The sequence below is a fragment of the Lepisosteus oculatus genome, chromosome 4, assembly GCF_040954835.1.
Source record: "Lepisosteus oculatus isolate fLepOcu1 chromosome 4, fLepOcu1.hap2, whole genome shotgun sequence".
In the NCBI taxonomy this organism is placed as follows: domain Eukaryota; kingdom Metazoa; phylum Chordata; class Actinopteri; order Semionotiformes; family Lepisosteidae; genus Lepisosteus; species Lepisosteus oculatus.
The window spans coordinates 2,030,705-2,090,054 of NC_090699.1; the positions used below are offsets into that span (position 1 = coordinate 2,030,705).

General features: G+C 53.1%; 3 protein-coding genes across 10 annotated transcripts in view; 2 read left to right on the plus strand and 1 right to left on the minus strand.

The window, feature by feature from the left end:
* asphd1 (aspartate beta-hydroxylase domain containing 1) overlaps positions 1-4,593 on the minus strand; it is a 12,289-nt gene extending 7,696 nt beyond the window's left edge. Inside the window, exon 1 of the mRNA XM_069188372.1 lies at positions 4,485-4,593. The gene's annotated coding sequence lies outside the window, so the exon portion shown is untranslated. The remainder of the gene's footprint in view (positions 1-4,484) is intronic.
* Positions 4,594-12,987: 8,394 nt separating this feature from the next.
* sez6l2 (seizure related 6 homolog (mouse)-like 2) lies at positions 12,988-42,161 on the plus strand. 4 transcript variants are annotated; one of them, XM_069188362.1, is made up of 19 exons: positions 12,988-13,366; positions 18,738-18,840; positions 20,101-20,292; positions 22,432-22,602; positions 23,116-23,252; positions 23,339-23,531; positions 24,290-24,475; positions 25,645-25,816; positions 26,878-27,041; positions 27,838-28,032; positions 28,610-28,748; positions 30,056-30,252; positions 30,851-31,045; positions 34,729-34,941; positions 35,810-36,001; positions 38,299-38,334; positions 38,450-38,567; positions 38,856-38,958; positions 39,479-42,161. In XM_069188362.1, exons 2-19 carry the CDS (start codon positions 18,783-18,785, stop codon positions 39,506-39,508), a joined length of 2,691 nt encoding a protein of 896 aa, XP_069044463.1. In that variant the 5' UTR covers positions 12,988-13,366; positions 18,738-18,782; the 3' UTR covers positions 39,509-42,161. The 4 variants fall into 4 exon arrangements, with proteins under 4 accessions (XP_069044463.1, XP_069044464.1, XP_069044465.1 ...); XM_069188363.1 differs by having other exon boundaries at positions 25,648-25,816; XM_069188364.1 differs by lacking the exon at positions 38,299-38,334.
* Positions 42,162-47,027: 4,866 nt separating this feature from the next.
* On the plus strand, positions 47,028-59,004 carry kctd13 (potassium channel tetramerization domain containing 13). 5 transcript variants are annotated; one of them, XR_011189334.1, is made up of 8 exons: positions 47,292-47,576; positions 48,726-48,958; positions 49,612-49,781; positions 52,063-52,149; positions 52,647-52,699; positions 52,788-52,983; positions 55,317-58,715; positions 58,763-59,004. XR_011189334.1 is itself a non-coding variant. In XM_069188375.1 (7 exons), exons 2-7 carry the CDS (start codon positions 48,742-48,744, stop codon positions 55,563-55,565), a joined length of 972 nt encoding a protein of 323 aa, XP_069044476.1. In that variant the 5' UTR covers positions 47,028-47,285; positions 48,726-48,741; the 3' UTR covers positions 55,566-59,004. The 5 variants fall into 5 exon arrangements, 4 of the variants coding, with proteins under 4 accessions (XP_069044476.1, XP_069044474.1, XP_069044477.1 ...); XM_069188375.1 differs by lacking the exon at positions 47,292-47,576 and adding an exon at positions 47,028-47,285 and having other exon boundaries at positions 55,317-59,004; XM_069188373.1 differs by having other exon boundaries at positions 55,317-59,004.
* The last annotated feature ends 346 nt before the right edge of the window (positions 59,005-59,350 follow it).

A 59,350-nucleotide genomic window follows, 5' to 3' on the forward strand; every position in this document is an offset into this window, starting at 1 on the left:
ACACTCCAGTACATTAACACTGCACTGAGAGAGAGAGAGGGGTTAATACACACACACTGACTGGACACTCCAGTACATTAACACTGCACTGAGAGAGAGAGGGGTTCATACACACACACTGACTGGACACTCCAGTACATTAACACTGCACTGAGAGAGAGAGGGGTTCATACAGACACACTGACTGGACACTCCAGTACATTAACAGTGCACTGAGAGAGAGAGGGGTTAATACACACACACTGACTGGACACTCCAGTACATTAACACTGCACTGAGAGAGAGAGGGGTTAATACACACACTGACTGGACACTCCAGTACATTAACACTGCACTGAGAGAGAGAGGGGTTAATACACACACACTGACTGGACACTCCAGGACATTAACACTGCACTGAGAGAGAGAGGGGTTAATACAGACACACTGACTGGACACTCCAGTACATTAACACTGCACTGAGAGAGAGAGGGGTTAATACACACACACTGACTGGACACTCCAGTACATTAACACTGCACTGAGAGAGAGAGAGAGGGGTTAATACACACACACTGACTGGACACTCCAGTACATTAACACTGCACTGAGAGAGAGAGGGGTTAATACAGACACACTGACTGGACACTCCAGTACATTAACACTGCACTGAGAGAGAGAGGGGTTAATACACACACACTGACTGGACACTCCAGTACATTAACACTGCACTGAGAGAGAGAGGGGTTAATACACACACACTGACTGGACACTCCAGTACATTAACACTGCACTGAGAGAGAGAGGGGTTAATACACACACACTGACTGGACACTCCAGTACATTAACACTGCACTGAGAGAGAGAGAGGGGTTAATACAGACACACTGACTGGACACTCCAGTACATTAACACTGCACTGAGAGAGAGAGCGGTTAATACAGACACTGACTGGACACTCCAGTACATTAACACTGCACTGAGAGAGAGAGGGGTTAATACACACACACTGACTGGACACTCCAGTACATTAACACTGCACTGAGAGAGAGGGGTTAATACACACACATTGACTGGACACTCCAGTACATTAACACTGCACTGAGAGAGAGAGGGGTTAATACACACACACTGACTGGACACTCCAGTACATTAACACTGCACTGAGAGAGAGAGGGGTTAATACAGACACACTGACTGGACACTCCAGTACATTAACACTGCACTGAGAGAGAGAGGGGTTAATACAGACACACTGACTGGACACTCCAGTACAGTAACACTGCACTGAGAGAGAGAGGGGTTAATACACACACACTGACTGGACACTCCAGTACATTAACACTGCACTGAGAGAGAGAGGGGTTAATACAGACACACTGACTGGACACTCCAGTACATTAACACTGCACTGAGAGAGAGAGGGGTTAATACACACACACTGACTGGACACTCCAGTACATTAACACTGCACTGAGAGAGAGAGAGGGGTTAATACAGACACACTGACTGGACACTCCAGTACATTAACACTGCACTGAGAGAGAGAGGGGTTAATACACACACACTGACTGGACACTCCAGTACATTAACACTGCACTGAGAGAGAGAGGGGTTAATACACACACATTGACTGGACACTCCAGTACATTAACACTGCACTGAGAGAGAGAGGGGTTAATACACACACACTGACTGGACACTCCAATACATTAACACTGCACTGAGAGAGAGAGGGGTTAATACACACACACTGACTGGACACTCCAGTACATTAACACTGCACTGAGAGAGAGAGGGGTTCATACAGACACACTGACTGGACACTCCAGTACATTAACACTGCACTGAGAGAGAGAGAGGGGTTAATACAGACACACTGACTGGACACTCCAGTACATTAACACTGCACTGAGAGAGAGAGGGGTTAATACAGACACACTGACTGGACACTCCAGTACAGTAACACTGCACTGAGAGAGAGAGGGGTTAATACAGACACACTGACTGGACACTCCAGTACAGTAACACTGCACTGAGAGAGAGAGGGGTTAATACACACACACTGACTGGACACTCCAGTACATTAACACTGCACTGAGAGAGAGGGGGGTTAATACAGACAGCCTGAGAGACACAGACAGGTGGTTTCAGTATGTTTACACTGTTTGTGTTTTCTACCTCAGTGAGTTAACCAGTGCTGACAGCTGCAGCTGGTCTCTCCTGTCTCTCTGTCTCTCTGTCTCGCCCCTCTCTCCTCTCTCTCTCCCCTCTCTCTCTCTTTGTCACTCCTATTCAGATTCATAGAGCTTCATTGGTAGAGTGAATTACTGTTCCTGTGCATCTCTCTCTCCTCCTCTTCACATTCACATTCATGTTCGAAGAGCTTCAACTGTACAACCCTCTCCTCTCTCCTCTCTCCCCCCTCCTCTCTCCTCTCTCCCCCTCCTCTCTCCTCTCTCCCCCCTCCTCTCTCCCCCTCCTCTCTCCTCTCACTTCTCCCACCTCCTCTCTCCTCTCTTTCCTTTCTCTCTCTCTCTCCTCTTTCTCCTCTCTCCTGTCTCCCCCCTCTCTATCCCCTCTCTCCCTTCTCTCCTGTCTCCCCCCTCTCTCTCCCCTCTCTCCCCTCTCTCCTGTCTCCTCTCTCTCCTGTCTCTCCTCTCTCTCCTCTCTCTCATCTCTCCTGTCTCCCCCCTCTCTCTCCCCTCTCTCTCCTGTCTCCCCTCCTCTCTCTCATCTTCCCCCTCTCTCTCCTCTATCTCTCCTGTCTCCTGTCTCTCCTCTCTCTCTCCTCAGTCTTTCTCTGTGAAACCCAGGCAGGAGTTCATTCATAATTGATGAGCTCCTGGTCAGGCAGGTACAGACAGATGGTCACATCGACGCAGAGCAGAAACTCAGAGCGCAGCCTGCCAGTGAGGAAACACTCTGACAGACAGGCAGACAGGAGGTCGGGTATCAGACAGACACACAGACAGACAGGCAGGAGGTCGGGTATCAGACAGACACACAGACGGACAGGCAGGAGGTCGGGTATCAGACAGACACACAGACAGGAGGTCGGGTATCAGACAGACACACAGACAGGCAGACAGGAGGTCGGGTATCAGACAGACACACAGACAGACAGGCAGGAGGTCGGGTATCAGACAGACACACAGGAAAGTAGACAGACAGACAGACAGACAGGAGGTCAGGTATCAGACAGACACACAGGAAAGTAGACAGACAGACAGACAGAAGGTCGGGTATCAGACAGACACACAGGAAAGTAGACAGACAGACAGACAGACAGACACACAGGAAAGTAGATAGACAGACAGACAGACAGACAGGCAGGAGGTCGGGTATCAGACAGACACACAGGAAAGTAGACAGACAGACAGGTGGTCGGGTATCAGACAGACAGACAGACAGACAGGAGGTCGGGTATCAGACTGACACACAGGAAAGTAGACAGACAGACAGGTGGTCGGGTATCAGACAGACAGACAGACAGGAGGTCGGGTATCGGACAGACACACAGGAAAGTAGACAGACAGACAGACAGGAGGTCGGGTATCAGACAGACACACAGGAAAGTAGATAGATAGAAAAGCAGACAAATCGACAGAGAGGCAGGCAGACAGTAAATCAGACTGTAAGTTAGGTACCAGACAGACAGACAGGCAGAGAGACAGTGTCAGGACGCAGATAGACAGCCAGAGAGACAGTAAGTCAGTCCCGTGCAGACAGACAGCCAGAGAGACAGGATGCAGAAAGACAGGCAGAGAGACAGACAGTAAGTCAGGTACCAGACAGACAGACAGGCAGGCAGGCAGAGAGACAGACTGGATGCAGACAGACAGACAGTAAGTCAGTCCCATGCAGACAGACAGGCAGAGAGAGAGTAAGTCAGTTCCCTGCAGACAGACAAGCAGAGAGACAGGATGCAGACAGACAGACAGGCAGAGAGACAGACAGCCAGAGAGACAGGACGCAGACAGACAGGCAGAGAGTAAGTCAGTGCCCTGCAGACAGACAGGCAGAGAGACAGTGTCAGGATGCAGACAGACAGACAGACAGACAGACAGACAGTCCCGTGCAGACAGAGAGAGAGACAGTGTCAGGACGCAGACAGACAGACAGACAGACAGACAGACAGACAGTGTCAGGACGCAGACAGACAGGCAGCCAGTCCCGGAGAGACAGACAGATCTCTAGCGGGCGGGTGTAATACACTCGCTGTGACTCCAGAGCCCGTCACGACAGCGCAAGGCTCGGCAGCAGCAGCGACCGGGACCTGCAGCCGAGCCGAGCCGAGCCGAGCCGAGCCGCTCGGAACCAGCCGACTGCCCGGGGGCGCTCACTGCAGTGCAGCACAGCGCGGCGCGGTCCGCCCGTCCGCCAGCCCGGTCCAGTCCGGCCCGAACCCGAACCGGCCCGCCTGACATGGCGACGAGCTCGGCGTCAGTGCGCTGTCGCTGGCCGGAGTTATTCGCCCGGTCCTGCGGGTCAGACTCAAATACCTTCCTATGCGCCTCCGCCGCCGGTCCGCGACATCCGCATCTGCTCCGCAGCCCAGCGCCCGAGTGCAGCCGAGTCTCGCTCACGGAAAAACCCGAGGCTCTCTGTCCCCTCCCCCCTCTCCCCGTCAGAGTCTCTGTGTCTCTGCGACTCACAGACAGGCAGCCCAGCGAACAGACTCACAGACTCACAGACACACAGACACACAGACACACAGACAGCACAGCGAACAGACTCACAGACACACAGACACACAGACACACAGACACACAGACACACAGACAGCACAGCGAACAGACTCACAGACACACAGACACACAGACACACAGACAGCACAGCGAACAGACTCACAGACACACAGACACACAGACAGCACAGCGAACAGACTCACAGACACACAGACACACAGACACACAGACAGCCCAGCGAACAGACTCACAGACTCACAGACTCACAGACTCACAGACTCACAGACTCACAGACTCACAGACTCACAGACTCACAGACACACAGACACACATACAGCACAGCGAACAGACTCACAGACACACAGACACACAGACACACAGACACACAGACACACAGACACACATACAGCCCAGCGAACAGACTCACAGACACACAGCCCAGCGAACAGACAGCACAGCGAACAGACTCACAGACACACAGACAGCCCAGCGAACAGACTCACAGACACACAGCCCAGCGAACAGACAGCACAGCGAACAGACTCACAGACACACAGACACACAGACACACAGACACACAGACACACAGACACACAGACACACAGACAGGCAGCCTAGCGAACAGACTCACAGACTCACAGACAGACAGCCCATCGAACAGACACACAGACAGACAGCCCAGCGAACAGACAGCACAGCGAACAGACTCACAGACACACAGACAGCCCAGCGAACAGACTCACAGACACACAGACACACAGACAGACAGCCCAGCGAACAGACTCACAGACACACAGACAGCACAGCGAACAGACTCACAGACACACAGACACACAGACAGCCCAGCGATCAGACTCACAGACACACAGACAGCACAGCGAACAGACTCACAGACACACAGACACACAGACAGACAGCCCAGCGAACAGACTCACAGACACACAGACAGAAAGCCCAGCGAACAGACTCACAGACACACAGACACACAGACAGCACAGCGAACAGACACACAGGCACACAGACACACAGACAGCCCAGCGAACAGACTCACAGACACACAGACAGCCCAGCGAACAGACTCACAGACACACAGACACACAGACACACAGACACAGACACACAGACACACAGCCCAGCGAACAGACACACAGACACACAGACACACAGACACACAGACAGCCCAGCGAACAGACTCACAGACTCACAGACAGACAGCCCAGCGAACAGACTCACAGACACACAGACAGCACAGCGAACAGACTCACAGACACACAGACACACAGACAGCCCAGCGAACAGACTCACAGACACACAGACACACAGACAGCCCAGCGAACAGACTCACAGACACACAGACAGACAGCCCAGCGAACAGACTCACAGACACACAGACACACAGACACACAGCCCAGCGAACAGACTCACAGACTCACAGACAGACAGCCCAGCGAACAGACTCACAGACTCACAGACTCACAGACTCACAGACTCACAGACTCACAGACTCACAGACTCACAGACTCACAGACTCACAGACTCACAGACACACAGACACACAGACACACAGCCCATCGAACAGACTCACAGACACACAGACACACAGATAGACAGCCCAGTGAACAGACTCACAGACTCACAGACTCACAGACAGCACAGCGAACAGACTCACAGACACACAGACACACAGACACACAGACACACAGACACACAGACTCACAGACTCACAGACTCACAGACTCACAGACTCACAGACTCACAGACACACAGACAGACAGCCCAGCGAACAGACTCACAGACACACAGACAGCCCAGCGAACAGACTCACAGACACACAGACAGCCCAGCGAACAGACTCACAGACTCACAGACTCACAGACTCACAGACTCACAGACTCACAGACTCACAGACACACAGACACACAGCCCAGCGAACAGACTCACAGACTCACAGACTCACAGACTCACAGACTCACAGACACACAGACACACAGACAGCACAGGGAACAGACACACAGACACACAGACACACAGACACACAGACACACAGACACACAGACACACAGACACACAGACAGCACAGGGAACAGACTCACAGACACACAGACAGACAGCCCATCGAACAGACACACAGACACACAGACAGCACAGGGAACAGACTCACAGACTCACAGACAGACTCACAGACTCACAGACTCACAGACTCACAGACTCACAGACTCACAGACACACAGACACACAGACACACAGACACACAGCCCAGCGAACAGACTCACAGACTCACAGACAGACAGCCCATCGAACAGACACACAGACACACAGACAGCACAGGGAACAGACTCACAGACTCACAGACAGACAGCCCAGCGAACAGACTCACAGACTCACAGACTCACAGACTCACAGACAGACAGCCCAGCAAACAGACTCACAGACTCACAGACACACAGACAGACAGCCCAGCGAACAGACTCACAGACACACAGACACACAGCCCAGCGAACAGACTCACAGACTCACAGACTCACAGACTCACAGACTCACAGACTCACAGACTCACAGACACACAGACACACAGACACACAGACACACAGCCCAGCGAACAGACTCACAGACTCACAGACTCACAGACACACAGACACACAGACACACAGACACACAGACACACAGACACACAGACAGCACAGGGAACAGACTCACAGACACACAGACAGACAGCCCAGCGAACAGACTCACAGACACACAGACAGACAGACAGACAGCACAGGGAACAGACTCACAGACTCACAGACACACAGACACACAGACAGCACAGCGAACAGACTCACAGACACACAGACACACAGACTCACAGACTCACAGACTCACAGACTCACAGACTCACAGACTCACAGACTCACAGACACACAGACACACAGACTCACAGACTCACAGACAGACAGCCCATCGAACAGACACACAGACACACAGACAGCACAGGGAACAGACTCACAGACTCACAGACAGACAGCCCAGCGAACAGACTCACAGACTCACAGACTCACAGACAGACAGCCCAGCGAACAGACTCACAGACTCACAGACACACAGACAGACAGCCCAGCGAACAGACTCACAGACACACAGACAGCCCAGCGAACAGACTCACAGACTCACAGACTCACAGACTCACAGACTCACAGACTCACAGACTCACAGACTCACAGACTCACAGACACACAGACACACAGACACACAGACACACAGCCCAGCGAACAGACTCACAGACTCACAGACTCACAGACTCACAGACACACAGACACACAGACACACAGACACACAGACACACAGACACACAGCCCAGCGAACAGACTCACAGACTCACAGACTCACAGACTCACAGATAGACAGCCCAGCGAACAGACTCACAGACAGACAGACAGCACAGTACTGGGGCATCAGGACCCACACAGAGCGCAGGGAACAGACTCACAGACACACATACAGACAGCCCAGCGAACAGACTCACAGACTCACAGACTCACAGACACACAGACAGCACAGCGAACAGACTCACAGACTCACAGACACACAGACACACAGACACACAGACAGCACAGCGAACAGACTCACAGACACACAGACACACAGACTCACAGACTCACAGACTCACAGACTCACAGACTCACAGACTCACAGACACACAGACTCACAGACAGACAGCCCATCGAACAGACACACAGACACACAGACAGCACAGGGAACAGACTCACAGACTCACAGACAGACAGCCCATCGAACAAACACACAGACACACAGACAGCACAGGGAACAGACTCACAGACTCACAGACAGACAGCCCAGCGAACAGACTCACAGACTCACAGACTCACAGACAGACAGCCCAGCGAACAGACTCACAGACTCACAGACACACAGACAGACAGCCCAGCGAACAGACTCACAGACACACAGACAGCCCAGCGAACAGACTCACAGACTCACAGACTCACAGACTCACAGACTCACAGACACACAGACACACAGACACACAGACACACAGCCCAGCGAACAGACTCACAGACTCACAGACTCACAGACTCACAGACTCACAGACACACAGACACACAGACACACAGACACACAGCCCAGCGAACAGACTCACAGACTCACAGACTCACAGACACACAGACACACAGACACACAGACACACAGATAGACAGCCCAGCGAACAGACTCACAGACAGACAGACAGCACAGTACTGGGGCATCAGGACCCACACAGAGCGCAGGGAACAGACTCACAGACACACATACAGACAGCCCAGCGAACAGACTCACAGACTCACAGACACACATACAGACAGCCCAGCGAACAGACTCACAGACTCACAGACACACAGACACACAGACACACAGACTCACAGACTCACAGACAGACAGCCCATCGAACAGACACACAGACACACAGACAGCACAGGGAACAGACTCACAGACTCACAGACAGACAGCCCAGCGAACAGACTCACAGACTCACAGACTCACAGACAGACAGCCCAGCGAACAGACTCACAGACTCACAGACACACAGACAGACAGCCCAGCGAACAGACTCACAGACACACAGACAGCCCAGCGAACAGACTCACAGACTCACAGACTCACAGACTCACAGACTCACAGACTCACAGACTCACAGACACACAGACACACAGACACACAGACACACAGACACACAGCCCAGCGAACAGACTCACAGACTCACAGACTCACAGACTCACAGACACACAGACACACAGACACACAGACACACAGACACACAGACACACAGACACACAGACACACAGCCCAGCGAACAGACTCACAGACTCACAGACTCACAGACTCACAGATAGACAGCCCAGCGAACAGACTCACAGACAGACAGACAGCACAGTACTGGGGCATCAGGACCCACACAGAGCGCAGGGAACAGACTCACAGACACACATACAGACAGCCCAGCGAACAGACTCACAGACTCACAGACACACAGACACACAGACAGCACAGCGAACAGACTCACAGACTCACAGACAGACAGCCCAGCGAACAGACTCACAGACTCACAGACACACAGACACACAGACAGCACAGCGAACAGACTCACAGACACACAGACTCACAGACTCACAGACTCACAGACTCACAGACTCACAGACACACAGACTCACAGACTCACAGACTCACAGACTCACAGACTCACAGACAGACAGCCCATCGAACAGACACACAGACACACAGACAGCACAGGGAACAGACTCACAGACTCACAGACAGACAGCCCATCGAACAAACACACAGACACACAGACAGCACAGGGAACAGACTCACAGACTCACAGACAGACAGCCCAGCGAACAGACTCACAGACTCACAGACTCACAGACAGACAGCCCAGCGAACAGACTCACAGACTCACAGACACACAGACAGACAGCCCAGCGAACAGACTCACAGACACACAGACAGCCCAGCGAACAGACTCACAGACTCACAGACTCACAGACTCACAGACACACAGACACACAGACACACAGCCCAGCGAACAGACTCACAGACTCACAGACTCACAGACACACAGACACACAGACACACAGACACACAGCCCAGCGAACAGACTCACAGACTCACAGACTCACAGACACACAGACACACAGACACACAGACACACAGATAGACAGCCCAGCGAACAGACTCACAGACAGACAGACAGCACAGTACTGGGGCATCAGGACCCACACAGAGCGCAGGGAACAGACTCACAGACACACATACAGACAGCCCAGCGAACAGACTCACAGACTCACAGACACACATACAGACAGCCCAGCGAACAGACTCACAGACTCACAGACACACATACAGACAGCCCAGCGAACAGACTCACAGACTCACAGACACACATACAGACAGCCCAGCGAACAGACACACATACAGACAGCCCAGCGAACAGACACACAGACACACAGACACACAGACACACAGACACACAGACACACAGACACACAGACAGCCCAGCGAACAGACTCACAGACACACAGACACACAGACAGCCCATCGAACAGACACACAGACAGAAGGCCAACGAACAGACTCACAGACTCACAGACACACATACAGACAGCCCAGCGAACAGACTCACAGACTCACAGACACACATACAGACAGCCCAGCGAACAGACTCACAGACTCACAGACACACATACAGACAGCCCAGCGAACAGACACACATACAGACAGCCCAGCGAACAGACACACAGACACACAGACACACAGACACACAGACACACAGACACACAGACAGCCCAGCGAACAGACTCACAGACACACAGACACACAGACAGCCCATCGAACAGACACACAGACAGAAGGCCAACGAACAGACTGACACTCACAGACACACAGACTCATAGACTCACAGACTCACAGACTCACAGCCCAGCGAACAGACTCACAGACTCACAGACAGACAGCCCAGCGAACAGACTCACAGACACACAGACAGCCCAGTGAACAGACTCACAGACACACAGACAGACAGCCCAGCGAACAGACTCACAGACACACAGACACACAGACACACAGACTCACAGACTCACAGACAGACAGCCCAGCGAACAGACTCACAGACACACAGACTCACAGACAGACAGCCCAGCGAACAGACTCACAGACACACAGACAGCCCAGCGAACAGACTCACAGACACACAGACAGACAGCCCAGCGAACAGACTCACAGACACACAGACACACAGACAGCACAGCGAACAGACTCACAGACTCACAGACAGACACACAGACACACAGACACACAGACACACAGACACACAGACACACAGACAGCACAGGGAACAGACTCACAGACACACAGACTCACAGATAGACAGCACAGCGAACAGACACACAGACAGACAGCACAGTACTGGGGCATCAGGACCACACAGAGCGCAGGGAGAGAGCGCCCCCTGCTGGCCCCACTCACCCCTCTCCCAGGAGTCTCCCCTCCAGGTACTGGCCAGGCTCCCCCTGCTGGGCTCCAGTGGGCTGGGAGCTGGGAGCTGCAGGGTGATCTGGCCACTGGATAGATAATTAACTGACAGACAGGATAACACACAGACCTACAGTACAGGCAGACAGACAGACAGGATAACACACAGACCTACAGGCAGACAGACAGGATAACACACAGACAGACAGGATAACACACAGACCTACAGGCAGACAGACAGGATAACACACAGACAGACAGGATAACACACAGACCTACAGGCAGACAGACAGGATAACTGACAGACAGACAGGATAACACACAGACCTACAGGCAGATAGCCAGACAGGATAACACACAGACCTACAGGCAGACAGACAGGATAACTGACAGACAGACAGTATAACACACAGGCCTACAGGCAGACAGACAGTATAACACACAGACCTACAGACAGACAGGATAACTGAAAGACAGTATAACACACAGACCTATAGGCAGACAGACAGGATAACTGACAGACAGACAGTATGACACACAGGCCTACAGGCAGACAGAGTATAACACAGAGACCTACAGACAGACAGGATAACTGACAGACAGACAGGATAACACACAGACCTACAGGCAGACAGACAGGATAACTGACAGACAGACAGGATAACACACAGACCTACAGGCAGACAGGATAACACACAGACCTACAGACAGACAGGGTAACTGACAGACAGACAGTATAACACACAGACCTACAGGCAGACAGACAGGATAACTGACAGACAGACAATATAACACACAGGCCTACAGGCAGACAGACAGTATAACTGAAAGACAGTATAACACACAGACCTACAGGCAGACAGACAGTATGACACACAGACCTACAGGCAGACAGGATAACACACAGACCTACAGACAGACAGGGTAACTGACAGACAGACAGGATAACACACAGACCTACAGGCAGACAGACAGTATAACACACAGACCTACAGGCAGACAGACAGTATGACACACAGACCTACAGGCAGACAGGATAACACACAGACCTACAGACAGACAGGGTAACTGACAGACAGACAGGATAACACACAGACCTACAGGCAGACAGACAGGATAACACACAGACCTACAGGCAGACAGACAGGATAACAGAGAGACAGGCTAACAGAAGGACAGACAGACTAACAGACCAGGAGACACACAGAGTCACGGACGGGGATATACATCCTCTCATCCCCGCCGTGTCACACGTACGAAATCTCAGTTAACCACGCACGTCTGTGTCGAGCCGACCCACAGCTGCCCCCTCCCGGCTGCAGTACCGGCCCTCCGGCACCAGGGGGCGCGGCGCTGCAGTACCGCGCCGCGGCCGGCAGAGGGAGACAGAGCCGCGCAGCGCCGCCGCACAAGCGAGTGAGACTCAGCGCTGCTGGCGGAGACGACCAGAGCTCGGACCGGCACCGGTACCCGAGCCAGCACCGACCGCATCCACCGCCCCAGGGCCTCGGGTCCGGCCGCCGAGCGCGACCGCCTGCCGCGGGAGAGTCGCAGAGAACCGCGCGGAAGAAAAACACGCAGGGCCGGGAGGAGAGAGAGGGGGAGAGAGAGGGCTGTTTTTTTCCACGGGTGGACGAGGCGGGTGCGTGTCTGAGCGGCGTGTCCGGAGGAAGAGTAGCAGAGCGCAGGTGAGTCACCATCCTCACCCTCACCTCCATCCTCCTCCTCCAGAACAGACGACCATTTCAACAATGGGAATGAATTCTGCTGCTGTGGGATCGGAGATTCCCGGGAAACAACAGAGCAGAGCCGAGAGGAGAAAGAGAGACCCACTGGTACACACACACAGCACATAGATACACACACAGCACATAGATACACACAGCACATAGATACACACACTGACACACACACACACACAGCACATAGATACACACACTGACACACACATACACAGCATATAGATACACACACTGACACACACATACACAGCACATAGATACACACACTGACACACACACACACAGCACATAGATACACACACTGACACACACACACACAGCACATAGATACACACACAGCACATAGATACACACACTGACACACACACAGCACATAGATACACACACTGACACACACACACAGCACATAGATACACACACTGACACACACACAGCACATAGATACACACACTGACACACACACAAATAGAGATACACACACTGACACACACACACAGCACATAGAAACACACACTGTCACACACACAGCACATAGCACATAGATACACACACTGACACACACACACACACAGCACATAGATTCACACACTGACACACACACACAGCACACAGTACAGTGTGTGTACACACACTGACACACAGCACATAGATACGCCAGCAGCCATATCACCCTGCAACTCACAACTGGCAGACCCCTGGAGCTCAGCAGGTGTGAGCCTGGTCAGTACCTGCCTGTCATAGACAGGTGTTGGGAGCAGTAGTGGGGAGACACACAGACAGGTCTGGGGAGACACACAGACTGGTCTGGGCAGCAGTGGTGTGGGGAGACACACAGACAGGTGTGGGGAGACACACAGACAGGTCTGTGGAGCAGTGGTGTGGGGAGACACACAGACAGGTGTGGGGAGACACACAGACAGGTCTGGGGAGCAGTGGTGTGGGGAGACACACAGACAGGTCTGGGGAGACACACAGACTGGTCTGGGCAGCAGTGGTGTGGGGAGACACACAGACAGGTGTGGGGAGACACACAGACAGGTCTGTGGAGCAGTGGTGTGGGGAGACACACAGACAGGTGTGGGGAGACACACAGACAGGTCTGGGGAGCAGTGGTGTGGGGAGACACACAGACAGGTCTGGGGAGACACACAGACTGGTCTGGGGAGCAGTGGTGTGGGGAGACACACAGACAGGTCTGGGGAGACACACAGACTGGTCTGGGCAGCAGTGGTGTGGGGAGACACACAGACAGGTGTGGGGAGACACACAGACAGGTCTGTGGAGCAGTGGTGTGGGGAGACACACAGACAGGTGTGGGGAGACACACAGACAGGTCTGGGGAGCAGTGGTGTGGGGAGACACACAGACAGGTCTGGGGAGACACACAGACTGGTCTGGGGAGCAGTGGTGTGGGGAGACACACAGACAGGTCTGGGGAGACACACAGACTGGTCTGGGCAGCAGTGGTGTGGGGAGACACACAGACAGGTCTGTGGAGCAGTGGTGTGGGGAGACACACAGACAGGTCTGGGGAGACACACAGACTGGTCTGGGCAGCAGTGGTGTGGGGAGACACACAGACAGGTGTGGGGAGACACACAGACAGGTCTGGGGAGCAGTGGTATGGGGAGACACACAGACAGGTCTGGGGGGCAGTGGTGTGGGGAGACACACAGACAGGTCTGGGGAGACACACAAACAGGTCTGGGGAGCAGTGGTGTGGGGAGACACACAGACAGGTGTGGGGAGACACACAGACAGGTCTGGGGAGCAGTCGTGTGGGGAGACACACAGACAGGTCTGGGGAGACACACAGACAGGTCTGGGCAGCAGTCGTGTGGGGAGACACACAGACAGGTCTGGGGAGACACACAGACAGGTCTGGGGAGCATTGGTGTGGAGAGACACACAGACAGGTCTGGGGAGACACACAGACAGGTCTGGGCAGCAGTGGTGTGGGGAGACACACAGACAGGTCAGGGGAGACACACAGACAGGTCTGGGGAGCAGTGGTGTGGGGAGACACACAGACAGGTCTGGGGAGACACACAGACAGGTCTGGGCAGCAGTGGTGTGGGGAGACACACAGACAGGTCTGGGGAGACACACAGACAGGTCTGGGCAGCAGTGGTGTGGGGAGACACACAGACAGGTGTGGGGAGACACACAGACAGGTCTGGGGAGACACACAGACAGGTCTGGGCAGCAGTGGTGTGGGGAGACACACAGACAGGTCTGGGGAGACACACAGACAGGTCTGGGGAGCAGTGGTGTGGGGAGACACACAGACAGGTCTGGGGAGACACACAGACAGGTCTGGGCAGCAGGTCTGGGGAGACACACAGACAGGTCTGGGCAGCAGTGGTGTGGGGAGACACACAGACAGGTCTGGGGAGACACACAGACAGGTCTGGGCAGCAGTGGTGTGGGGAGACACACAGACAGGTGTAGGGAGACACACAGACAGGTCTGTGGAGCAGTGGTGTGGGGAGACACACAGACAGGTCTGGGGAGCAGTGGTGTGGGGAGACACACAGACAGGTCTGGGGAGACACACAGACAGGTCTGGGCAGCAGGTGTGGGGAGACACACAGACAGGCCTGGGCAGCAGTGGTATGGGGAGACACACAGACAGGTCTGGGGAGCAGTGGTGTGGGGAGACACACAGACAGGTCTGGGGAGACACACAGACAGGTCTGGGCAGCAGTGGTGTGGGGAGACACACAGACAGGTCTGGGGAGACACACAGACAGGTCTGGGCAGCAGTGGTGTGGGGAGACACACAGACAGGTCTGGGCAGCAGTGGTGTGGGGAGACACACAGACAGGTGTAGGGAGACACACAGACAGGTCTGTGGAGCAGTGGTGTGGGGAGACACACAGACAGGTCTGGGGAGACACACAGACAGGTCTGGGCAGCAGTGGTGTGGGGAGACACACAGACAGGTCTGGGGAGACACACAGACAGGTCTGGGCAGCAGTGGTGTGGGGAGACACACAGACAGGTGTGGGGAGACACACAGACAGGTCTGGGCAGCAGTGGTGTGGGGAGACACACAGACAGGTCTGGGGAGACACACAGACAGGTCTGGGGAGCAGTGGTGTGGGGAGACACACAGACAGGTCTGGGGAGACACACAGACAGGTCTGGGGAGCAGTGGTCTGGGGAGACACACAGACAGGTCTGGGGAGACACACAGACAGGTCTGGGCAGCAGTGGTGTGGGGAGACACACAGACAGGTGTAGGGAGACACACAGACAGGTCTGTGGAGCAGTGGTCTGGGGAGACACACAGACAGGTCTGGGGGGCAGTGGTGTGGGGAGACACACAGACAGGTCTGGGGGGCAGTGGTGTGGGGAGACACACAGACAGGTGTGGGGAGACACACAGACAGGTCTGGGCAGCAGTCATGTGGGGAGACACACAGACAGGTCTGGGGAGCAGTGGTGTGGGGAGACACACAGACAGGTCTGGGGAGACACACAGACAGGTCTGGGCAGCAGTGGTGTGGGGAGACACACAGACAGGTGTGGGGAGACACACAGACAGGTCTGGGGAGACACACAGACAGGTCTGGGCAGCAGTGGTGTGGGGAGACACACAGACAGGTCTGGGGAGACACACAGACAGGTCTGGGGAGCAGTGGTGTGGGGAGACACACAGACAGGTCTGGGGAGACACACAGACAGGTCTGGGCAGCAGGTCTGGGGAGACACACAGACAGGTCTGGGCAGCAGTGGTGTGGGGAGACACACAGACAGGTCTGGGGAGACACACAGACAGGTCTGGGCAGCAGTGGTGTGGGGAGACACACAGACAGGTGTAGGGAGACACACAGACAGGTCTGTGGAGCAGTGGTGTGGGGAGACACACAGACAGGTCTGGGGAGCAGTGGTGTGGGGAGACACACAGACAGGTCTGGGGAGACACACAGACAGGTCTGGGCAGCAGGTGTGGGGAGACACACAGACAGGCCTGGGCAGCAGTGGTATGGGGAGACACACAGACAGGTCTGGGGAGCAGTGGTGTGGGGAGACACACAGACAGGTCTGGGGAGACACACAGACAGGTCTGGGCAGCAGTGGTGTGGGGAGACACACAGACAGGTCTGGGGAGACACACAGACAGGTCTGGGCAGCAGTGGTGTGGGGAGACACACAGACAGGTCTGGGCAGCAGTGGTGTGGGGAGACACACAGACAGGTGTAGGGAGACACACAGACAGGTCTGTGGAGCAGTGGTGTGGGGAGACACACAGACAGGTCTGGGGAGACACACAGACAGGTCTGGGCAGCAGTGGTGTGGGGAGACACACAGACAGGTCTGGGGAGACACACAGACAGGTCTGGGCAGCAGTGGTGTGGGGAGACACACAGACAGGTGTGGGGAGACACACAGACAGGTCTGGGCAGCAGTGGTGTGGGGAGACACACAGACAGGTCTGGGGAGACACACAGACAGGTCTGGGGAGCAGTGGTGTGGGGAGACACACAGACAGGTCTGGGGAGACACACAGACAGGTCTGGGGAGCAGTGGTCTGGGGAGACACACAGACAGGTCTGGGGAGACACACAGACAGGTCTGGGCAGCAGTGGTGTGGGGAGACACACAGACAGGTGTAGGGAGACACACAGACAGGTCTGTGGAGCAGTGGTCTGGGGAGACACACAGACAGGTCTGGGGGGCAGTGGTGTGGGGAGACACACAGACAGGTCTGGGGGGCAGTGGTGTGGGGAGACACACAGACAGGTGTGGGGAGACACACAGACAGGTCTGGGCAGCAGTCATGTGGGGAGACACACAGACAGGTCTGGGGAGCAGTGGTGTGGGGAGACACACAGACAGGTCTGGGGAGACACACAGACAGGTCTGGGCAGCAGTGGTGTGGGGAGACACACAGACAGGTGTGGGGAGACACACAGACAGGTCTGGGCAGCAGTGGTGTGGGGAGACACACAGACAGGTGTAGGGAGACACACAGACAGGTCTGTGGAGCAGTGGTGTGGGGAGACACACAGACAGGTCTGGGGAGACACACAGACAGGTCTGGGCAGCAGTGGTGTGGGGAGACACACAGACAGGTCTGGGGAGACACACAGACAGGTGTGGGGAGACACACAGACAGGTCTGGGCAGCAGTGGTGTGGGGAGACACACAGACAGGTCTGGGGAGACACACAGACAGGTCTGGGGAGACACACAGACAGGTCTGGGCAGCAGTGGTGTGGGGAGACACACAGACAGGCCTGGGGAGACACACAGACAGGTCTGGGGTACAGTAGGAGTTGGGGTTCCTGATGTGTCCTGTCTGTGTTCAGGTTGCCCACAGATTCCCCTTGATCGTGGCTCAGCTCAGCTCCGATATGAGTCCTGCAGCTGCTGTAGTGACTCTGATGCTGGTTCTGACCCAGTGGGTCTCAGGTGAGGAACAGGAGAGGCGTCCAGTGTGCAAGAGCAGTGTGTGTGTGTGTGTGTGTGTGTGTGTGTGTGTGAGCATGGTGTGTGTGTGTGTTAGAGAGCAGTGTGTGTGTGTGTGTGTGAGCAGCGTGTGTGTGTGTGTGTGAGCAGCGTTTGTGAGTGTGTTAGAGAGCAGTGTGTGTGTGTGTGTGTGAGCAGCGTGTGTGAGTGTGTTAGAGAGCAGTGTGTGTGTGATCAGTGTGTGAATACTGTGTGTGTGTGAGAGCAGTGTGTGCAGATGTTTCAGTGTGTGTACTGTTTGTGTACAGTGTGTAAATTGTATGTAAAGTTTGTGTCTACTGCATTTAAGGAGTTGTGTCCAGTGTGTATAAAATTTTTTTATAGTGTGTGTAAATTGTGTGCAACGTGTGTCCAGTATGTGTGATGTTTGTAATTTTTTTGTACAGTGTATATAAAGGGTGTGTTTAGTGTGTGTAACTTTGTGTCCAGTGTATAAAGTGTATATATAGTGTTTAAACTGTTTAGAAAGTGTGAGTACTGTCAGAGTAAAGTGTGTGTACACTGTGATTAAAGTCTGAGTAAAGTTTTTATACAGCCTGTGTCGAGTGTGTGTACAGTGTGTGTACAGTGTAAGTAAAGTGTGTGTACAGTGAGTACAGTGAGAGTACAGCGTGTTTTAAGTGTGTGTACAGTGTGTGTACAGTGTGTGTAAAGTGTGTGTACACTGTGATTAAAGTCTGAGTAAAGTTTTTATACAGCCTGTGTCGAGTGTGTGTACAGTGTGTGTACAGTGTAAGTAAAGTGTGTGTACAGTGAGTACAGTGAGAGTACAGCGTGTTTTAAGTGTGTGTACAGTGTGTGTACAGTGTGTGTAAAGTGTGTGTACACTGTGATTAAAGTCTGAGTAAAGTTTTTTATACAGCCTGTGTCAAGTATGTGTACAGTGAGAGTACAGCGTGTGTCGAGTGTGTGTACAGTGTGTGTACAGTGTAAGTAAAGTGTGTGTACAGTGAGTACAGTGAGAGTACAGCGTGTTTTAAGTGTGTGTACAGTGTGTGTACAGTGTGTGTACACTGTGATTAAAGTCTGAGTAAAGTCTTTTATACAGCCTGTGTCAAGTATGTGTACAGTGAGAGTACAGCGTGTGTCGAGTGTGTGTACAGTGTGTGTACACTGTGTGTACAGTGTGTGTACATTAATTATTAAACGAAATATTGACTCATTCAGTTCTGTCCCTCTTGTCTCTGTCTCTCTCACTCTCAGCTCTGCCCTTGTCCCCCGAAGAGGTCGCCCAGCAGGTCAAAGGTGATGACCTCCACACGACCTCCGGGCCCCAGCCGCAGTCCTCCCCGGGCCCCGGCGCTATCCCAGCGTCCCCCGAGCCTCCCCTCGGCGAGCTCGTCCACGCTGCCCTGCTGAGCAAGGAGTACCTGGGGCAGGAGCCTGTCCACACTGGTGAGATCACTGTCTGTGTCTCCCGTCTCCTCTCTCAAGTCTCCATCTGTGTCTGTGTCTCCTGTCTCCTGTCTCTGCAGCGGGATCAGTACTCCCTGTTCACCCCTTCACCATTCCCTCCCCCAGGCACGGTGACCTCCTGTCTCCTGTCTCCTGTCTCCTGTCTCCTGTCTCCTGTCTCCTGTCTCCTGTCTCCTGTCTCCTGTCTGTGTCTCCTATCTCCTGTCTCCTGTCTCTGCAGTGGGATCAGTACTCCCTGTTCACCCCTTCACCATTCCCTCCCCCAGGCACGGTGACCTCCTGTCTCCTGTCTGTGTCTCCTGTCTCCTGTCTCTGCAGTGGGATCAGTACTCCCTGTTCACCCCTTCACCATTCCCTCCCCCAGGCACGGTGACCTCCTGTCTCCTGTCTGTGTCTCCTGTCTCCTGTCTCTGCAGCGGGATCAGTACTCCCTGTTCACCCCTTCACCATTCCCTCCCCCAGGCACGGTGACCTCCTGTCTCCTGTCTCCTGTCTCCTGTCTCCTGTCTCTGCAGTGGGATCAGTACTCCCTGTTCACCCCTTCACCATTCCCTCCCCCAGGCACGGTGACCTCCTGTCTCCTGTCTCCTGTCTGTGTCTCCTGTCTCCTGTCTCTGCAGTGGGATCAGTACTCCCTGTTCACCCCTTCACCATTCCCTCCCCCAGGCACGGTGACCTCCTGTCTCCTGTCTCCTGTCTCCTGTCTCCTGTCTCCTGTCTCCTGTCTCCTGTCTCCTGTCTCTGCAGTGGGATCAGTACTCCCTGTTCACCCCTTCACCATTCCCTCCCCCAGGCACGGTGACCTCCTGTCTCCTGTCTGTGTCTCCTGTCTGTGTCTCCTGTCTCCTGTCTGTGTCTCCTGTCTCCTGTCTCCTGTCTCCTGTCTCCTGTCTCTGCAGCGGGATCAGTACTCCCTGTTCACCCCTTCACCATTCCCTCCCCCAGGCACGGTGACCTCCTTTCTCCTGTCTCCTGTCTCTGCAGCGGGATCAGTACTCCCTGTTCACCCCTTCACCATTCCCTCCCCCAGGCACGGTGACCTCCTGTCTCCTGTCTCCTGTCTCCTGTCTCCTGTCTCCTGTCTGTGTCTCCTATCTCCTGTCTCCTGTCTCTGCAGTGGGATCAGTACTCCCTGTTCACCCCTTCACCATTCCCTCCCCCAGGCACGGTGACCTCCTGTCTCCTGTCTGTGTCTCCTGTCTGTGTCTCCTGTCTCCTGTCTCCTGTCTGTGTCTCCTGTCTCTGCAGCGGGATCAGTACTCCCTGTTCACCCCTTCACCATTCCCTCCCCCAGGCACGGTGACCTCCTGTCTCCTGTCTCCTGTCTCCTGTCTGTGTCTCCTGTCTCCTGTCTCTGCAGTGGGATCAGTACTCCCTGTTCACCCCTTCACCATTCCCTCCCCCAGGCACGGTGACCTCCTGTCTCCTGTCTGTGTCTCCTGTCTCCTGTCTGTGTCTCCTGTCTCCTGTCTCCTGTCTCCTGTCTCCTGTCTCCTGTCTCCTGTCTCCTGTCTCCTGTCTCCTGTCTGTGTCTCCTGTCTCCTGTCTCTGCAGCGGGATCAGTACTCCCTGTTCACCCCTTCACCATTCCCTCCCCCAGGCACGGTGACCTCCTGTCTCCTGTCTGTGTCTCCTGTCTCCTGTCTCCTGTCTCTGCAGCGGGATCAGTACTCCCTGTTCACCCCTTCACCATTCCCTCCCCCAGGCACGGTGACCTCCTGTCTCCTGTCTCCTGTCTGTGTCTCCTGTCTCCTGTCTCTGCAGTGGGATCAGTACTCCCTGTTCACCCCTTCACCATTCCCTCCCCCAGGCACAGTGACCTCCTGTCTCCTGTCTGTGTCTCCTGTCTCCTGTCTCCTGTCTCTGCAGTGGGATCAGTACTCCCTGTTCACCCCTTCACCATTCCCTCCCCCAGGCACGGTGACCTCCTGTCTCCTGTCTGTGTCTCCTGTCTCCTGTCTCTGCAGTGGGATCAGTACTCCCTGTTCACCCCTTCACCATTCCCTCCCCCAGGCACGGTGACCTCCTGTCTCCTGTCTCCTGTCTGTGTCTCCTGTCTCCTGTCTCTGCAGTGGGATCAGTACTCCCTGTTCACCCCTTCACCATTCCCTCCCCCAGGCACGGTGACCAACCCCACGCAGGCTGTGCCCCCTGTCGGCCGCCTGCAGCCCGCCTCCGCTGTGACCTCGCCTGGTGTCGCCACGGCGCCCACGGCCTCCTCTCCCCAGGAGGAGGAAACCACGACGACGCTCATCACCACGACGACGGTCACCACGGTGCACGCCCCAGGTAACCAGGAAGATGCTGTCTAAAAATTATTCAATAATTATTCCTCACACTTATACAGCGCTTTTCTGGACACCCCACTCAGAGCTCCTTACAGTAGGGGGGTCCTACAGTGTGTCTGTATTAACCCCTCTCTCTCTCAGTGCAGTGTTAATGTACTGGAGTGTCCAGTCAGTGTGTGTGTATTAACCCCTCTCTCTCTCAGTGCAGTGTTAATGTACTGGAGTGTCCAGTCAGTGTGTGTATTAACCCTTCTCCCTCTCTCAGTGCAGTGTTAATGTACTGGAGTGTCCAGTCAGTGTGTCTGTATTAACCCCTCTCTCTCTCAGTGCAGTGTTCATGTACTGGAGTGTCCAGTCAGTGTGTGTGTATTAACCCCTCTCTCTCTCAGTGCAGTGTTAATGTACTGGAGTGTCCAGTCAGTGTGTCTGTATTAACCCCTCTCTCTCTCAGTGCAGTGTTAATGTCCTGGAGTGTCCAGTCAGTGTGTGTATTAACCCCTCTCTCTCTCTGCAGTCATGTGCAGTGCAGATCTCTCTGACATGGAGGGTGTGGTTGATTCTCCAGAAGCCCTCTCCTCCTCCGGCCTGTATCACAGCCTGGACTGTGTGTACACCCTCACTGTCTACATGGGGTACGGAGTAGAAATTCAGGTCGGTGCAGTCCTCAGCCTCTCTAGACCTCTCCTCCTCCCGGCGCGGTGTCTGTACTGACTCCCCCACCCTTCCCTTTCCCTCAGGTGAGGAAGTTGAATCTCTCCAAGGATGAGTCGTTGACCATCGTGGGTCTGGGAGGGGCGGGGCAGGAGCTCTTGGCCAATGAGACCCTGATGAGTGAGGGTCAGGTGATCCGCAGCTCCACCAATCAGGTGCGGATCCACTATCAGAGTTTTCAACCAGCCAATCCCGGCGTGTTCAGCTTTCATTACCAAGGTATTGTAACCAGACACATCGTGGTTCCATTCTCCTCTCTCTCTCTCACTGTGTCTCCCTTGTTGGCTGTGCGTTTATTACTGAGGGATCCTCTGTGATCTCCTGTCCTGCTGTGTGTGTTCATTACTGAGGGATCCTCTGTGATCTCCTCTCTCTCACTGTGTCTCCTGTCCTGCTGTGTGTGTTTATTACTGAGGGATCCTCTGTGATCTCCTCTCTCTCACTGTGTCTCCTGTCCTGTGATCGCCTCTCTCTCTCACTGTGTCTCCTGTCCTGCTGTGTGTGTTTATTACTGAGGGAGTCTCTGTGATCTCCTCTCTCTCACTGTCTCCTGTCCTGTTCTGTGTGTTTATTACTGAGGGATCCTCTGTGATCTCCTCTCTCTCTCTGTGTCTCCTGTCCTGCTGTGTGTGTTTATTACTGAGGGATTCTCTGTGATATCCTCTCTCTATCTCACTGTGTCTCCTGTCCTGCTGTGTGTATCACTGAGGGATCCTCTGTTATCTCCTCTCTCTCTCACTGTGTCTCCTGTCTTGTTGTGTGTGTTTATTACTGAGGGTGTCTCTGTGATCTCCTCTCTCTCACTGTGTCTCCTGTCCTGCTGTGTGTGTTTATTACTGAGGGATTCTCTGTGATCTCCTCTCTCACTGTGTCTCCTGTCCTGCTGTGTGTGTTTATTACTGAGGGAGTCTCTGTGATCTCCTCTCTCTCACTGTGTCTCCTGTCCGGTTGTGTGTTTATTCTTTGTCTCTCTTCAGCGTTCCTCCTCTCCTGCTCCTTTCCTCTCTCCCCGGCTGGAGGGGGGGTGTCTGTGACTGACCTTCACCCAGGAGGCTCCGCCCACTTTCACTGTGACCCCGGTTACGAGGTCAGGGGTCATGAGGTCGTGACCTGCCTGAACTCCACTCGACCTCTCTGGAGCGCCACCGAACCGCAGTGTGTCGGTGAGTCAGCAGTGTGTGTGTGTGTGTGTGTGTGAGAGAGAGAGTGGGTGAGTATGCAGTGTGTGTGTGCAGTGTGTGTGAGAATGGGTGAGTGTGCAGTGTGTGTGAATACGTGTGTAGTGTGAATGTGTATGTAGTGTGTCGTGTGCAGTGTGCCTGTAGTGTGTGTACAGTGTGCAGCGCGTGTGCAGCGCGTGTGCAGCGCGTGTGCAGCGCGTGTGCAGCGCGTGTGCAGTGCGTGTGCAGTGCGTGTGCTCTTGTCTGACAGGTGTCAGTAGCTCCCAGTACAGGACACTGACACAGTTAGATTGGTCAGACCCCCACCTGCAGCTCCCTGTTCACCTCCCAGTCCCACTGCATCCGGGAGGAGAGGGGGAGACGCCTCTCACAGCAGGAGAGGAGAGGAGAGGAGACTTAAACCCCCTCTCACTTCATCTCTCCTCTCTCCTCTCACTTCATCTCTCCTCCCTCCTCTCACTTCATCTCTCCCCCCTCTCTCTCTCCCCTCTCTCTCTCCCCTCTCTCCCCCCTCTCTCCCCTCTCCCCTCTCTCTCCCCTCTCTCTCTCCTGTCTCCCCTCTCCCCTCTACCCTCTCTCTACCGTCTCCCCTCTCCCCTCTCCCCTCTCCCCTCTCCCCTCTCCCCTCTCCCCTCTCTCCTCTCTCCTCTCTCCTCTCTCCTCTCCCCTCTCTCTCCCCTCTCTCTCCCCTCTCTCTCCCCTCTCTCTCCCCTCTCTCTCCCCCCTCTCTCCCCTCTCTCTCCCCTCTCTCTCCCCTCTCTCTCCCCTCTCTCTCTCCTGTCTCCCCTCTCCCCTCTCCCCTCTCTCTCCCCTCTCCCCTCTCCCCTCTCTCTCCCCTCTCTCTCCCTCTCTCTCCCCCTCTCCCCTCTCCCCTCTCCCCTCTCCCCTCTCTCCTCTCTCCTCTCTCCTCTCTCTCTCCCCTCTCTCCCCTCTCTCTCCCCTCTCTCCTCTCTCTCCCCTCTCCTCTCTCTCCTCTCTCTCCTCTCTCCTCTCTCCTCTCTCCTCTCTCCTCTCTCTCTCCCCCCTCTCTCCTCTCTCCTCTCCCCTCTCCCCTCTCCCCTCTCCCCTCTCCCCTCTCCCCTCTCCCCTCTCCCCTCTCCCCTCTCCCCTCTCTCCTCTCTCCTCTCTCCTCTCTCCCCTCTCTCTCTCAGCAGTGACATGTGGAGGGTGGATTCGGAATGCCACTCTGGGGCGGATCCTCTCTCCCACGCCATCCGGTAACCACAGCAACAACCTGAGCTGCCATTGGCTGCTGGAGGCCAGAGAGGGACACAGGCTCCACCTCCACTTCGAGAGGGTGGCCCTGGACGAGGACAATGACAGGTCAGGTTAACGTACAGGAGTGTCCAGTCAGTGTGTCTGTATTAACCCCTCTCTCTCTCTTAGTGCAGTGTTAATGTACTGGAGTGTCCAGTCAGTGTGTATGAACCCCTCTCTCTCTCAGTGCAGTGTTAATGTACTGAGTGTCCAGTCAGTGTGTCTGTATTAACCCCTCTCTCTCAGTGCAGTGTTAATGTACTGGAGTGTCCAGTCAGTGTGTGTGTATTAACCCCTCTCTCTCTCAGTCCAGTGTTAATGTACTGGAGTGTCCAGTCAGTGTGTGTGTATTAACCCCCTCTCTCTCAGTGCAGTGTTAATGTACTGGAGTGTCCAGTCAGTGTCTCTGTATTAACCCCTCTCTCTCTCAGTGCAGTGTTAATGTACTGGAGTGTCCAGTCAGTGTGTCTGTATTAACCCCTCTCTCTCTCAGTGCAGTGTTCATGTACTGGAGTGTCCAGTCAGTGTGTCTGTATTAACCCCTCTCTCTCTCTCAGTGCAGTGTTAATGTACTGGAGTGTCCAGTCAGTGTGTCTGTATTAACCCCCCTCTCTCTCTCAGTGCAGTGTTAATGTACTGGAGTGTCCAGTCAGTGTGTCTGTATTAACCCCTCTCTCTCTCAGTGCAGTGTTAATGTACTGGAGTGTCCAGTCAGGGTGTCTGTATTAACCCCTCTCTCTCTCTCAGTGCAGTGTTAATGTACTGGAGTGTCCAGTGTGTGTGTCTGTATTAACCCCTCTCTCTCTCAGTGCAGTGTTCATGTACTGGAGTGTCCAGTCAGGGTGTCTGTATTAACCCCTCTCTCTCTCTCAGTGCAGTGTTAATGTACTGGAGTGTCCAGTGTGTGTGTCTGTATTAACCCCTCTCTCTCTCAGTGCAGTGTTCATGTACTGGAGTGTCCAGTCAGTGTGTGTGTATTAACCCCTCTCTCTCTCTCTCAGTGCAGTGTTAATGTACTGGAGTGTCCAGTCAGTGTGTGTGTATGAACCCCTCTCTCTCTCAGTGCAGTGTTAATGTACTGGAGTGTCCAGTGTGTGTGTCTGTATTAACCCCTCTCTCTTTCTCAGGCTCATTGTTCGGAGTGGGAACAACTCTCAGGCTCTGCTGCAGTTTGATTCTGATATAGACGACATTCCAGAAAGAGGGATCGTCAGTGAGGGCTCCTCGCTCTTCTTGGAGTTGCAGTCAGAAAACTCGGGAATCCCACTGCTTCTGGCACTGCGCTATGAAGGTGGGAGAGAGGTGTCCAGAATAGCTGACAGACCTTTAGCAAACAGATGATACACAACCAACACAATAAATTATTTTTAAATGTGTCTCTATTAACCCCTCTCTCTCTCTCAGTGCAGTGTTAATGTACTGGAGTGTCCAGTCAGTGTGTGTGTATTAACCCCTCTCTCTCTCAGTGCAGTGTTAATGTACTGGAGTGTCCAGTCAGTGTGTCTGTATGAACCCCTCTCTCTCTCAGTGCAGTGTTAATGTACTGGAGTGTCCAGTCAGTGTGTGTGTATGAACCCCTCTCTCTCTCAGTGCAGTGTTAATGTACTGGAGTGTCCAGTCAGTGTGTCTGTATTAACCCCTCTCTCTCTCAGTGCAGTGTTAATGTACTGGAGTGTCCAGTCAGTGTGTGTATGAACCCCTCTCTCTCAGTGCAGTGTTAATGTACTGGAGTGTCCAGTCAGTGTGTGTGTATTAACCCCTCTCTCTCTCAGTGCAGTGTTCATGTACTGGAGTGTCCAGTTAGTGTGTGTGTATGAACCCCTCTCTCTCTCAGTGCAGTGTTAATGTACTGGAGTGTCCAGTCAGTGTGTGTGTATTAACCCCTCTCTCTCTCAGTGCAGTGTTAATGTACTGGAGTGTCCAGTCAGTGTGTCTGTATTAACCCCTCTCTCTCTCACTGCAGTGTTCATGTACTGGAGTGTCCAGTCAGTGTGTGTGTATTAACCCCTCTCTCTCTCAGTGCAGTGTTAATGTACTGGAGTGTCCAGTCAGTGTCTGTGTTTTAACCCCTCTCTCTGTCTCTTCAGCCTTTGATGCAGAGCACTGCTATGAGCCATTCCTACTTCATGGGAACTTCAGCACCACTGACCTGTCCTACCAGGTTGGCACGAGAGTGACCTTCTCCTGCTCTCCTGGCTTCCTCATGGAGCAGGGGTCAGGGGTTATCGAGTGCATCGATCCCAGCGAACCCCGCTGGAACGAGAGCGAGCCAGTCTGCAAAGGTACAGCAAGCACCTCTCCGAAAACGCACAGACACACAGTGCCTGTACACTTGAGGAACAGCTTTCTAGGAAGAGAAATCTTCACTAACTCTTTCTGAATAACACAGTTAAAAGACCTTAATAAACATATATCACCCCTCTCTCTGTGTGCACTGTTGAGTCAGTATGTCTGTATTAACCCCTCTCTCTCTCAGTGCAGTGTTAATGTACTGGAGTGTCCAGTCAGTGTGTCTGTATTAACCCCCCTCTCTCTCAGTGCAGTGTTAATGTACTGGAGTGTCCAGTCAGTGTGCCTGTAGTAACCCCTCTCTCTCCCAGTGCAGTGTTAATGTACTGGAGTGTCCAGTCAGTGTGTCTGTATGAACCCCTCTCTCTCTCAGTGCAGTGTTAATGTACTGGAGTGTCCAGTCAGTGTGTCTGTATGAACCCCTCTCTCTCTCAGTGCAGTGTTAATGTACTGGAGTGTCCAGTCAGTGTGTCTGTATTAACCCCTCTCTCTCTCAGTGCAGTGTTAATGTACTGGAGTGTCCAGTCAGTGTGTCTGTATTAACCCCTCTCATTCTTCTCTGTCCTTCAGCACTGTGTGGAGGGGAGCTCTCTGAGCCCTCAGGTACAGTCCTGTCTCCTGACTGGCCTCAGAGTTACTCTAAAGGGCAGGACTGTGTCTGGCAGATTCATGTTAGTGAGGACAAGCGCATTGAACTGGACATCCAGATGTGAGTCTTTCTCCTTCACTCTCCATCTCTTTCATTATCTGTATGAACCCCCCTCTCTCTCAGTGCAGTGTTAATGTACTGGAGTGTCCAGTCAGTGTGTCTGTATGAACCCCTCTCTCTCTCTCAGTGCAGTTTTGATGTACTGGAGTGTCCAGTCAGTGTGTCTGTATTAGCCCCTCTCTCTCTCAGTGCAGTGTTAATATACTGGAGTGTCAGTCAGTGTGTCTGTATAAACCCCTCTCTCTCTCAGTGCAGTGTTAATGTACTGGAGTGTCCAGTCAGTGTGTGTGTATGAACCCCTCTCTCTCTCTCAGTGCAGTGTTAATGTACTGGAGTGTCCAGTCAGTGTGTGTGTATTAACCCCTCTCTCTCTCAGTGCAGTGTTAATGTACTGGAGTGTCCAGTCAGTGTGTCTGTATTAACCCCTCTCTCTCTCAGTGCAGTGTTAATGTACTGGAGCGTCCAGTCAGTGTGTCTGTATTAACCCGTCTCTCTCTCAGTGCAGTGTTAATGTACTGGAGTGTCAGTCAGTGTGTCTGTATTAACCTCTCTCTCTCTCAGTGCAGTGTTAATGTACTGGAGTGTCCAGTCCGTGTGTCTGTGTTAACCCCTCTCTCTCTCAGTGCAGTGTTAATGTACTGGAGTGTCCAGTCAGTGTGTCTGTATTAACCCCTCTCTCTCTCAGTTTAGTGTTAATGTACTGGAGTGTCCAGTCCGTGTGTCTGTATTAACCCCTCTCTCTCTCAGTGCAGTGTTAATGTACTGGAGTGTCCAGTCAGTGTGTCTGTATTAACCCCTCTCTCTCTCAGTGCAGTGTTAATGTACTGGGGTGTCCAGTCAGTGTGTCTGTATGAACCCCTCTCTCTCTCAGTGCAGTGTTAATGTACTGGAGTGTCCAGTCAGTGTGTGTGTATTAACCCCTCTCTCTCTCAGTGCAGTGTTAATGTACTGGAGTGTCCAGTCAGTGTGTGTGTATTAACCCCTCTCTCTCTCAGTGCAGTGTTAATGTACTGGAGTGTCCAGTCAGTGTGTCTGTATTAACCCCCCTCTCTCTCAGTGCAGTGTTAATGTACTGGAGTATCCAGTCAGTGTGTCTGTATTAACCCCTCTCTCTCTCAGTGCAGTGTTAATGTACTGGAGTGTCCAGTCAGTGTGTCTGTATTAACCCCTCTCTCTCTCAGTGCAGTGTTAATGTACTGGAGTGTCCAGTCAGTGTGTCTGTATGAACCCCTCTCTCTCTCTCAGTGCAGTGTTAATGTACTGGAGTGTCCAGTCAGTGTGTGTATTAACCCCTCTCTCTCTCTCAGACTCAATATCCGACGCAGTGATATCCTCACCCTGTATGATGGCCATGACCTCACTGCTCACGTGTTTGGCCAGTACCTGGGGTCGCGGGAGCGTTTCCGGGTGTACTCTTTGGGGTCAGAGGTCACGATCCAGTTCCAGAGTGATGCTGACGACTCCTCCTTCATCCTCAGCCAGGGCTTCCTCATCCACTACCGCGGTAAAGTCCCTTCGGTGACTCCACAGTACACTCGTACTCACACTCACACACTCACACACTCACACACAGACACACACTCACACACTCACACACAGACACACACAGACACACACAGACACACACACTCATACACAGACATACACAGACATACACAGACACACACACACTCACACACACTCACACACTCACACCAGTGCCAGTGCCACACACACTCACACACACTCACACACTCACACCAGTGCCAGTGCCACACTCACTCACACACTCACACCAGTGCCACACACGCTCACTCACTCACACACTCACACCAGTGCCACACACGCTCACACACTCACACACTCACACCAGTGCCAGTGCCACACACACTCACCACACTCACACCAGTGCCACACACGCTCACACACTCACACACTCACACACTCACGCCAGTGCCAGTCCCACACACACACACACACTCACACACACTCACACCAGTGCCAGTGCCACACCAGCCTGAGGAGAACACGCAGACTCCACACAGACAGGGCCCCAGAGCCCCGGCCGGCATGAGGGTGTCGTCTCTGGGCTCCTCGGGATTCCCGCCTGTTTCCGCCCCCAGAGGTGGAGCGGAACGACACCTGTGCCGCGCTGCCGCCCGTCAGCTCCGGCTGGAGCAGCTCCTCCCACCCCAGCCTGGTGAGGGGCAGCGTGGTGACCTACGAGTGCCAGCCGGGCTACGACATCGTCGGCTCCGACATCATCACCTGCCAGTGGGATCTGTCCTGGAGCAACGCCCCGCCCACCTGCAGGAGAGGTCAGTCCAGGTGTTCATCTCTCTGTGTGAGGAGTGTCTCTGGGGTCTGTATTAGGGTCTGTGTTCATCTCTCTGTGTGAGGAGTGTCTCTGGGGTCTGTATTAGGGTCTGTATTCATCTCTCTGTGTGAGGAGTGTCTCTGGGGTCTGTATTAGGGTCTGTGTTCATCTCTCTGTGTGAGGAGTGTCTCTGTGGTCTGTATTAGGATCTGTGTTCATCTCTCTGTGTGAGGAGTGTCTCTGGGGTCTGTATTAGGGTCTGTGTTCATCTCTCTGTGTGAGGAGTGTCTCTGGGGTCTGTATTAGGGTCTGTGTTCATCTCTCTGTGTGAGGAGTGTCTCTGGGGTCTGTATTAGGGTCTGTGTTCATCTCTCTGTGTGAGGAGTGTCTCTGGGGTCTGTATTAGGGTCTGTATTGATCTCTCTGTGTGAGGAGTGTCTCTGGGGTCTGTATTAGGGTCTGTGTTCATCTCTCTGTGTGAGGAGTGTCTCTGGGGTCTGTATTAGGGTCTGTGTTCATCTCCCTGTGTGAGGAGTGTCTCTGGGGTCTGTATTAGGGTCTGTGTTCATCTCCCTGTGTGAGGAGTGTCTCTGGGGTCTGTATTAGGATCTGTATTGATCTCTCTGTGTGAGGAGTGTCTCTGGGGTCTGTATTAGGGTCTGTTTTCATCTCTCTGTGTGAGGAGTGTCTCTGGGGTCTGTATTAGGGTCTGTGTTCATCTCTCTGTGTGAGGAGTGTCTCTGGGGTCTGTATTAGGGTCTGTGTTCATCTCTCTGTGTGAGGAGTGTCTCTGGGGTCTGTATTAGGGTCTGTCTTCATCTCTCTGTGTGAGGAGTGTCTCTGGGGTCTGTATTAGGGTCTGTGTTCATCTCTCTGTGTGAGGAGTGTCTCTGGGGTCTGTATTAGGGTCTGTGTTCATCTCTCTGTGTGAGGAGTGTCTCTGGGGTCTGTATTAGGGCCTGTGTTCATCTCTCTGTGTGAGGAGTGTCTCTGGGGTCTGTATTAGGATCTGTGTTCATCTCTCTGTGTGAGGAGTGTCTCTGGGGTCTGTATTAGGGTCTGTGTTCTTCTCTCTGTGTGAGGAGTGTCTCTGGGGTCTGTATTAGGGTCTGTGTTCATCTCTCTGTGTGAGGAGTGTCTCTGGGGTCTGTGTTCATCTCTCTGTGTGAGGAGTGTCTCTGGGGTCTGTATTAGGGTCTGTATTCTTCTCTCTGTGTGAGGAGTGTCTCTGGGGTCTGTATTAGGGTCTGTGTTCATCTCTCTGTGTGAGGAGTGTCTCTGGGGTCTGTATTAGGGTCTGTGTTCATCTCTCTGTGTGAGGAGTGTCTCTGGGGTCTGTATTAGGGCCTGTGTTCATCTCCCTGTGTGAGGAGTGTCTCTGGGGTCTGTATTAGGGTCTGTGTTCATCTCTCTGTGTGAGGAGTGTCTCTGGGGTCTGTATTAGGGTCTGTATTCATCTCTCTGTGTGAGGAGTGTCTCTGGGGTCTGTATTAGGGTCTGTTTTCATCTCTCTGTGTGAGGAGTGTCTCTGGGGTCTGTATTAGGGTCTGTGTTCATCTCTCTGTGTGAGGAGTGTCTCTGGGGTCTGTGTTCATCTCTCTGTGTGAGGAGTGTCTCTGGGGTCTGTATTAGGGTCTGTATTCTTCTCTCTGTGTGAGGAGTGTCTCTGGGGTCTGTATTAGGGTCTGTGTTCATCTCTCTGTGTGAGGAGTGTCTCTGGGGTCTGTATTAGGGTCTGTGTTCATCTCTCTGTGTGAGGAGTGTCTCTGGGGTCTGTATTAGGGCCTGTGTTCATCTCCCTGTGTGAGGAGTGTCTCTGGGGTCTGTATTAGGGTCTGTGTTCATCTCTCTGTGTGAGGAGTGTCTCTGGGGTCTGTATTAGGGTCTGTATTCATCTCTCTGTGTGAGGAGTGTCTCTGGGGTCTGTATTAGGGTCTGTTTTCATCTCTCTGTGTGAGGAGTGTCTCTGGGGTCTGTATTAGGGTCTGTGTTCATCTCTCTGCGTGAGGAGTGTCTCTGGGGTCTGTATTAGGGTCTGTGTTCATCTCTCTGTGTGAGGAGTGTCTCTGGGGTCTGTATTAGGGTCTGTGTTCATCTCTCTGTGTGAGGAGTGTCTCTGGGGTCTGTATTAGGGTCTGTGTTCATCTCTCTGTGTGAGGGTTGTCTCTGGGGTCTGTATTAGGGTCTGTGTTCATCTCTCTGTGTGAGGAGTGTCTCTGGGGTCTGTATTAGGGTCTGTGTTCATCTCTCTGTGTGAGGAGTGTCTCTGGGGTCTGTATTAGGGTCTGTGTTCATCTCTCTGTGTGAGGAGTGTCTCTGGGGTCTGTATTAGGGCCTGTGTTCATCTCTCTGTGTGAGGAGTGTCTCTGGGGTCTGTATTAGGATCTGTATTCATCTCTCTGTGTGAGGAGTGTCTCTGGGGTCTGTATTAGGGTCTGTATTGATCTCTCTGTGTGAGGAGTGTCTCTGGAGTCTGTATTAGGGTCTGTATTGATCTCTCTGTGTGAGGAGTGTCTCTGGGGTCTGTATTAGGGTCTGTGTTCATCTCTCTGTGTGAGGAGTGTCTCTGGGGTCTGTATTAGGGTCTGTATTGATCTCTCTGTGTGAGGAGTGTCTCTGGGGTCTGTATTAGGGTCTGTGTTCATCTCTCTGTGTGAGGAGTGTCTCTGGGGTCTGTATTAGGGTCTGTGTTCATCTCTCTGTGTGAGGAGTGTCTCTGGGGTCTGTATTAGGGTCTGTGTTCATCTCTCTGTGTGAGGAGTGTCTCTGGAGTCTGTATTAGGGTCTGTATTGATCTCTCTGTGTGAGGAGTGTCTCTGGGGTCTGTATTAGGGTCTGTGTTCATCTCTCTGTGTGAGGAGTGTCTCTGGGGTCTGTATTAGGGTCTGTATTGATCTCTCTGTGTGAGGAGTGTCTCTGGGGTCTGTATTAGGGTCTCTGTTCATCTCTCTGTGTGAGGAGTGTCTCTGGGGTCTGTATTAGGGTCTGTATTGATCTCTCTGTGTGAGGAGTGTCTCTGGGGTCTGTATTAGGGTCTGTGTTCATCTCTCTGTGTGAGGAGTGTCTCTGGGGTCTGTATTAGGGTCTGTATTGATCTCTCTGTGTGAGGAGTGTCTCTGGGGTCTGTATTAGGGTCTGTGTTCATCTCTCTGTGTGAGGAGTGTCTCTGGGGTCTGTATTAGGGTCTGTATTCATCTCTCTGTGTGAGGAGTGTCTCTGGGGTCTGTATTAGGGTCTGTGTTCATCTCTCTGTGTGAGGAGTGTCTCTGGGGTCTGTATTAGGGTCTGTGTTCATCTCTCTGTGTGAGGAGTGTCTCTGGGGTCTGTATTAGGGTCTGTGTTCATCTCTCTGTGTGAGGAGTGTCTCTGGGGTCTGTATTAGGGTCTGTGTTCATCTCCCTGTGTGAGGAGTGTCTCTGGGGTCTGTATTAATCTCCCTGTGTGAGGAGTGTCTCTGGGGTCTGTATTAGGGTCTGTGTTCATCTCTCTGTGTGAGGAGTGTCTCTGGGGTCTGTATTAGGGTCTGTGTTCATCTCTCTGTGTGAGGAGTGTCTCTGGGGTCTGTATTAGGGTCTGTGTTCATCTCTCTGTGTGAGGAGTGTCTCTGGGGTCTGTATTAGGGTCTGTGTGAAAGGAGTGTCTATATTAACCTCTGGAGTCTTTATTTACCCCTCTCTCTCTCAGTCCAGTACTGTTCTGACCCAGGGGAAGTGGTGAATGGCGCGAGGACAGTTCTGGGTGGGGCCCGACAGGTTGCAGAGGCCCTGTTCCCCGTGGGCGTTGTGGTGCGGTTCTCTTGCTCTGAGGGGTATCAGCTGGAGGGGGCCCCCTCCCTCACCTGCCACAGCCGTGACACAGGCACCCCGAAGTGGAGTGACCGCAGCCCAAAGTGTGTCTGTGAGTGACTGCGCCTCTTCTGTCTCTACACTGATACCCCTGTGAACCCCTCTCTCTCTCAGTGCAGTGTTAGTGTACTGGAGTGTCCAGTCAGTGTGTCTGTATGAACCCCTCTCTCTCTCAGTGCAGTGTTAATGTACTGGAGTGTCCAGTCAGTGTGTGTGTATTAACCCCTCTCTCTCTCAGTGCAGTGTTAATGTACTGGAGTGTCCAGTCAGTGTGTCTGTATTAACCCCCCTCTCTCTCAGTGCAGTGTTCCTGTACTGGAGTGTCCAGTCAGTGTGTCTGTATTAACCCCTCTCTCTCTCAGTGCAGTGTTAATGTACTGGAGTGTCCAGTCAGTGTGTGTGTATTAACCCCTCTCTCTCTCAGTGCAGTGTTAATGTACTGGAGTGTCCAGTCAGTGTGTCTGTATGAACCCCTCTCTCTCTCAGTGCAGTGTTAATGTACTGGAGTGTCCAGTCAGTGTGTGTGTATTAACCCCTCTCTCTCTCAGTGCAGTGTTAATGTACTGGAGTGTCCAGTCAGTGTGTCTGTATTAACCCCCCTCTCTCTCAGTGCAGTGTTCCTGTACTGGAGTGTCCAGTCAGTGTGTCTGTATTAACCCCTCTCTCTCTCAGTGCAGTGTTAATGTACTGGAGTGTCCAGTCAGTGTGTGTGTATTAACCCCTCTCTCTCTCAGTGCAGTGTTAATGTACTGGAGTGTCCAGTCAGTGTGTCTGTATTAACCCCTCTCTCTCTCAGTGCAGTGTTAATGTACTGGAGTGTCCAGTCAGTGTGTCTGTATTAACCCCTCTCTCTCAGTGCAGTGTTAATGTACTGGAGTGTCCAGTCAGTGTTAATGCATTAACCTGTCCCTCTCTCTCAGTGAAGTATGAGCCCTGCCCTAACCCTGGTATCCCTGAGAATGGCTATCAGACTCTGTACAAGCACCGCTACCAGGCTGGAGAGACTCTGCGGTTCTTCTGCTACGAGGGCTACGAGCTCATCGGCGAGGTCACCATTACCTGCATCCCTGGACACCCCTCTCAGTGGAACAGTCCGCCCCCCTTCTGCAAAGGTAAGAGATGGTTTGAGCCTGTGAGTATAGAAACAGAGAGAGATCGAAATGATCAAGAGGTAAGGCAGGGACAGGGGGGAGAGAGAGGAGTAGAGACAGGAGGAGAGACAGGGACTGGGGGGAGAGACAGGAGGAGAGGCAGGAGAAGAGGCAGGGAGGAGGGGGAGAGACAGGAGGAGAGGCAGGGACGGGGGGGAGAGAGAGGAGTAGAGACAGGAGGAGAGGCAGGGACTGGGAAGAGAGACAGGAGGAGAGGCAGGAGGAGAGGCAGGGAGGAGGGGGAGAGACAGGAGGAGAGGCAGGGACGGGGGGGAGAGAGAGGAGTAGAGACAGGAGGAGAGGCAGGGACTGGGGGGATAGAGACAGGAGGAGAGGCAGGGACATGGGGGAGAGACAGGAGGAGAGGCAGGGACGGGGGGGAGAGAGAGAGGAGTAGAGACAGGAGGAGAGGCAGGGACGGGGTGGAGAGACAGGGACGGGGGGGGAGAGACAGGAGGAGAGACAGACGGGGGGGAGAGAGAGAGAGGAGTAGAGACAGGAGGAGAGACAGGGACTGGGGGGGGAGAGAGAGAGGAGTAGAGACAGGAGGAGAGACAGGGACTGGGGGGGAGAGACAGGAGGAGAGGCAGGGACTGGGGGGGGGAGAAAGAGGAGTAGAGACAGGAGGAGAGACAGGGACTGGGGGGGAGAGACAGGAGGAGAGACAGACGGGGGGGAGAGAGAGAGGAGTAGAGACAGGAGGAGAGACAGGGACTGGGGGGGGAGAGAGAGAGGAGTAGAGACAGGAGGAGAGACAGGGACTGGGGGGGAGAGACAGGAGGAGAGGCAGGGACTGGGGGGGGAGAGAAAGAGGAGTAGAGACAGGAGTAGAGACAGGGACTGGGGGGGGAGAGAGAGAGGAGTAGAGACAGGAGGAGAGACAGGGACTGGGGGGGAGAGACAGGAGGAGAGGCAGGGACGGGAGGAGAGACAGGAGGAGAGGCAGGGACGGGGGGAGAGACAGGAGGAGAGACAGACGGGGGGGAGAGAGAGAGAGGAGTAGAGACAGGAGGAGAGACAGGGACTGGGGGGGGAGAGAGAGAGGAGTAGAGACAGGAGGAGAGGCAGGGACGGGAGGAGAGACAGGAGGAGAGACAGGGACGGGGGGAGAGACAGGAGGAGAGGCAGGGACGGGGGGAGAGACAGGAGGAGAGGCAGGGACGGGGGGAGAGACAGGAGGAGAGGCAGGGACAGGGGGGAGAGAGAGGAGTAGAGACAGGAGGAGAGACAGGGAGGAGGGGGAGAGACAGGAGGAGAGGCAGGGACGGGGGGGAGAGAGAGGAGTAGAGACAGGAGGAGAGACAGGGACTGGGGGGGGAGAGAGAGAGGAGTAGAGACAGGAGGAGAGGCAGGGACGGGAGGAGAGACAGGAGGCGAGGCAGGGACGGGGGGAGAGACAGGAGGAGAGGCAGGGACGGGGGGAGAGACAGGAGGAGAGGCAGGGACAGGGGGGAGAGAGAGGAGTAGAGACAGGAGGAGAGACAGGGACTGGGGGGGAGAGACAGGAGGAGAGGCAGGGACGGGGGGAGAGAGAGGAGTAGAGACAGGAGGAGAGGCAGGGAGGAGGGGGAGAGACAGGAGGAGAGGCAGGGACGGGGGGGAGAGAGAGGAGTAGAGACAGGAGGAGAGGCAGGGACTGGGGGGATAGAGACAGGAGGAGAGGCAGGGACATGGGGGAGAAACAGGAGGAGAGGCAGGGACGGGGGGGAGAGAGAGAGGAGTAGAGACAGGAGGAGAGGCAGGGACGGGGTGGAGAGACAGGGACGGGGGGGGAGAGACAGGAGGAGAGGCAGGGACGGGGGGAGAGACAGGAGGAGAGACAGACGGGGGGGAGAGAGAGAGGAGTAGAGACAGGAGGAGAGACAGGGACTGGGGGGGAGAGACAGGAGGAGAGGCAGGGACTGGGGGGGGAGAGAAAGAGGAGTAGAGACAGGAGTAGAGACAGGGACTGGGGGGGGGGAGAGAGGCAGGGACGGGGGGGAGAGAGAAAGGAGGAGAGACAGGAGGAGAGGCAGGGACGGGGGGGGAGAGAGGAGTAGAGACAGGAGGAGAGGCAGGGACGGGGCGGAGAGACAGGAGGAGAGGCAGGGACGGGGGGGAGAGAGACAGGAGGAGAGACAGGAGCAGAGACAGGGACTGGGGGGGGAGAGAGAGGAGGAGGGACAGGAGGAGAGACAGGAGCACACACCCTTGTTTCCAGGGACGGTCTGGGCTCTGGGGACTAACCTGCCTCCCTCTGTGTCTCCGCCCCTGGACAGCGTACGAGGAGTTACTGGAGGACCACAAGCTCGAAGGTCAGTCCCGGCCCCGCCCCCGCCCCCCCGGGCCGCGCTCTGATTGGTCTCCCGCCCGTGACGGGCAGGGCCGCCGGCCAGCCGCTGACGAGGCCGCTCCCCCTCTGTCTTTCAGTCTCCCGGGCGACCGATCGCTCCCCCCAGATGAAGGGCGGGAACATCGCCCTGGCGATCTTCATGCCAATCATCCTGGTCATCTTTCTGATTGGAGGAATCTACCTGTATTACACCAAGTAAGTCCCGCCCATTGCTGTCAGTGGGTCAGTGAGCGTGTGAGTCAGTGAGTCAGAGGGGTCAGAGGGTCAGTAGGTCAGTGAGTCATTGAGTCAGTGAGTGTGTGGGTCAGAGGGTCAGTGAGCGTATGAGTCAGAGGGTCAGAGGGTCAGAGGGTCAGAGGGTCAGAGGGTCAGTGGGTCATTGGGTCAGTGGGTCAGTGGGTCAGTGGGTCAGGTTCCAGGGAAAGTCTTTGTTTGGCCTGTCTCTCTCTCACACTGTGTCTCCTGTCTGTGTGTGGTTTGCAGGTTCCAGGGAAAGTCTTTGTTTGGCCTGTCTCTCTCTCACACTCACTCCTACAGCCCCATCACTGTGGAGTCAGACTTCAACAACCCCCTGTACGAGGCTGGGGTAAGACTGCCTGTCTCTCTGTCTGTGTACACCCCTAACCCCCTCTCCTCATCCCTCTCTCTCTCTCTCTTTTGAAGTTGTATGTTATTTAACTGGTTGCTGCTGTTCTGTGTTTATGTGTCTGGTGATTCCTTCAGTGTCTGTGTATTGGACAATACGGGAAAATAAGGACTTCATTGCACTTGTGCGTATGACAGTACACTGAACTGAACAAACACCTCTCCACCTGTCTCTCTCTCTGTCCCTGTTTGTCTCTCTTTTGTCTCTCTCTCTCTCTATCCTTCTCTCTTCTTGTTCCCATCTCTCTCTTTGTCCCTGTCTGTCTCTCTTCTTGTCCCTGTCTCTCTCTCTTTGTCCCTGTCTCACTTCTTGTCCCTGTCTCTCTCTTCTTGTTGCTGTCTGTCTCTCTCTTTGTCCCTCTCTCTCCCTCTGGCTCCTGTCTCCCTCTCTCTTTGTCCCTGTCTTTCTCTCCTTGTCCCTGTCTGTCTCTCTCCTCATGTCCTTGTCTCTCCTTGCTCAGGACACGAGGGAATACGAGGTGTCCATCTGAAGAGAACGGTGAGGGGAGAGACAGACAGACCAACGGCGTCTTGCCCCTCTCACGCCAGCGACTGGCCTGCCTCCTCCGGGCTGTCTGTCTCTGAGCCCTCGTGCTGATGAACTCTGTATCCTGCCTGTCTGTGTGCTTGTCCTTCGCCTGTCTCTCTGTCTCTGTCTGTTTCTCACTTCATGTGTGTCGGTTTCGGTCTGTGTGTCTGTGTCTCTCAGTCTGTCACTGTGTGTCTGTGTCTCTCAGTCTGTCACTGTGTGTCTGTGTCTCACAGTCTGTCACTGTGTGTCTGTGTCTCACAGTCTGTCACTGTGTGTCTGTGTCTCTCAGTCTGTCACTGTGTGTCTGTGTCTCTCAGTCTGTCACTGTGTGTCTGTGTCTCTCAGTCTGTCACTGTGTGTCTGTGTCTCACAGTCTGTCACTGTGTGTCTGTGTCTCTCAGTCTGTCACTGTGTGTCTGTGTCTCTCAGTCTGTCACTGTGTGTCTGTGTCTCTCAGTCTGTCACTGTGTGTCTGTGTCTCTCAGTCTGTCACTGTGTGTCTGTGTCTCTCAGTCTGTCACTGTGTGTCTGTGTCTCACAGTCTGTGTCTCAGTCTGTTACTGTGTGTTTGTGTCTGTGTGTGTCACTCTGTGGGTTTGTGTGTCTCTGTGTCTCTGTCTCACACACTGTGTGTTTGTGTCTCTCAGTCTGTCACTGTGTGTCTGTGTGTATCACACTGTGTCTGTGTCTATGAGTCTGTGTCTCAGTCTGTCACTGTGTGTCTGTGTGTATCACACTGTGTCTATGTCTATGAGTCTGTGTCTCAGTCTGTCACTGTGTGTCTGTGTGTATCACACTGTGTCTGTGTCTATGAGTCTGTGTCTCAGTCTGTCACTGTGTGTCTGTGTGTATGAGTCTGTGTCTCAGTCTGTCACTGTGTATCTGTGTATCACACTGTGTGTCTGTGTCTCAGTCTGTCACTGTGTATCTGTGTATCACACTGTGTGTCTGTGTCTCAGTCTGTCACTGTGTGTCTGTGTGTATCACACTGTGTGTCTGTGTCTCAGTCTGTCACTGTGTGTCTGTGTATCACACTGTGTCTGTGTCTATGAGTCTGTTCAAACTGAGACTGAGAGACAGACAGACAGAGAGCAGGAGACTGAAACAGACAGGCAGTGAGAGAGACAGGCTGACAGAGAGAGAGACAGGTAGAGACGTAGCCCATTGAATGTATATACTTGATTGAATATCAGATCTTCTCTATGAAAATATATATGTATACATCTGTCAACGATTCAGTGCCAAATTGAGCATCCTGTAATGTGAAAACAAGAGAATGTCACTTTCCTCCCATCTAAGTTGGCTGCCATAGTATCTCAGTTATCGCCGTCCCATTGCATTCTGGTCTTTGTAGTTTCTATTTATTGAGAAAAGCAAATTTTCTACTTTTCATCCTGCTCAATCCCCCATTGTTATCTGCAGCACTGTGTCAGTGACAAACACTCAGTATCATCACTCAGTGATAAACACACCCTCAGTAATAAACCCGCAGTGATAAACACACAGCAGGACAGGAGACACTGAGAGAGAGAGGAGATCACAGAGACTCCCTCATTAATAAACACACAGCAGGACAGGAGACACAGTAAGAGAGAGGAGATCACAGAGAGTCCCTCAGTAATAAACACACAGCAGGACAGGAGACACAGGGAGAGAGAGGAGATCACAGAGACTCCCTCAGTAATAAACACACAGCAGGACAGGAGACACAGGGAGAGAGAGGAGATCACAGAGACTCCCTCAGTATTAAACACACACAGGAGGACAGGAGACACAGTGAGAGAGAGGAGATCACAGAGAATCCCTCAGTAATAAACACACACAACAGGACAGGAGACACAGTGATAGAGAGGAGATCACAGAGAATCCCTCAGTAATAAACACACACAACAGGACAGGAGACACAGTGAGAGAGAGAGAGGAGATCACAGAGAATCCCTCAGTAATAAACACACACAACAGGACAGGAGACACAGGGAGAGAGAGGAGATCACAGAGACTCCCTCAGTAATAAACACACACAACAGGACAGGAGACACAGTGAGAGAGAGAGAGGAGATCACAGAGAGTCCCTCAATAATAACCACACACAACAGGACAGGAGACACAGTGAGAGAGAGGAGATCACAGAGAATCCCTCAGTAATAAACACACAGCAGGACAGGAGACACAGTGAGAGAGAGAGAGGAGATCACAGAGAGTCCCTCAATAATAACCACACACAACAGGACAGGAGACACAGTGAGAGAGAGGAGATCACAGAGAATCCCTCAGTAATAAACACACACAACAGGACAGGAAACAGTGAGAGAGAGAGATCACAGAGAAGCCCCAGTCATGAATACACTCAGCAGGACGGGAGACGCAGTGAGAGAGAGGAGATCAGAGAAGGCCTCAGTCATGAATACACACGTCGGGACGGGAGACACAGTGAGGCAGGTGACAGGGGTGAGGGTGTGTTGTATTGTGCTGTGCAGTCGAGGAGTGAACAGAACACGCTGCTTTCTCAGGTGCAGTGGTCACTGATCTCATCAGTGTTTATTTATGATCTGTTTATTGTTTATTAATTTTTATCAACTTGTTTGCTGAATAAAAAAACTTCATGGACTGCTCACTGTTGTCTGTTGTTCATAACTGGGACACTGCTGGAGAGAGGGAGACAGGAAGAGGGAGGAGAGAGACAGGAAGAGAAAGTAGGATGGAAAAGGAGAGAGGAGGAGAGGGAGGGAATAGAGATGGGGGGAAAGGGGAGAGAGAAGAGAAGAAAGGAGGAGAGAGAGAGTTATGAGTAAAAGTCAGATTGGCTTCTTGCCAGATCACCGCACATCTGATCACATTTACACCCTACACACACTGATAGACAAACACGTCCACCAAAAACACAAAGGAAACATTTTTGCCTGCTTTGTCGATTTCAAAAAAGCATTTGACTCGATTTGGCATGAGAGATTGTTTTATAAACTACTCCAAAGTGGCATAGGGGGCAAAGTGTACGACATAATTAAATCCATGTATTCAGAGAGCAAATGTGCAGTGAAAATTGGAAACACAAGGACTAAATTCTTCACCCAAGGCCGCGGGGTGAGACAGGGCTGCAGCCTGAGCCCAACACTGTTCAATATCTATATCAATGAATTAGCAGGAATGTTGGAGCAGTCTGCAGCTCCTGGTCTCACACTACACCACACAGAAATCAAGTTCCTGCTCTACGCAGATGACCTGGTCCTGCTGTCGCCCACAGAACAGGGGCTGCAGCAGAACCTGGCACTGCTGGAGCAGTACTGTCAGACCTGGGCACTGCCAGCCCATCTGGACCCAGAACAGCAGAGCCTGGCACTGCTGGAGCAGGACTGTCAGACCTGGGCACTGACAGTCAATCTGGACCCAGAACAGCAGAACCTGGCACTGCTGGAGCAGGACTGTCAGACCTGGGCACTGACAGCCCATCTGGACCCAGAACAGCAGAACCTGGCACTGCTGGAGCAGGACTGTCAGACCTGGGCACTGACAGCCCATCTGGACCTAGAACAGCAGAACCTGGCACTGCTGGAGCAGGACTGTCAGACCTGGGCACTGCCAGCCCATCTGGACCCAGAACAGCAGAACCTGGCACTGCTGGAGCAGGACTGTCAGACCTGGGCACTGACAGTCTATCTGGACCCAGAACAGCAGAACCTGGCACTGCTGGAGCAGTACTGTCAGACCTGGGCACTGACAGTCAATCTGGACCCAGAACAGCAGAACCTGGCACTGCTGGAGCAGGACTGTCAGACCTGGGCACTGACAGCCCATCTGGACCCAGAACAGCAGAACCTGGCACTGCTGGAGCAGTACTGTCAGACCTGGGCACTGCTGGAGCAGGACTGTCAGACCTGGACACTGACAGCCCATCTGGACCCAGAACAGCAGGACCTGGCACTGCTGGAGCAGGACTGTCAGACCTGGGCACTGACAGTCAATCTGGACCCAGAACAGCAGAACCTGGCACTGTTGGAGCAGGACTGTCAGACCTGGGCACTGACAGCCCATCTGGACCCAGAACAGCAGAACCTGGCACTGCTGGAGCAGGACTGTCAGACCTGGGCACTGACAGCCCATCTGGACCCAGAACAGCAGAACCTGGCACTGCTGGAGCAGGACTGTCAGACCTGGGCACTGACAGTCAATCTGGACCCAGAACAGCAGAACCTGGCACTGCTGGAGCAGTACTGTCAGACCTGGGCACTGACAGTCAATCTGGACAAGACCAGAGTTATGGTTTTCCAGAAGAAAGCCAGACCTCAGGGAAACAGGTACAAATTCACACTGAACAACAACACATTGGAGCACACATCCAGCTACACATATCTCGGTCTCACCATCAGCTCTTCCGGGAGTTTTGACCTGGCAGTGAAGGCACTGAGGGAGAAGGCACTCAGGGCTTTCTACGCAATAAGAAGGAGGCTCTTCAACATCAACCCACCAACAAGAATCTGGCTCCAAATATTTGAAAGTGTAATCCAACCCATTGCCCTGTACGGCAGTGAAGTGTGGGGTCCCCTCACAGACCAGGATTACACCCAATGGGACAAACACCCCACAGAAACTCTGCACATGGAGATCTGTAGAATCATCCTCCGTGTGCAGAGAAAAACTCCTAACAACGGGTGCAGGGCCGAATTAGGCCAGTACCTACTATTGATAAACATACAGAAAAGAATATTAAAGTATTGGCTACACCTAAAAAACAGTGACCAAAATTCCTACCACCACAAAGCCCTGCTGAGCCAAGAGCTGAGCCCAAAACAGAGCCCCCTGAGCCAGCTGGTCCTGAGGCTCACCGACCTGAGCCACACCGACACTAACCAGCCTCAGGACAGCACTGCTAGAGCACCACAACCCAGACTCAACCACATCACAGCACAGATCAAACAGCAATATCTCACACACTGGGACACACACACACAAACACAACATAAACTGGAATGCTACAGAACCTTAAACAGACAATACACACTAGCTGAATATTTGACCAAAATAAAAAATAACAAACAGAAACAGACCCTGACGAAGTACAGGCTCAGTGACCACACACACTGGACACAGGCAGACCTGGTTGCCCAGAGAGGACAGGCTCAGTGACCACAGTCTGGAGACACACACTGGACACAGGCAGACCTGGTTGTCCAGAGAGAACAGGCTCAGTGACCACAGCCTGGACACACACACTGGACACAGGCAGACCTGGTTGTCCAGAGAGGACAGGCTCAATGACCACAGCCTGGACACACACACTGGACACAGGCAGACCTGGCTGTCCAGAGAGGACAGGCTGTGCTCCCACTGCCAGCGGGGAGAAATAGAGACAGAGGTGCACTTCCTACTGCACTGTGACAGATACTCTGGGATTAGAGAAACATTCTTCCCGAAATTCAGAAATCTAATCCCAGAGTTCCCACACCTGCCAGAATCACAACGGGTCCCAATCCTACTGGGAGAGGGAGGAGGGAACTCAGTTGATCTGGCAGCCCAGTATGTGATCTCCTGTCCCAGCCTGAGGAACAGTGAGTCCGTCTCCCAATAATGCTCCAGCCGCCTACAGAATATGTCAATATTTTATAATATGTCTTTGTTGTAAATGTCTGTAACATGTCTGTAGATTTTATTTTACTTCTATTTTTTGTTTTGTTCCATGTTAATTTTATTATTTTTATTTGCTTTGGCAACACTGATTGTACCCATCGGTCATGCTAATAAAGCACCTTGAACTGAATTGAATTGAGTTATGTGGGAGAAGGAGGGGAGCACAGAGCAGAGGTCAGAGGTCAGAGCACTCTCCAGTCTCTCTCCCACAGAAGCCCCCCTGTCAGGACAGTGGACCCAGCGGGGACCCCGAACGCTGCAGGGGTGAGCTAGACTCCGTTTACTGCTGGGGCACATCTGAATGATGATGATGATACTCTTGGTCTATATAACACCTTTCCTCATGGCGCTCAACAGGAACGAGTCCAAAACCAGTGAAAAGAGCAGCAGCAGCAGGAACAGGAGGTGGACAGCAGCTCTCCGATACCCCTGGGGTACAGCTCCTGAGTGTTGGGGCGCAGCAGGAGATGTCCACGCTCCGGGGGGACAGACAGGAGAGGGGGGACTGGGCAGACTGGGGTTCGTTCAGGGCGGATCCAGAGACCCCCGCGAGGGGAGCTCCACAGTGGTCAGCGTGGGAGACAGTGTGGGCCGAGCTCAGGACAGAGAGAACTCAGCTCCACAGACACACAGGCTGAGCCCAGCCGAACAGAACCGAGACACTGTCACACACACACACAGTCTCACTGTCTCTGAGAGAGACACACACACACAGTGGTCAGCGTGGGAGACAGTGTGGGCCGAGCTCAGGACAGAGAGAACTCAGCTCCACAGACACACAGGCTGAGCCCAGCTGAACAGAACCGAGACACTGTCACACACACACACACACAGTCTCACTGTCTCTGAGAGACACACACAGTCTCACTGTCTCTGAGAGAGACACACACACACAGTGGTCAGCGTGGGAGACAGTGTGGGCCGAGCTCAGGACAGAGAGAACTCAGCTCCACAGACACACAGGCTGAGCCCAGCCGAACAGAACCGAGACACTGTCACACACACACACAGTCTCACTGTCTCTGAGAGAGAGACACACAGTCTCACTGTCTCTGAGAGAGGGGTCAGTCCACACACACACAGTCTCACTGTCTCTGAGAGACACACACACACAGTCTCACTGTCTCTGAGAGAGAGGGCTCAGTCCACACACACACAGTCTCACTGTCTCTGAGAGACACACACACAGTCTCACTGTCTCTGAGACACACACACACACAGTCTCACTGTCTCTGAGAGACACACACACAATGAAGCCCACGATTCCGCTTGACCCAGATAAGACCCCCTGCTGTACAGAGATTCAACATGGATACAGACAAGTGTGTCTTTCCTGAAGGCGGTCCCGCAACCCTGTAACACTGATGTCCTGTTGTAAACCCCCCCGGACTGCTCCGCGGAGTTCCCCCACCAAAGAGGCGAGGACGTGACGTGATGTCTCTTGTGATGGACTTACTGAATACACGCGCTCGTTATCACACAGAGCGAGTTGAAGGGTCGCGGAAGAGTCACCCGCTTGAATAGTTTGAAACAGACGTGAAGGCGTGTGTATAGACTATATCGACACGCAGGGACGTGAAAGACGTGCGGAACTCGTCTTTATTTACTTCTTTTTTTCATACAGTGTAATGGCGTCCAAACTCAGCGGACTCCAGTCCCGCATCGCGCCCACGCCCCTGAGGGCCTGGGGCCAATCACAGCAGAGTCCACCCTGCCGCCACGCCCACGGGCGTCGAAACCGGGTCCAATCACAGCAGGATCTCGTCGCAAGACACGCCCTCCACCACGCCCACCCCCTCGCCTTATCATGTCAGGTCGTGACGGTGAAGACAAACTATTCAGCGGGCAGACAAAACGTACCCGGCCAATCATCGGCCAGTATACCGGGCGAAAGGCGGGGTCTCCAAAACATCTCCACCAATCCCACTCATCTGCATGTCTTCGGGCCGGAGGCGGGGCTAGCTACACAAATAACCAATCCGTCAGCCTGGAATCCACAACCGGAAAAGCCTGATAGCGCCCCTCCTGCTGCGGATCAGCCAATCAGGTCAAAGGAGGTCGCGCAAGGCGGTTGATTGACGTCGAGTTCAGCCAACGGGCGGCGTCCGCTGTAGGTACGATGAAAAGCGATCAACACAATGGACGCTTGTTTATAATATAGTGACAAAGAATGAGACGCGGAGCACGGTGTTTTTATATGACAGGGAAAATAGAAAAATAAAATGTAAGCCATGATTTGTGTGTCACTGTCGTGCACTTCATGTGAACGTTGACCTTCAGCGTTCATCCAATAAACACATCATATCTGGCGGTACGTCGAGTCGGTGAATCTTTATAATTTCTTTAGAGAAGTAATGTGTTAAAGTCGACTCCGGGGATCCTGTACCGAGCACTGCTCACGACTGGTACGTGTGCAAAAGAGTACTGTATTTCTTCTCACTGTCTCCCTCAGTCAGTGTCTCAGTGTTAGTCCCTCTCTCCCTGTGTCTCCTGTCCTGCTGTGTCTGTTTAGTATTGAGGGAGTCTCTGTGATCTCCTCTCTCTCACTGTGTCTCCTGTCCTGCTGTGTGTGTTTATTACTGAGGGAGTCTCTGTGATCTCCTCTCTCACTGTGTCTCCTGTCCTGCTGTGTGTGTTTATTACTGAAGGAGTCTCTGTGATCTCTCTCTCTCTGTGTCTCCTGTCCTGCTGTGTGTGTTTATTACTGAAGGATTCTCTGTGATCTCCTCTCTCACTGTGTCTCCTGTCCTGCTGTGTGTGTTTATTACTGAAGGATTCTCTGTGATCTCCTCTCTCACTGTGTCTCCTGTCCTGCTGTGTGTGTTTATTACTGAGGGATTCTCCGTGATCTCCCCTCTCTCTCACTGTGTCTCCTGTCCTGCTGTGTGTGTATTACTGAGAGAGTCTCTGTTATCTCCTCTCTCACTGTGTCTCCTGTCCTGTTGTGTGTGTTGATTACTGAGGGCTTCTCTGTGATCTCCTCTCTCTCACTGTGTCTCCTGTCCTGCTGTGTGTGTTTATTACTGAGGGATTCTCTGTGATCTCCTCTCTCTCTCACTGTGTCTCCTGTCCTGCTGTGTGTGTTTATTACTGAGGGATTCTCTGTGATCTCCTCTCTCTCTCACTGTGTCTCCTGTCCTGCTGTGTGTGTTTATTACTGAGGGAGTCTCTGATCTCCTCTCTCACTGTGTCTCCTGTCCTGCTGTGTGTGTATTACTGAGAGAGTCTCTGTGATCTCCTCTCTCACTGTGTCTCCTGTCCTGTTGTGTGTGTTTATTACTGAGGGACTCTCTGTGATCTCCTCTCTCTCTCTCACTGTGTCTCCTGTCCTGCTGTGTGTGTATTACTGAGAGAGTCTCTGTGATCTCCTCTCTCACTGTGTCTCCTGTCCTGTTGTGTGTGTTGATTACTGAGGGCTTCTGTGTCTCTGTGATCTCCTCTCTCACTGTGTCTCCTGTCCTGCTGTGTGTGTTTAATACTGAGGGAGTCTCTGTGATCTCCTCTCTCACTGTGTCTCCTGTCCTGTGCATTAATGGCTGGTTCTTTGTTTCCAGTTTTAGCTTTGCACCCATGTCTGCGGAGCCCACAGGAAGTGAGCCGCCAGAAGTACTTCCTGTGACACCTGGGGGTCAGGAGGAGAAGTGCACAGGACTGGCGGGCAGCAGATATGTCAAGCTGAATGTAGGGGGCGCTCTGCACTACACTACCATCCAGACGCTGAGCAAGACGGACAACCTCCTGAAGAGCATGTGTACAGGGTCCACAGAGGCCACCATCGACTCAGAGGGTCAGACCAACTACCTGTCTCTCTCAGTGCAGTGTTACTGTACTGGAGTGTCCAGTCAGTGTGTCTGTATTAACCCCTCTCTCTCTCAGTGCAGTGTTATGTACTGGAGTGTCCAGTCAGTGTGTCTGTATTAACCCCTCTCTCTCTCTCAGTGCAGTGTTAATGTACTGGAGTGTCCAGTCAGTGTGTGTGTATTAACCCCTCTCTCTCTCAGTGCAGTGTTATGTACTGGAGTGTCCAGTCAGTGTGTCTGTATTAACCCCTCTCTCTCTCAGTGCAGTGTTAATGTACTGGAGTTTCCAGTCAGTGTGTGTGTATGAACCCCTCTCTCTCTCAGTGCAGTGTTAATGTACTGGAGTGTCCAGTCAGTGTGTCTGTATTAACCCCTCTCTCTCAGTGCAGTGTTAATGTACTGGAGTGTCCAGTCAGTGTGTGTGTATTAACCCCTCTCTCTCTCAGTGCAGTGTTAATGTACTGGAGTGTCCAGTCAGTGTGTGTGTATTAACCCCTCTCTCTCTCAGTGCAGTGTTCATGTACTGGAGTGTCCAGTCAGTGTGTCTGTATTAACCCCTCTCTCTCTCTCAGTGCAGTGTTAATGTACTCTAGTGTCCAGTCAGTGTGTATGTATTAACCCCTCTCTTTCTCTGTTATAGGCTGGGTTATAGTGGACCGCAGTGGGCGTCACTTTGATTCTGTGCTGAATTTTCTTCGGGATGGCTCGGTACCCCTGCCGGAGACGACCCGCGAACTGGAGGAGGTTCTGCTTGAGGCCCGGTTCTACAGAGTCCAGGGGCTCGTTCAGCACTGCCTGACCGCTCTGCAGGTACTGAGCGCACACCCAGACACACCCGCTGAGAGACAGAGAGATAGAGGGGTTAATATAGACAGCACAGGTCCTGCTGAGCCAAGAGCTGAGCCCAAAACAGAGCCCCCTGAGCCAGCTGGTCCTGAGGCTCACCGACCTGAGCCACACCAACACTAACCAGCCTCAGGACAGCACTGCTAGAGCACCACAACCCAGACTCAACCACATCACAGCACAGATCAAACAGCAATATCTCACACACTGGGACACACACACAAACACAACATAAACTGGAATGCTACAGAACCTTAAACAGACAATACACACTAGCTGAATATTTGACCAAAATAAAAAATAACAAACAGAAACAGACCCTGACGAAGTACAGGCTCAGTGACCACAGCCTGGACACACACACTGGACACAGGCAGACCTGGCTGTCCAGAGAGGACAGGCTCAGTGACCACAGCCTGGACACACACACTGGACACAGACAGATCTGGTTGCTCAGAGAGGACAGGCTCAGTGACCACATCCTGGACACACACACTGGACACAGGCAGACCTGGCTGTCCAGAGAGGACAGGCTCAGTGACCACAGCCTGGACACACACACACTGGACACAGGTAGACCTGGCTGGCCAGAGAGGACAGGCTCAGTGACCACAGCCTGGACACACACACACTGGACACAGGCAGACCTGGCTGTCCAGAGAGGACAGGCTCAGTGACCACAGCCTGGACACACACACTGGACAGAGGCAGATCTGGTTGTCCAGAGAGGACAGGCTCAGTGACCACAACCTGGCCATAGAAACTGGGCGACACAGGCAGACCTGGCTGCCCAGAGAGGACAGGCTCAGTGACCACAGCCTGGACACACACACTGGACACAGGCAGACCTGGCTGTCCAGAGAGGACAGGCTCAGTGACCACAGCCTGGACACACACACTGGACACAGGCAGACCTGGCTGTCCAGAGAGGACAGGCTGTGCTCCCACTGCCAGCAGGGAGAAATAGAGACAGAGGTGCACTTCCTACTGCACTGTGACAGATACTCTGGGATTAGAGAAACATTCTTCCCCAAATTCAGAAATCTAATCCCAGAGTTCCCACACCTGCCAAAACCACAACAGGTCCCAATCCTACTGGGAGAGGGAAGAGGGAACTCAGTTGGTCTGGCAGCCCAGTATGTGATCTCCTGTCCCAGCCTGAGGAACAGTGAGCCTGTCTCTCAATAATAATAATACAGTGTGTGATCTCCTGTCCCAGCCTGAGGAACAGACAGTGAGCCTGTCTCTCAATAATAATAATACAGTGTGATCTCCTGTCCCAGCCTGAGGAACAGACAGTGAGCCCGTCTCTCAATAATAATAATACAGTGTGTGATCTCCTGTCCCAGCCTGAGGAACAGTGAGCCTCTCAATAATAATAATACAGTGTGTGATCTCCTGTCCCAGCCTGAGGAACAGACAGTGAGCCTGTCTCTCAATAATAATAATACAGTGTGTGATCTCCTGTCCCAGCCTGAGGAACAGACAGTGAGCCCGTCTCTCGATAATAATAATACAGTGTGTGATCTCCTGTCCCAGCCTGAGGAACAGACAGTGAGCCCGTCTCTCAATAATAATAATACAGTGTGTGATCTCCTGTCCCAGCCTGAGCAACAGACAGTGAGCCTGTCTCTCAATAATAATAATACAGTGTGTGATCTCCTGTCCCAGCCTGAGGAACAGACAGTGAGCCCGTCTCTCAATAATAATAATACAGTGTGTGATCTCCTGTCCCAGCCTGAGGAACAGACAGTGAGCCCGTCTCTCAATAATAATAATACAGTGTGTGATCTCCTGTCCCAGCCTGAGGAACAGACAGTGAGCCCGTCTCTCAATAATAATAATACAGTGTGTGATCTCCTGTCCCAGCCTGAGGAACAGACAGTGAGCCCGTCTCTCAATAATAATAATACAGTGTGTGATCTCCTGTCCCAGCCTGAGGAACAGACAGTGAGCCCGTCTCTCAATAATAATAATACAGTGTGTGATCTCCTGTCCCAGCCTGAGGAACGGTGAGTCTATCTCTCAATCATGCTCCATTTGGCTAGAGTCTATGTATCTTATGATTGTGGCTTTATTGTAAATGTCGGTTTTGTTTATGTCAAGTGTATTTGTTTTGCTTTGGCAGCACTGATTGTATTAATTGTTCATGCATATAAGACACCTTGAATTGGATTGAGAGGGACTCCACTGCGTCCAGCAGAGGACTGGGGGGACTGACTGGTGTCCTGCTCTGTGTTTTCAGAAGCAGAGGGAGAGACATGAGGGTCTGTGCCGAATCCCCATGATCACGTCTCAGAAGGAGGAGCAGAGAATGATCTCGTGGAGGAAGGTGAGCAGACGTCCCAGTACATCGTGCTTAGAGCTGCAGGACTACGGCTCCCACAGTCCTCTGCATAGACCCACCTGTGGATTGCATCCTGGGAAGTGTAGTTCTTCCCTTTGGTTTCTGCCCTTGTGTGATTTATCCTCCCTGTCCCACTTGATGCTGCAGGACTACGGCTCCCACCGTCCTCTGCATGGCACCACCCATGTTCTGAATCCTGGGAAGTGTAGTTCTTCCCTCTGTGTTCGGTCGTTCGTGAATTATGCTGTGTGTCCTCCATGGAGCAGCAGGACAGCACCTCCAGCAGGTCTTCCCCGGGCACCACCCTTGGAGGCGATGCTGGGACGTGTAGTTCTGTGTCCTCCTCCAAGACTCCAGCTCGCACAGGCCTCCCCTGGGCACCGTGCGGTTGTGTGGGGGGGGTGGGGGTTCTGGGAAATGTAGTTCCTCCCTTGGGATTCAGCCATTTTCGACTCAGACCTGGTGTGCCCTTTCATTTTCAGCCTGTGGTGAAGCTCCAGCACAACAGAGGGAACAACAAGTACTCCTACACCAGGTAATGGCCTACCACCCCCCCACGCCTTCCCCACCCCCGTCTCCGTGGAGACCGCCTGGCGGTGACGTCCCCTTGCCCCCCTCTCCAGCAACTCGGACGACAACCTGCTGAAGAACATCGAGCTGTTCGACAAGCTGGGGCTGCGCTTCAACGGGCGCGTGCTCTTCACCAAGGACGTGCTGGGGGACGAGATCTGCTGCTGGTCCTTCTACGGCGACGGGCGCAAGATCGCGGAGGTCTGCTGCACCTCCATCGTCTACGCCACCGAGAAGAAGCAGACCAAGGTGCGAGTCTGCTTAACCCCTCTCTCTCTCAGTGCAGTGTTAATGTACTGGAGTGTCCAGTCAGTGTGTGTGTATGAACCCCTCTCTCTCTCAGTGCAGTGTTCATGTACTGGAGTGTCCAGTCAGTGTGTGTGTATGAACCCCTCTCTCTCAGTGCAGTGTTAATGTACTGGAGTGTCCAGTCAGTGTGTGTGTATTAACCCCTCTCTCTCTCAGTGCAGTGTTAATGTACTGGAGTGTCCAGTCAGTGTGTGTGTATTAACCCCTCTCTCTCTCAGTGCAGTGTTAATGTACTGGAGTGTCCAGTCAGTGTGTGTGTATGAACCCCTCTCTCTCTCAGTGCAGTGTTAATGTACTGGAGTGTCCAGTCAGTGTGTCTGTATGAACCCCTCTCTCTCTCAGTGCAGTGTTAATGTACTGGAGTGTCCAGTCAGTGTGTCTGTATGAACCCCTCTCTCTCTCAGTGCAGTGTTCATGTACTGGAGTGTCCAGTGTGTCTGTATGAACCCCTCTCTCTCTCTCTCAGTGCAGTGTTAATGTACTGGAGTGTCAGTCAGTGTGTCTGTATTAACCCCCCTCTCTCTCTCAGTGCAGTGTTAATGTACTGGAGTGTCCAGTCAGTGTGTCTGTATTAACCCCTCTCTCTCTCAGTGCAGTGTTAATGTACTGGAGTGTCCAGTCAGTGTGTCTGTATTAACCCCTCTCTCTCTCTCAGTCTAGTGTTAATGTACTGGAGTGTCCAGTCAGTGTGTCTGTATTAACCCCTCTCTCTCTCAGTGCAGTGTTCATGTACTGGAGTGTCCAGTCAGTGTGTGTGTATGAACCCCTCTCTCTCTCAGTGCAGTGTTCATGTACTGGAGTGTCCAGTCAGTGTGTGTGTATGAACCCCTCTCTCTCTCAGTGCAGTGTTCATGTACTGGAGTGTCCAGTCAGTGTGTCTGTATTAACCCCTCTCTCTCAGTGCAGTGTTAATGTACTGGAGTGTCCAGTCAGTGTGTCTGTATTAACCCCTCTCTCTCTCAGTGCAGTGTTCATGTACTGGAGTGTCCAGTCAGTGTGTGTGTATGAACCCCTCTCTCTCTCAGTGCAGTGTTAATGTACTGGAGTGTCCAGTCAGTGTGTCTGTATTAACCCCTCTCTCTCTCTCAGTGCAGTGTTAATGTACTGGAGTGTCCAGTCAGTGTGTCTGTATTAACCCCTCTCTCTCTCTCAGTGCAGTGTTAATGTACTGGAGTGTCCAGTCAGTGTGTCTGTATGAACCCCTCTCTCTCTCAGTGCAGTGTTCATGTACTGGAGTGTCCAGTCAGTGTGTGTGTATGAACCCCTCTCTCTCTCAGTGCAGTGTTAATGTACTGGAGTGTCCAGTCAGTGTGTCTGTATTAACCCCTCTCTCTCTCAGTGCAGTGTTAATGTACTGGAGTGTCCAGTCAGTGTGTCTGTATGAACCCCTCTCTCTCAGTGCAGTGTTAATGTACTGGAGTGTCCAGTCAGTGTGTCTGTATGAACCCCTCTCTCTCTCAGTGCAGTGTTAATGTACTGGAGTGTCCAGTCAGTGTGTCTGTATTAACCCCTCTCTCTCTCAGTGCAGTGTTAATGTACTGGAGTGTCCAGTCAGTGTGTCTGTATTAACCCATCTCTCTCTCTCAGTGCAGTGTTAATGTACTGGAGTGTCCAGTCAGTGTGTCTGTATTAACCCATCTCTCTCTCTCAGTGCAGTGTTAATGTACTGGAGTGTCCAGTCAGTGTGTCTGTATTAACCCCTCTCTCTCTCAGTGCAGTGTTAATGTACTGGAGTGTCCAGTCAGTGTGTCTGTATTAACCCCTCTCTCTCTCAGTGCAGTGTTAATGTACTGGAGTGTCCAGTCAGTGTGTCTGTATTAACCCCTCTCTCTCTCAGTGCAGTGTTAATGTACTGGAGTGTCCAGTCAGTGTGTCTGTATTAACCCCTCTCTCTCTCAGTGCAGTGTTAATGTACTGGAGTGTCCAGTCAGTGTGTCTGTATTAACCCCTCTCTCTCTCAGTGCAGTGTTAATGTACTGGAGTGTCCAGTCAGTGTGTGTGTATTAACCCCTCTCTCTCTCAGTGCAGTGTTAATGTACTGGAGTGTCCAGTCAGTGTGTCTGTATTAACCCCTCTCTCTCTCAGTGCAGTGTTAATGTACTGGAGTGTCCAGTCAGTGTGTCTGTATTAACCCCTCTCTCTCTCAGTGCAGTGTTAATGTACTGGAGTGTCCAGTCAGTGTGTCTGTATTAACCCCTCTCTCTCTCAGTGCAGTGTTAATGTACTGCAGTGTCCAGTCAGTGTGTGTGTATTAACCCCTCTCTCTCTCTCAGGTGGAGTTCCCAGAGGCTCGTATTTTCGAAGAGACTCTCAACATCCTCATCTATGAGAAAGGATCAGGGGGCGTGGCTTCCTCCATCCTGGACACCGGGGGTGCGGCCTTGTCGCCCGGCAGCCTCCACTCAGAGGAGGAAGGGGGCGGGGCCGGGGGCGGGGACAGGAGGGTGAGGCGGATTCACGTGCGCAGACACATCACGCACGACGAGAGAGGTCACGGGCAGCAGACTGTGTACAAGGACTGATCCTGGGGAATGGGGTCAGGGGTCAGGGGTCAGGGGTCACGGGCAGCAGACTGTGTACACGGACTGATCCTGGGGAAGGGGGTCAGGGGTCAGGGGTCACGGGCAGCAGACCGTGTACACGGACTGATCCCGGGGGAGGGGTCAGGGGTCAGAGGTCACGGGCAGCAGACTGTGCACAAGGACTGATCCCGGGGGAGGGGTCAGGGGTCAGAGGTCACGGGCAGCAGACTGTGCACAAGGGCTGATCCCGGGGGGTGGGGTCAGGGGTCAGAGGTCACGGGCAGCAGACTGTGCACAAGGGCTGATCCCGGGGGAGGGGTCAGGCAGCGATCAGGGGTACAGGGGTACAGGCAGTGGAGAAAGGAGGGATGTTTATCCTTCAGACCGCAGTGAGGGACTCATCTTGATAATTCACTTTACTGTGCAGCATTATTCAGTTTTTTTGGTATTAAGTTATTTATATGATGATAATTCCGTTTTTGTATTTATTTGAGTTTTTCATTGAAATGTTTTTTTTAAGCACAAGTTGAAGATACTCTTGTTTTTTCCATCAGCTCTTAGTGATGAACACACACAGCAGGACAGGAGACACAGGGAGAGAGAGGAGATCACAGAGACTCCCTCAGTAATACACACACACAGCAGGACAGGAGACACAGGGAGAGAGAGGAGATCACAGAGACTCCCTCAGTAATACACACACACAACAGGACAGGAGACACAGGGAGAGAGAGGAGATCACAGAGACTCCCTCAGTAATAAACACACACAACAGGACAGGAGACACAGGGAGAGAGAGGAGATCACAGAGACTCCCTCAGTAATACACACACACAGCAGGACAGGAGACACAGTGAGAGAGAGGAGATCACATAGACTCCCTCAGTAATACACACACAGCAGGACAGGAGACACAGGGAGAGAGAGGAGATCACAGAGACTCCCTCAGTAATACACACACACAGCAGGACAGGAGACACAGGGAGAGAGAGGAGATCACAGAGACTCCCTCAGTAATACACACACACAGCAGGACAGGAGACACAGGGAGAGAGAGGAGATCACAGAGACTCCCTCAGTAATACACACACACAACAGGACAGGAGACACAGGGAGAGAGAGGAGATCACAGAGACTCCCTCAGTAATAAACACACACAACAGGACAGGAGACACAGGGAGAGAGAGGAGATCACAGAGACTCCCTCAGTAATACACACACACAGCAGGACAGGAGACACAGTGAGAGAGAGGAGATCACATAGACTCCCTCAGTAATACACACACAGCAGGACAGGAGACACAGGGAGAGAGAGGAGATCACAGAGACTCCCTCAGTAATACACACACACAGCAGGACAGGAGACACAGGGAGAGAGAGGAGATCACAGAGAATCCCTCAGTAATAAACACACACAACAGGACAGGAGACAGTGAGAGAGAGGAGATCACAGAGACTCCCTCAGTATTAAACACACACAGCAGGACAGGAGACACAGTGAGAGAGAGGAGATCACAGAGACTCCCTCAGTAATAAACACACACAACAGGACAGGAGACACAGTGAGAGAGAGGAGATCACAGAGACTCCCTCAGTAATAAACACACACAACAGGACAGGAGACAGTGAGAGAGAGGAGATCACAGAGACTCCCTCAGTATTAAACACACACAGCAGGACAGGAGACACAGTGAGAGAGAGGAGATCACAGAGACTCCCTCAGTAATAAACACACACAACAGGACAGGAGACACAGTGAGAGAGAGAGAGGAGATCACAGAGAATCCCTCAGTAATAAACACAACAGGACAGGAGACACAGTGAGAGAGGAGATCACAGAGACTCCCTCAGTAATAAACACACACAGCAGGACAGGAGACACAGTGAGAGAGGAGATCACAGAGACTCCCTCAGTAATAAACACACACAGCAGGACAGGAGACACAGTGAGAGAGGAGATCACAGAGACTCCCTCAGTAATAAACACACACAACAGGACAGGAGACATGGTGAGAGAGGAGATCACAGAGACTCCCTCAGTAATAAACACACACAGCAGGACAGGAGACATAGTGAGAGAGAGGAGATCAGTGAGAATCCCTCAGTAATAAACACACACAACAAGACAGGAGGCACAGTGAGAGAGAGGGGAGATCACGGAGACTCTCTCAGTAATACACACACACAACAGGACAGGAGACACAGTGAGAGAGAGGGGAGATCACTGAGACTCCCTCAGTAATACACACACACAACAGGACAGGAGACACAGTGAGAGAGGGGGGAGATCACAGAGACTCCCTCAGTAATACACACACACAACAGGACAGGAGACACAGTGAGAGAGAGGGGAGATCACAGAGACTCCCTCAGTAATAAACACACACAACAGGACAGGAGACACAGTGAGAGAGAGGAGATCACAGAGACTCCCTCAGTAATAAACACACACAACAGGACAGGAGACACAGTGAGAGAGAGGCGATCACAGGACAGGAGACACAGTGAGAGAGAGAGGCGATCACAGGACAGGAGACACAGTGAGAGAGAGAGGCGATCACAGGACAGGAGACACAGTGAGAGAGAGAGGCGATCACAGGACAGGAGACGCAGGGAGAAAGGAGATCACAGAGAGTCCCTCAGTCATAAACACACACAGCAGGACAGGAGACACAGGGAGAGAGAGGAGAGAATACAGCAGTCTGTCCTGTTTCTCAGGGCTGGACGACTGTAGCTCTGCTGATCCTTGTTGCTCCTTGAATTTGGTTTTGTATTTATTGTAAATGTGTTTCTGCTCCCGGAAGCTCATGGTTCTGGCCCGGTCTCTCGTACCCTGTGCCGGTACGCCTGTGGTTCTGTCCCGGTCTGTGGCACTGACCGCTGGACACTGACCAACACAGGCACTGACTGCTGGACACTGGCTCACCACAGGGACTGACCGCTGGACACTGGCTCACCACAGGGACTGACCGCTGGACACTGACTGACCGCTGGACACTGACCAACACAGGCACTGACTGCTGGACACTGGCTCACCACAGGGACTGACCACTGGACACTGGCTCACCACAGGCACTGACCAACACAGGGACTGACCGCTGGACACTGACTCACCACAGGGACTGACCGCTGGACACTGACTCACCACAGGCACTGACCAGCACAGGGACTGACCGCTGGACACTGACTCACCACAGGCACTGACCACTGGACACTGACCAACACAGGGACTGACCAGCACAGGGACTGACCACTGGACACTGACTCACCACAGGGACTGACTGCTGGACACTGACTGCTGGACACTGACCAGCACAGGGACTGACCAGCAGACACTTCCAAGCAGATCAAGTGCCAGTAGTTTGACCACGAGCCGGGCTGCTGTGTCCTGAGGCGAGAGGGAGTCTGAGCCTGAATAAAACCTCATCATGTCTGTCCAGACCTGGTCTGTCCTTCTGAGTGAGTGTGAGTGAGACAGAGGTCAACACAGAGCCTGAGAGAGTCAGGGTCTGACCAGTCACACACACACACACACCCCACTGAGCACGTCTGGGATCAACTCACCCATCCCTGAACAACACAGAGCCTGAGAGAGTCAGGGCCTGACCAGTCACACACACACACACCCCACTGAGCACGTCTGGGATCAACTCACCCATCCCTGTACAACACAGAGCCTGAGAGAGTCAGGGCCTGACCAGTCACACACACACACACACACCCCACTGAGCACGTCTGGGATCAACTCACCCATCCCTGTACAACACAGAGCCTGAGAGAGTCAG

Coding starts and splice junctions, on each gene's coding strand:
- sez6l2 (XM_069188362.1), top strand. CDS start 18,783: ATGAGTCCTGCAGCTGCTGTAGTGACTCTGATGCTGGTTCTGACCCAG. Junction 20,293..22,431: donor GCAGGAGCCTGTCCACACTG/GTGAGATCACTG, acceptor TCCCTCCCCCAG/GCACGGTGACCAACCCCACG. Junction 27,042..27,837: donor TCTGGCACTGCGCTATGAAG/GTGGGAGAGAGG, acceptor CTGTCTCTTCAG/CCTTTGATGCAGAGCACTGC.
- kctd13 (XM_069188375.1), top strand. CDS start 48,742: ATGTCTGCGGAGCCCACAGGAAGTGAGCCGCCAGAAGTACTTCCTGTG. Junction 49,782..52,062: donor ACTGCCTGACCGCTCTGCAG/GTACTGAGCGCA, acceptor CTGTGTTTTCAG/AAGCAGAGGGAGAGACATGA. Junction 52,984..55,316: donor CCGAGAAGAAGCAGACCAAG/GTGCGAGTCTGC, acceptor TCTCTCTCTCAG/GTGGAGTTCCCAGAGGCTCG.